Genomic DNA, 68532 nt, shown 5'->3' with positions numbered 1-68532 from the left:
GACCAGGGATCGAACCTGGGTTCCCTGCATTGGGAGCACAGAGTCTTAGTCACTGGACTGCCAGGGAAGTCCCTGGTTGGAACTTTTTATTGATTGAAGTAGCTTTTCCCCACTTTCCAAAAGCACAATGGGATGTGGCAGGGCTAGAACTACTTTCTTCAAAAAACTAGAGGGGACTCCCTGCTTCATATCCCCTGACCCCTTGCCCTATTCCTTGGGGTGGCCTGAGGAAGTGGTCACTCTATGTGGACAGAGAAGGACCAGAATGTGCTCTCAGATCTATGTCTGAGGGCTCTGCCTTGGGGGAGGGGGCAGGTCAGGGAACACTGAGGGAGAGGACCACCCTAGGGAATTTTCAAGGATGATCACTGGCTTTGGAGAAGACATTTTCCCCTCTGTCGTAGCCACAGCCATTTCTTAGGAAGAAACAGAAGACTTCTTTGAGGTCCAACTCTGCTCTCTTGCAGCCTATGGGGGTCCTTCTGCCCCTTGCTTCCTCATGCCTAGGACTTTCAGGATTGAGGCTAGGACATCATGGATAGTCTCTGTGGAATACTCATCACCTTCCCCCTCCTGGGGACCAAAACTTATGGGCTTTAGAAAAGGCAAGACCTAACTCACTTCCATGCTTTGTCCAGTATCTGGTCCCCAGTTGGTGTCAAATATTTACTGAAGAGGAAGGAGGGCGTGAAGGCAATCTGTTCCAAGGGGGTGGGTGTGGAGGACAAAGGACAGGCAAGAGCCTGCTCAGGGGACTGAAGTGTCAGTGCCTAGACCCCTTTTCTTAGGCCTACCTGCCTGGGTAGCCACCTCCTCCATTAAATCATCAGGGAAGGCAAGAAACCCGAGCCGGATGGTGGTGGCCACACTGCCTTGTGGGTGAACCTGAATCTGATCCTGGCCAGGCCGAGGCGCTATTTTAAACTCCAGCTCCAAGCTGCCGCCTCAGACCGCTTGGCTTGCCATCTCTGGTTACAAAGTCACTGCCCATCTCCCTGCCACTTCCTCCTCCCCACCCTAGAACCCCGCAGGCTCTAGGGTTCAATGTGTCTTGGGGCAACCCTACTCTCTGTAGGCCCTGATCTGTCAACTAGCATTGATACCTCTCTCCATCCCTTAGCTGAGTCCACTTAGGCACCGTCATCCCTCTACCCACACCAGGACCCATTGACCTTTATTCCGACTGAAAATTCTCCTGCGGGGTGCTTCTCCCAAGGAATAAAGGCACACCCTGGCCAGAGAACCTGTAATCTTGTGCCCCAACTCTGCTGGGGTTAAATCACGCAAGCTAGGATAGGGCACATACTGCAGGAAGAAAGGAAGTAGGTTAGACATAAGTAGAGACTTCCGAGCAGTGAGACTGTGTTCTAGAAGATTTTTCCCTTTCCTCAATGTCTGCCTGTCTGCTTGAGCAAGAAAAGGTAAATGACTTCAGAGGGAGTCGCCTCCCCAATCCTCTGGCTCAAGGACTTGTGGGTTGAGGGGACTCAGGTACCATTTAGCCAGCCCACACAGTATTCTTCTCTCCCTTTCCTAAAGGAGAGAGCTCAGCACTCAGGTGGCCCAGCTGTGCCCACTGGACTTGTGTCCACAATCCTCCTACTCCAGGCAGTAGCCCCCACTGGCTCTCAGGCCTGCTAGACCTACTCCCAAACCAACACAGGCCTAGAGGGAGGCAGCAGAGACATTGCCAGGGCACCAGGGGAAGGGAGGAGGCTGATCATCCATGTTGGCGCCCTTCATCTCAAGCTGGCTGGACAGAAGGTCTCCCAGGCAGCCTGAGTATCCCCATGAACGCCCCCACTCCCCCACCCCCACGCTATGTAGTCTCAGCAGTAAGGTGCTGGCACCAAGCCTGGTGCAGCTGAGCAGTGACGCCAAAAGCCCTGCCGTCTCAGGCAAGCTCGGTTCCCTCCAACCTAGCAGTTGGGGCCATGGGGAGGTGGGGGAGGGTATCTCCCACCCTCCTGGGCCTGACGCAGCTGGGGGCAGAGCCTTTCTGGAAACCTCCCTTATGCTCACTATTTAAGAGGATACATGGCATCCCCATGAGGTCCTAGCCACACCTTCCAACCAAGGGGGCTGATCTTCAGGTTAGACCAGCAGTTCTCAACTTGAGCTGATTTTGCCTCCCAGGGGACACTGGGTACTATCTGGAGATATTTTTGGTTGTCACAACTGCCGCTAAGCATCTTACAATGCAGAGAACAAAGAATCAAATGGCCCAAAATGTCACTAATGCTGAGGTTGAGAAACCCTGGGAAGAAGTCCCTGACTAATCCGGGAGTCTGGTAGGAGACAGGAGGCATCCTCCACACACACACACATATACACACACAAGGCTCATCATCTCTTACTCCCCACAGGCAGAGCAGAAAAGGTCCTTCTGCCATTCTGGGTTCACAGGCTCCTTGTGGCCTGAGGAATGTGGTAAGCCACCTGCCTACCCACCTACCCACCAGCCTCTGGACTTGTTAGGAAAAGTGCCCATGGTGGGCGGGGAGGAAGGGGGGTGCATGGCAAAACTTCACCTGCCCAAGAGAGGGACTCTGGACATATCCTACCTATCAAGCGAGCTCTACAGAGCCCTCCCCTCAAGAGGATCTGGGCCTATAGAAAAGCCTAGGGGTTGCCCTACCTCTCCAGGCCCACCCCCAGGGGGCTGGCTCAGCCTGAGGCTGGCTGCAAGCTTTGGCCTCCTCCTCATCTCTCCGCCCCCTCCCACTTCTATTTAGGAGGCAGCCACGGTGGCTCCGCTCCTGTCTCTGGTTTCCTAGGGAGCTCTGCTGAAGCAGCCCAGCCTCCGTGGGTCCATCTGTCAGGGAGGCTGTTCCGCCCCATCGATTGCTGTTCCCAGGGGGGCTGTGCTGCTCAAGGGACCCAATGTGGTGGCCAGATAGGCGGGAACCACACCGATAAGAGGGGGTGGGGGCAGCTTGGCAGCAGGCAGAGCTGAGGGGGGCTGACACTTCAATGAGAAGAAACAAAGCTAGACAGGCATGAGAAATGCAGAAGGCCAGGGGCACCAAGGCAGGAGGCTGGCTGGAATGACCTCTGAAGCCAGCTGGCACTCTCAGGACTCGATTTTGCTTCTGGACACACCAAATCCCCACTTACAATGACAACAGTAATAATAAATAACACATGTTGAGCGGGAAAAGTGTGTCCAGCACTGGACTGGGGGCTTAGCACACCTCTGCTTTCACCTGAGGTTCACACTCATCCAAAGCAGGTGCTGTTCTATTCCTCCACGGGGAAGGAAGAGGACCAGAGAAGTTACAGCGCTTGTCAGCTGCCACACAGAGGTGTTGGAGCTACACTTGGAGGCGGGTCAGCCTGGCCAGTGGCTGTGCCCCAGCCCCAGACAACCCCAGGCTAGGGGAGGAGGCGTGTCTCACCAGGCAAGAGGCCCTGCCCGCCCTCCCCTTGGAGCCGCCTCCTCCCCTGGGCTGTGACATCTGCCCCGCTTCCCGGCCCCAGACAGCTGCCCAAAGCCACGTCAGCACTTCCACGGGGGAGCCTGGAAACTGGCTCTGGCCCCTGGGCAAAGGGGGACCAGGAAGGCTGTGAGTCCCCGACCCCGACAGGGTGGCCTCGAAAGAACATGACCCACTCAGCCCGGCAGGCGCTGTGTCAGCATGACTTTGCATTGGGCTTTCCTGAGCCTCAGTTTCCCCTATTCAGACTGGGCGCTGAGGAGCAGAGACCCGAGTCGGGAAGGGTCTCAGAGGAGGATGCAGCAGCATTTTGGGTGAACAGGAGCAAATATTCCCTTGTAGCCAGAGCTCTGGGGGCGCCCCGGGCAGCCTGCGACCCCCACTGTCCACTTGGGGCCAGGTGGTCATTTGGTGCGGGTCAGAAGGGTGAAGGGGAGGGTGGGGAGCTCCGCCCGGCCCAGGCCCGAGCACTGGCTGGCTGGGGCCAGAGATAACCGGCGCCTCCCGGAAAATCATTAGCATCTGTTTGGGCCGAGGCAAAGTTGGCCCGCAGGCGCCTCCGCCCGCCGGAAACGGCCCTCACGCCCCCACCCGAGCACACTGGCTAAAGCAGCGTGCCCCCACCCTCCCCGGGGCCAGCTCAAACTGGTGTATCGACAACATCCACCCACCCAGGGAGGAGGGTCTGGGTGCAGGGCCGCAGGCCTGCAGGCCTGGCAGACGGAGGTGGGGGTGGGGGTGGGGCCGCTGGTCAGGCCTCGCCGTCGGGCGTCCAGGAGTGGTGTGGGTGGCGCGTTCCGCGCTCCGGGCGATCCAGGCCGGCTCTTAGTGGCGCCCGCACTGGCGGCAGCCCAGGGAGTGTGTGGAAATGACACCGCCAGGGCGGCGGAGATCCCCCCTCCTGACATTGGCTGGAAAGTGGAGCAGCTCGTCAGGGACAATCAATGGCGATCGATCGCTGCACGGCGCGGGCGGGCGGCGCGGGGGAGGGGCAGAGGGGCTGGCGGAGGTGGGGGCATCCGCGGCTGAGGTCAAATAACACGCAGACCCCAAAAGGGACTCAGCGGCACACTGGGTCACATGGACACACAATCTGTACAGGAATGGGTCACTATGGGCCACAGCCCCCACCAAGGAAGCACACTCACCACATGGAGTTATTGCACACTACTACAGTGTCTGACACAAGTTATGGCAGGAGGTCAAGGGGTCAAACAAATGGTTCCCACGAGCACACACAAATAACAATACAGCCACAGTATCACACAACCAGTTCACACCACCACCACAACCGGTGATCCTACACTAGACACCCACAATTATCACCAAGACACAAAAGTCATACATTCCACTAGCTGGTCTCAACTACATGACAGAAGGGAGTCACATACTCTGGCTGCACAACAAAGTCACACAACAAAGCAAAAAAGTCACACAGCCACATTATACACTATCACCTCAAAGAACATTGTCAAACTGGGTCTTAAAACTAAGAAACAACAGTGCCCCATATTGGCAACCCGAAAGGATAGAGCCTAGGTATACAACAGGGCCCTACACTGCCACAAGTTGCATTTCAGCAACTAAAACAACAGATGCAACTGAATCCCATCCCCCAATATGAATATAACATGGGAAAATAAACATTGTGGCACAGGCAAACCAGCATTAACTCTGAGGGTTCTTACAGAACCAATGAGCTACTTACTGCAGGTTAGACACTTAGTACAGGGCCAAGTACCTGGTAAGCATTCAAAACACAGTGGGTACTGGATTATTTTTAATGTCTGTATACTAATTAAGTCATAGCAATATAATGATTATAACTACTTAATAACATCCCTCTCTCCAGATAGGTCCATCCCTCTCCAGAAATCTGACTCATCTCAGCAACAAAACTAGTTCAGCCATTACATGCACCTGGGAAACACAATCCAAGCATCACAAACTCAAACTGCTGTACTCATTCACATAGTGTTCACACATATCAATTCCCTTAGTACACTGCACACTGGCCACACACACTCTGGGGCTTTGGTCGGGAAACCACCTCCAATCTCTCTTCAGGTACAACTCAACTAGTACACAGTTACTGGCCCCATTTCCTGCCACTCTCACAAGGTTGAGACCACTGGGCGCCTCCCACCCAACAATGATACACTGTTACAACAGGGTCCCAGAACCTCCCATACAAATTCTTTCAAGACCACGGCAAATCAGTCTCTCCATTGCTTCATTTCTCATATAGAAATAGAGGGATCAGCTCCAGAGCCCTATTAAAAAATCTAAATCAGGAAAGGGGACTGGCCCCAGATTGAAAAACCCAACCCCCAATCCCCAAACACCATTTCCCAGTGGTACATGTATGTAGGAACAAGGTCAAGATCCTTCAACACACCCTAATAGGCCACTCCTGTGGTTCCAGCTGTAGGGCTAGCTGGACTGGAGCCCTCATTTCCTCGAGTTAAGGCCTGGGCCCTCCCAGGGGCTTCCAGTAATCACTTGCAGCCAGGGAGCACCCCCTAAATGTTTCATCAGGAGAGACTTCAAACATTCTCGTCTGGCTGTGTAACTGACTAATCCCTGAACCTCTGTGCCTGGATCCCAAATCTTGCCAGTTGATCCAAGATTCCAATACCTGCTCCCCTTCCAGAGCAGGTATTTCCCTTCCTCCTGCATACGTACACACACACACACACACACACACACACACACGCACGCACTCTCACGCACTCTCTAAGAGAGCTGCAGAACCACTAGGTAGCCTGTGACCTAGGATGGGGAAAGCAAGGACCCTGGGCTGTGGGTATTTTTTCCCTTCCTCCTGCACACGTGTACACACACACACACACACACACACACACACGCACGCACTCTCTAAGAGAGCTGCAGAACCACTAGGTAGCCTGTGACCTAGGATGGGGAAAGCAAGGATCCTGGGCTGTGGGCAGTGGCTACAATTACCTCTCATCCCTTATTCTCATCCTTCAGGCAGCATGGAGAAACAGTTGCAGGGGAGGTCTGGCCTCCTTCCACGTCATCCCCACTCCCAGGTGGCTGGAGGCTGCTCTTCCAAGCATCCCATTCCAGGCTTTTATTCACTAGAAAGGGTAGCTGGACCCCTCGTTTGTCCCCCAAAAGAAACAGACACAGACCCTGTGCAGGGACACACAGGCTGACCAGGCATGTCCATCTAAATGCCTGTTTTTTAGGTAAATTTTTGCAGGCCTTGCCCAAATGGGTATGTAAGGCATAGGTCTGAAAGGGGCCCAGACAACATGCCCCAAGTCCCTGGGTTTCCTGGGAGATGGTCCTGCTCAAAATCCTCTGGCTTGTATAAGAGTCCAGCAAAGATGTGCAACTACCTAGGCCAACTTCCCTGAATCCAGGAGCATTCACGTGCAGCCCCAAGCTTTTAATATGTTAAGGCTATTTTCCACCAAGCATTGCTATGGGCCAGGTTGGGTCAAGTGCTCATTTTCTAGATGAGAAAACCAAACAAAAGAGAGAGAAATTTGTTGCCCAAGAATATACAACTGAAGTGTCATGGGCCTGTGATTCAAATCCGGATTTGACTTCTGTTTCTCAAAGGCTACACAGTTTAGGCTCACACCCATATGCATAAACACTAAGGAATGTCCATGCTCACAATTCTCTCACACTCTCACAAGTTCCTACACACATAAGCAGCCCCCTCCCGCACAAACACACACAAGCAGGCCTACACTCTCCCACGCCTGGGGCCTGTCAGCCACATTCTCCATGGCTCCCTCCCTCCAACAGGGACAGAGGCAGGCAGTAAGTCCACATTCCCAGGTTTCTGCCCTGACCCTGCCCCCCCCCCCCTTCCCCACTCAGAGCACACATTCCTCCTGCTACAGCCAGATAACCAGCCCCAGGGGGAGGCCTGGGAGAAAGCAAGGCATTCTGGGGGCCAGACTGCTGGCCCTACTCTGGGCTGCTTAAGCCAGTTCTATTCCCTGGATCTAGCATGGTAGGAAGTCAGATGCTTTCCCTGCAGATAGCCCCCATCCTTTCAGCCACACCAGACCCAAGGCTTCCCTCCTTATTCCAGGGCTGAGCGCTTCACACTCCAGGAGGACTCCAAGGGTCTCCCAACTCACCCTTTGGATGCAAAATTCCTTATACAGTTAGTAACTAAAGCAGGACCTAGGGAGCCCCCAGGACTCCTCTCTTTACCCCCCCCCCCTTTTTTTTTCCTTTACCACCCTTAAGAGTCTCTCAATAGGTAAAAGCAAAGGTTCCATGCACCAAGAGCCCCTAGGCAGTTTTCCCCATCTGGGGGTAGTAGCAGTTAAATTCTCACAGCTCTGCCTGGGGTGCAGCCACTTGGCGGGCTCAGCAAATCTGGAGATATTTGCATACCCAGATGGCCAAGCCTGGAATTTCAAAGAATTCCCCAAGAAGAGGCAGCTGGCTTCCGGGTAGTGGCCCTGGAGGCTCACAGCTGTTGGGCTGAAAGACTGGGGAGTGTGGGGCCCCCAAACACAAGATAAGATTGAAAAGGACAAGGGAGTAACATTTCCCAGGTCTTATTACCACTCCCAGCTCTGTTCCTCCTGTCCTCAGCCTCCATCCCTCATGTATGAAGTCATGTCCTGGTTGCCCAGAGTAAGTAGGCAGGCAAGACTAGTTGGCGAGTCATATGGACTGCCTAATCTTTGGGGAAAGGTTAATGGTAGGCACCAGGCAGAGAAGGACTAGAAATATGGGGTCCTTTGTTCACATAAAGTAACAGGTCTTTGTGCCCATGCAATCTAAAGCTAGGTGGCAAAGGCCCTGGCCTGGTCCCTACGAACCTGTCCACACACATGCACATGGCTACTATACCAATGCTGAGGGGAAACGGTGGCTTGATACTTCTGGCAGACCTTGGGCTAGAACACTAACCTGTTTCCTTACTGTGATTAAGGCTATGGTGGAGCGTAACTGAGCTAGGCACCGGCTACCCAGTTCTGGATAATCTGTAAACAAAGCCAAGCCCAAACAGGCCTCCCCAGCCCAACAAAAGCCCCTTCCAGGTTCTGTCCAAGCAGATTTACTGACCACCCACTTCATGATTGTTACAGCTATAGGTCACCACTGCCCTCTGCTGGCAACTCAGGTACTAGCATCCACTCAGACACAGCTCAACAGCTCACTCTCTACCCAAGAAAAAGCCCCTTTCAGTTACCTCCTCCCAGTCACCTCCTCCATCTGAGGGCATAGAAACTTAAACCTACCCAACTGTCGGTTAAAGTCAAAGGGTGGCAGGGGACAGGATAAGCAGGGAAGAACCCAGGGATGGTGTTAAGAGGAGAAATCACAAAGGAATTCTGCCAAATTCTTCCCAAAATTTACACCCAAAACTTCAAGTATCCTTTCTATCCATTAGAAGTTAAAAACTTCTATGAGAAGTTAAAAACAGTACCCACCCCATAACCTTTTACAATGCACTAGAACCTCCCCCTTACTCTTTGTCTTATGCCCTTTGTCCCCTCCAAAGAAGGGCCAGACTTAGATGACCCAGAGCCATCCTTTGAGAAAGCTCAACTTCTCTGGCAGGTTTCAGAAAGCCTTTGTTCCCCTGGTTCCTTCTGTTACACTGCAGCAGGTGACTGAAAGTCCTGGGCACCTTTGAAATGCCAGCTCCCAACTTTTACTTCAACACCCTGCAAGCAGCCACACCTTTCAAAGACAGCAGAGATGTAGAATATAGGTAGAGGGGACACTGCACAGAAGAACCAGTACTACCCCTCAATTAGCTGGAGGAAGATCCCATGCCCCTGCTGTCAGGGAGTTAACCTAGATTTGCTAACTCAAGCATGGAACATCTCTCACCCCTGAGCTGGCTCTGGAGCCCAATTATCAGGTTGTATTTGTGTACTGTTTCTAGAAACCTCCAAGTCAGATGGTCTAAGCAGCAGCAGCTGTGGAGCTTCCACAGCTACCTTCATTTCCTATGGAAAATCAAGGGTGAAAAAGCTCGCCAAACCCTCCCTACTTGTAACTCTTGTTCTCTAAGAGGCCCTACAATTTATGGTAGGGGAGTATCCTTTAAGAGTCAAGATTCATAAGTATTTAGGAAGAAATTCAAATAGGAGAACAAGTGTCTCAGGGCAAGAAGCAAGGTGCCTGGGGAAATGGCTGCTGTCTCCGCTCATATCCTTGGAGAAGTCTGAAAAGGAACACAGCACACTGACTGAAGCGGGCACTGCTCTTCTTTGGACATCAGTCACCGGAGGCCTGATCTGGGCACTTAATAACTTTTTTCTTCACTTTTCCAAAAGTGATCAACCATTTGTTTTCAGTGTGCACTGTCAGGTTATCCGGAACCCCAGCCCTGGAAAAGGCCATTCTACTAACAACTCACGTTGGACCATTAAAAACAAACAAACCCCCACACAGCGGAAAACTATTAAACTGCTATTCTGGTGATAAGACCTTCATATAGTTCTTCATCTGATGAGAGGCAGTTTGAAGGCAGGCATCTGACGTTTGCTCTGGTTAAGATACAGCTCCACAAAAAATTCAAAGATGAAAAGCAATCACTTGTCACAGAAATGTCCGACTCTACCTCTTCTTTAACCAGCCCAGGAACAGGCACTGAGAAAAGGCAAAGCTGGCTGGTGAATGTGTTACACTGAAGCCCAAAGGCCTTAAAAGTTGTATAGTTAGTCTCAATCTTTGAGTTTTCCCACTTATATTGATTAGGGTAAAATATGGCAATAATGGGGGAATGTATTTGTTTTGGGGTCACTCTAACAAAGTGATCCCATGGCCAGTTTTCATTATTTCTAAGCCCATCCCAGGAACTGGCCTGGAAATACTCAGAGGCAGCCACTTAGATCAGCTGGGGGCTTCCCCTGTGGCTCAGTTGGTAAAGAATCCATCTGCAATGAGGGAGACCTGGGTTCAATCCCTGGGTTGGGAAGATCGAGTAAGGCTGGGGGTTAGGTTAGGAAAAGCTGGGGCTAAGGTTAGGAAAAGGTTTTTAAGGAAGGCTTTTATTTGGTACTGAGAACTCAGAGCCACTTTTCATCTAAGCACACACAAAAGTAATAAGGAAATAGGAAACAGGCTCTAGGAGTGTCCCAAAGGAAGTCTATTTCTCTTCTTGGGTGGATATGAATGTATGTTCTGATAGACTGCTGCCTTCATAGTTATCCTCATATTAAAAATCTGCTTTCTCCACACTTCTCCAGGCTGCTGGCCCAGCCAGGATCCTGAGTGGCTTTTTAGCACGTTCAAAGTTCTATGTTTGGGAGCTACCACATGACAAACTGACTGGCTGAAAGTTGGACTGGTCCTGGATACCTCTAACTTCTTGTGGCTCTATCTTATCACATATAACGAAGATGTTTTAGACTACAAAGAAGAAATGGGTTAGAAAAAACTTTTGAAATGCTAATATAATGTTTTATATAGTGATTGTAATAGTTCCCCTGGATTTACAAATCTATTAACAACGTAAGAGAAAAAGCTTTATGTGAATATTATGTCAAGTCAGCATTTGTGTTTTGCCTCATTAAATTAAAAAAAAAAAAATCTGCTTTCTCTTATATAACACCACACTCACTGTAACAACCCATCACTTAAAGACCGTTTCATAAATGGAATCAAAAGGAGACGGGTTCCTAACATGACTGACAATTTTCTGCAGGGGTAACAAAGATGCTGTTCCTAAGTAGGAAGGAAGGAAAGATGTGTTCATAATTCAGAAGACCTAGGAACTGAAGAAAGTTCTTCCACTAAAACCTACCCCCTGGATTTGTTAAGGGGTATGATACAGCACATCAGACAAGGCCAGTTTCACTTTAACTGCCGTCAAGGGGTGGTTTATAGGCTCTCCAACTGTAGTTTAGAAATAATTCATTTCTCCTCACAATAGGGCTCAAAATAACTTGTTGAGGCAAAGAGGAATGATTGGAAAAGTGGAATACTATAGTTGCTGGAAGCAGAAAAGGAATGCTTCATCTGCTAAGTTAGTGCAGAGAACATGGACTCCTCTCTTTGACCACCATATCCTTCTCTCTTATAGACCTCCCTGCCACTCCCCTACCCAACAGTCCTCTTTTCAAATCTTTACATTACCCAAAATGTAGAAACTAGGGAACAATGGCCACTGGCCAGTAACAGAGTATGTGAGTATCTGAAATCATGTAGTTTTACTGAAAGAGACTGCTTCAACCATAACTTGATCAAGCGCTCCATGTTGTTGAGAAGCAAAGCAATTAACATATACACACCACTACATCAAAAAACAGATAACCAACAAGGACCTATTATATAGCACTGGGAACTATACTCAATATTTTATAATAACCTGTAAGGGAAAAGAATCTGAAAAAATAAATATATATGTACAACTGAATCACTTTGCTGAATACCTGAAACTAACACAACATTGTAAACGAACTATATTTCAATTAAAAAAAAAAAAAGCAAAGCAACCCATACACTTGACATTCCCTTGTAACCAATGCCTCACCAAGATAATCAAATCTACTGCAAACAAGCTTTTGTGATAAAAACTAGAGACAGCTCTATAAAAAGCAACGTGATCCCAGATGAGACCCATCCCAAATGACACGCTTTTTTTGTGAGTGGGGAAGATGGCCTCCCTCACTGAGACTTCATTCTGGCCAAGGAATACACAACCAAACTTGATAATATATGTTCCAACCTCAAATGAGCAAGACCAATTGCATTCAAAGGCCTAATGTTTCATTTAGCACCTGAACACCAGGATGATGACTTTTACTTTAGCACTTGACTTAAAAGTACTCTTGTAAAAATATCTATGTTATGGCCTAATAAATGGTAATAAGCTGGCTGGTCTCTAAGATGACCAAAGAATGAGGCTTTCAGGATCTGCGCAACTAATTCATGGTCAACAGTCAAAAATTGAATTCCCACTTACCCATGATACTGAGAATGAGGGTAATTCTAGGTTAGAGCTCAATTCTAACTCCTTTACCCACAACTATTAACAGTCAAACCTTCTTTGCAAAGTCAAGGATACTAGAAATACTAATAAGTAGCCAGCAGCTAAAATGCAGCACTTTAAAAGGTTTGGAGTATCATACTTTAGTTCTGAGATATAGTGACACTGAGAGATAAGACAACTTAAACAAGTTTTAAACCAAAAGCAGTGGACATTTATTCCTCAATTTTTGTGCAAGAGTGTAAAGATGCATTTGAAAGAACCTGACAGCTAGGGAGCATCAGCCATGGCTTTCAGGCTAGCCTGGTTTACAATTAGATTAGGAGAAGTAGGGGGAAAAACGGTAACTTGCCTAGTTCACATGAATGATGTTTCTGGCAAACACAGTTGTTTACAAGTTTCAAACTACATTTTACTAGCGTCAAGGGAAGACTTCAAAAAGCCACATACAGTACAATTTAAAATTGGATGAACATCCTGCAATGTTAGTGCAAAGTAATTATGTAGACTCTCCAATACAAGATTGTGCTCAAGTTTCCCAGGTTTGGTCAATGTCGCTCTTTTACAATCACAATCACAGAAGCTTAACTTACCAAACAGCAATGCCTTTGTTTTGTGTCCTATGTACCAAAGGAATGTCACAAGGTTTTGGTGAAATTCAGCTTAATTTCAATATAAAGCAAATTTTTTATGTAACAGTCATGTTCCTGGAATACTGCATGTTTCATGGAAATTCTTTTAAGCTTATGTGTTTATTTTGTTCAATAAAATTACTTTCAAGATATACTTTTTACTATGTAAACTGGAATTGTTTCATGATTTTGAAATGCAACCAGTATAAGTGAAAACATTTCAGAGGTGGGAGAAAATCCACCACTAATCTCAGCTAGACAAAGTTCTTAAAATCAAAAAGCCTATTCACACAAATTATATGTAATGACTGTAGTAATCAGTTTATTACACAGATTAATCATTCTTGAACGTACAAGCTCCAGAGGAGCAACTGGGTCTTTAAATATACACAAGTATTTCCATCAAATGAATTTTCACCCTTACATCCAGATAGACCTAAGCAGTTAAAAACATAAGAAAAATAAGAGCTATTAGCTATGTATTAACTGAGAAACCACATACAAACCAAAGAATATGGAAGAGAGAAAGAGGGGTTGAAAGATGAAGGTTGAAGGGTGGGGAGATGTAAAAGAGTTGGGAGCAAAGCCCATCACACGTTACTTACTAATAGCTCCAATCCATTTAAATGTTGACCAGTTAAACTTAGACCTTAAAATACAGGATGTGGGTAGAGTTTAATCTGGTTCGTCATAACTTTCACCTAAGACGTAAGTCCTTCGGAATAAAAGGAATACAGAAACAGCTTCATGTTTTTCACCTTGCTTTTCGTAACTGTTTTGAGTTTAATAGGATTTCACTTAAAAAACAATCTCCTACAGGTCAGTGGAGCTTTTCTTCCCCATCCGAGAACACACCATACCCACCACCCCTCACCTTGCCGTTATCCAAATTTAAGTCAATAAGGAAAGCTTTTAGTCTCACATCTAGGTTATGCCTGGAGAACTGGCTTGTCACACACACACTTCTCTGCTAGGAGGCAATGTTGGTACAGAAGTACAGTATTTCTAGTTTGTTGTTCCAAGTATGTACAACACGCAGCACTGCTGTATCAGGTAAACATGTGCACAGGGGAAGATGAGGCGTGGGCTCATAGAAAGCAGTCAAATGGAAATCAAAAGGACTTTCTCTTTCAGAGTTCCCCTATCTTTATTTGTAGAGGTTATCCAATAATTTCTTTAATTACATCGCATACTTCTGAGTCCATTCCCGAGCTATTCTGTTGTACCTGTACACACAAAGAGAAGCTTGGCTTAACACAGGTGAGGAGTCAGTCAGAAAGCAACAGAGTTCATTCATTATCCATCTAGTAACTTGAGGGGAAGAACTTATAGAACTTCAAGTGAAGCCATCTTCCTACTCCAAATTTCTAATAAACATTAGAAATATTCTATAAACGCTATATAGGATTCTAATTAAATTTCAGCATTTGCTGGCATATCTTCAGTCTCTACTTCATTGACCTATTTCTGAGATGATTTTCAACCCTTGTTTTACTTATGTTGAGTTCTTTAAACAATATAATTATATATTATATGGTTCTTGAAATCACATAAAAATGATCAAATTGACATAATACTTTTCCTGCATCAATAAAACAACCAGTTCTGGCAGAACTTATTTTAACAATTTGGTTGCTAAAATGAATGGGTTTATTGCTTCAGAAGAACATTCCAGTAATAAAATAAGCAGGGCAAAGGATCTTTAATCCTTATAGATATTATGTAGATTCAGAAATAGAAAAAAAACTAAGACCCAACTGCTGTTAGAATACCCCATTCTTATTGCAGCTCCTTTAAAAAAATATCTTATCTATATGCCTCTCTAACCAATAATTCAAATAATTGTTTAATCTTTTATATTTTAACTTTTGAAAATGAATCATTTTCCCCATCTATCTCCTTCACAATCTTATTGAATAATATGCAAAACAAACAAAAGATTACAACATTTCATTTACTATATCTTTTGATACCCTGACCATTTTCAATAATTCATAATACAATTCTAAAATGTGCAAATTCTGCAAGTTTTATTTTAAAGGAAATTTGGGCCTTTTGGGTCTTGTAGCATTTACTTTCTTTTTTAGATTATTCCTAATGGTAGAACATCAATTCTCTTTCCCATTAATTTATAAATACCTACCTAAGACAACTGGGCTCTTGATGCAAAATCTTTACATGTCAAAAACCAAGAAGACATAAAGCTGTTGGAAAATAAACTGTAGAAAAGTTCTTCTAGACAGTAGGAATCATACAAAACAGAGATAAAATCATCTACTTATAATGATACCTGATGCAAATACTGTTCTTTCCTGTCCCCAACTGAGTATATTAGGACTTCGTTTTAAGTGTCTGACCCATACTCAGACCTTAGACACAAACATCTCCTCCACCCTATCAGACGCTCTTCTGTCTGGAGACCATACTTACTTTTCTCTATCTGTTTTGTAGATCCGAGCAATCTCAGGCACTAAAGGATCATCTGGATTGGGATCACACAACAGAGAACAGATGGACAAAAGTACTAGAATGAAAAAAACATATAAATTAGTAGAGGATAAAAGCAAAAAGGCTGAAAGAAATATGAGATGCCAACACAAGAGAAAACTCTAAGACCCTATTTATTGTAATATCTAGCAGGTTTGTAAGCTCTACCTAAGTTTACAGTAACAGTAATTAACAAAGATTCTAAGACTTCTCTAAGCTTGAACCAGTAAGGAAGCTGGCCCAGGCTGGTGAACTGTCTTGCCCCATTTCCCTGGTTAGTGAGTAATCAGAGTGGAATTATTAATAGAATACAGGTCTTTCAAATCCTAGACCAATAAGACTTTCCCCAGCTTATACATTTCGATTTTTAGAAGCCCATGTTCAGGGATAAATGGTTTTCAAATTCTAAAGACAACCACACTACTGAATGCTCTTAGTAAGAAATGACAACTATGAAATCCAACAATTATTGCTTTCTTGATGGCAGTTACCATATTCAGATGCAATAGATTTGTTTCATTTTTAGTTGAAAACAATTTAGTTTAAAAACACAGAGGCCGGTACTTGTCCCCAAGTGGGGTTGGCCACAACTATTACAGATGATATGACATATCTCAAACAAAAGTCTCAAATTATCTTCAGTAACAATTTAAAATCTCATCTCAGTCATTTCCTCAACGACAACCTGAAATGTGGCAGACAAATCTCAATAGTACAATTTTCTCTGTTTAAATTTGTTAACTTACATATTCCTTTATTGAAAGCAAAGAGGAGGCCGAAGCCACTAATTATATTAAATCCAGTGGCCTCTGACATACCAAAATAAATTCCAATCCTCCTATTCTGACGTTAACAGAACTCAGCTATCTTATTTCTCTCTAATGTTCTGTAGCAAGAGACAATAATTCAGAGCCCACTGTACTCCTAAAACATCAATTCAGCAGGAAAAGGAATTTATTCATTTTCCCATCAAATCTATCCTACAGAGATCAAGGGCTTCTGAGAGATAAAGAAAGTTTACATGCCCTTTATCATTCAGTTGTTAACAAAAAAGCTATTTCCTTGCCTTAAGAGTATATGGAAAATAAAAAACATCAGGAAAGATGTTTTCTGACTCTTCATTCCTGTTGCCCACAATTCTGGCAGATGGCATTCCCAAAACATCTTCTCTTCCCATTGTCAGGTGTATCACCTGATGCCCTCTTCAAGCACAGAATATTCTAACAGCAATTAGGAAAGATTTCATGTATTTCCTGGAAATGACAACAGGGAGTTATAGATTTTTGATTGTTCATGAAATTATTGACTACAGAAGAAACTTGTCTGACCTATCAAGCTGGCAAGAATACAACTGACTCTTCACCTAAAATTAGATACACTACCAAATTAGTATAAGTTCCCTTTACTTATTGTCCAACTATTTAAAACAGGCAACTTTAAAGAGATTTCTTTTTTTTAATTGAAGTATAGTTTATTTACAGTGTTGTGTGTTAGTTTCAGGTATACAGCAAAGTGATTCAGTTATACATTTGTTTTCAGATCCTTTCGTATTACAGGTTATTACAAGATACTGAATATAGTTACTGAATATAGTTTCCTGTGCTATATAGTAGGTCCTTGTTTATTTTATACATATAGTAGTGTGTATAACTATTAATCCCAAACTCCTACTGATTTATCCTTCCCCATCCCCCTTTCCCTGTCAACCATAAATCTGTTTTCTCTGTCTGTGAATCTATTTGTTTTGTAAATAAGTTCATTTGCATCATTTTAAAAAGATAAGCTTTAAGTAAACAACTTTCCTCACTTTCTTTCCAGGAAAGGAAGGTAGGATGATGGTTATCTGGATCTAGTGAAAGGATTTTTAGTACACTACTTAGTTCCTTTAATTAGTAGAAAATTGATTTTGGCTTATAATATACTATACTTTCTTTCTCCATAAAGAGAGTAACTTCTATTTCTACAGCTTGTAGAGACTCTTTACTAAAGTAACTGAATTTTCACTTACATATATATTCTTCATCAGTACATAACCATTTTCATTAGTGTCATAACTCAGAGTCACTTCCAATTCTAAAACCATATAATCAAGTAGCTTTATGATACAGTTAACCTGCTTCAAGTTTTCTGTATATTTAGGTCCCTTACCTATATACACAAAGAGAGGGCATTTTGGGTCTAGATTATTGCCCCTAAAAACAGAATATGTTAAAGAATAATTATATCATACATAGCATTTGGGTCTTTCACAGCAATCCTTGCCCATACTTTACTTTACAAAAAAGTCTTTAAAACACTAAAGGAAAAATAAATAAATAAATAAATAAAACACTAAAGGTATGCTGATAAAACAAAATTCAACAAAATGGTACTGTAGTTATTTTAAAAGATAGCTATCAGACAGAACATATCAAGTCAAATAAATTAACAGCCCTTATGACTCAGAATAATTGAAAAACAAAAGAAAACAAAACACACCACCACTAGGCACAGAAGGGAAGAAAGAAAAGCTACGGTAACAATTTCAGCTATCCAGACTCCCCCACTACCACCATCCACCCACTCAACCCACACACATACAGAGTCCCACCTCTCTTATATCTAGATTTATATCTCCACAGTTACTTGATAAAGTAAGAGCAAACAGGTCAGGAAATCACAAGAACAACAGGCATATGAATACTTTCACAAGGACCGTTGAATGCCACGGAGGCCTACAAAAACAAAAAGGGCCACTTATCTGTAAAATTATTTCAGTCACAACTTTTATATTTTGCCTAGGACTCCAGAAATCTTAATTTAAAGCCTCAGAATTTTTGTGCCTCTAAAAAATTACTGTGGAAGGGTATACAAGTGTTACCATAATTGTAACATGACAAATATCTGATACTTTTTACAACAGTGCCTTTATCCCAGTTATTTGGGTGCTTACAAGGAATCAGTTAACTATGCATTTTTGCTTTCTAATCTCCAGAATAATAGTGAAATAGTTTTTATCACCCCTACTCTATAGATGAAAACAGTGTGGAACACAGAAGCTAATCCGTCTCAAATCTCAACCAATAAAATATGGAGCTGAGATCCTAACACAGGCAGTTGCATCCAGAATCTATGTTCTTTACCATGAAACTATGTTGCCTCCTGTCTAAATATATGCATTAAAGAAATGATAAAATTTAAGTAGATAGGAAAAAAAAATTTCATGTACCAAATTTTAGCCTCAAATACCCAAACTATTTCTTTCTAGCTATTTAATATACTTTCTATACAATGCAAGTTACAGTGTATAACATTTTATCTCTTTTCTGCTTTTTTCAAACACTGTATTTTCCCATTTTCCACAGTATTCGTAAGGATCAATATTCTTTTAAATGCATGTGCCAGAACCGAAAGTGTTTTTTCTATTGTTGAACCTATATGTCATTTCTAATTTTCAGAAATAACATTGTTGCAGATGCACAGAGAGATTTTAGCAGTTGGGTTTGTTTTCTTAGTACAAAGGAATGAGCCTAGAATTACTGCGTCAAAGGGTGTTAATATTAATGATTAAATCCCTTATCTCCTAATACATACAGACAGACTAAACAAATCTATCTGTAGCATATATAAACAATCATTCCAATGTACTTACTTCACAAAGTACTTCAATGTACTTTTTCTTTTAAAAAGAAAAAATGTTTAGTTTCCTTTTTAAAAGATCTTTGTTAATTAAAAAGGTGAAGTGAAAATGTTAGTTGCTCAGTCATGTCTGACTCTTTGCAACCCCATGGACTTGTATGTAGTTCACCAGGCTCCTCTGTCTGTGGGATTTTCTAGGCAAGAACACTGGAGTGGGTAGGCATTCCTTTCTCCGGAGGATCTTTCTGATCCAGGAACTAAACCCGGTTCTCCCACATTGTAGGCAGATTCTTTACCATCTGAGCCACTACTGAAGCCCCAAATGGTGAAGAATGAGTACTTATTTTAATTTGTATCTCCCTGATTATTCTGTTCCTTTCTTCCATTCATTTATTGGGATCTAGGTTTTTCCTCTTACTGATTTATATATGTTCTTCATATCTGTTAAACGTATCAGTCCATTATCATGTGTGTATCATGTCCATCAGCTGCCCAGTCATGCTGGACTCTTCACAACTCCATGGACTGAAGTCTGCCAAGCTCCTTTATCCCTGGAATTCTCCAGGCAAGAACAACAGTGGAGTAGGTTGCCATTCTCTTCTTCAAGGGATCTTCCCAATCTAATCAGCCCATTATCATCAGTCAGTTCAGCTCAGTCGCTCAGTTGTGTCCAACTCTTTGTGACCCCATGAATCGCAGCACGCCAGACCTCCCTGTCCATCACCAACTCCTGGGGTTTACTCAAACTCATGCCCATTGAGTCAGTGATGCCATCCAGCCATCTCATCCTCTGTCATCCCCTTCTCCTCCTGCTCCCAATTCCCCCCAACATCAGGGTCTTTTCCAATGAGTCAACTCTTCGCATGAGGTGGCCAAAGTACTGGAGTTTCAGCTTCAGCATCAGTCCTTCCAATGAACACCCAGGACTGAGCTCCTTTAGGATGGATTGGCTGGATCTCCTTGCAGTCCAAGGGACTCTCAAGAGTCTTCTCCAACACCACAATTCAAAAGCATCAATTTTTCAGAGCTCAGCTTTCTTCACAGTCCAACTCTCACATCCATACATGACCACTGGAAAAACAACAGCCTTGACCAGATGGACCTTTGTTGGCAAAGTAATATCTCTTCTTTTTAATATGCTATCTAGGTTGGTCATAACTTTCCTTCCAAGGAGTAAGGGTCTTTTAATTTCATGGCTGCAGTCACCATCCGCAGTGATTTTGGAGCCTAAAAAAATAAAGTCTGACACTGTTTCTACTGTCTCCCCATCTATTTCCAATGAAGTGATGGGCCCATTATCATACTTGTAGCCTATTGTACTGCATTTTGACAACATTTAATCCTCTTATGATTTCATTTGAGTATGACGTTGAGAGGTTATACAATTTCAAATCAACAAGTAAGATAATATTCAGTTCAGAGATATAAAAAAATCTCCAATCTACTCATACAATTAGGTCTTATTTAAAAGAACTACTGGATCTTTCATCACAAAGTTAATAACCAACTTTCTCTACATATTTTCAAACACAGTGTGCAGGCAGCAATATACCACAGACTAAGATGCTCACATAAAAACATACATTAAATTGATTATCTTAGATGATGATTCTGTTCTTGATAGAAACCTAAAGACAAGAACAGGTAAAACCTTAAATGATGTGAATATGAATTCATCTATACTTTGTCCTTTAAGAAACTATTATCTATAATTATCGTACAAACATTCTTCTACAAGGGCTGCTTTTTTCCTATTCCTGAACACTATCTATCCTTTCCGTTCATGAATCTCAAGGCCGGAAAGACATTACTTGGCTTCTACTTTAACCATGCTCTTAAAAAAACGGATTCACAAGGGCCATATTCTAATCTATGCCTGAACAGCAAGAACAATGGACAGAGAGCAATCACAGCACCAAGAAACATATATGCTTAAAAATTCAACTCTCTCTAGTGGCTCTAAACCCCAGATCAAGAATAAGGGAGATTGCTACATTCTCTTAAAAAGGAATTTGACTAGCCCTTTCAAGAATAAGTAACCTAAAAAAGACACAAACACACAAAAAAATAGTTGGCTTTATTTTGATATCAAATATCCATTCCATTACCTTTTGAAATAGTTAGTGCTGGAGACCACTGTGACCGAAGAATATCAAGACAAATGCTGCCATTACTGTTAATATTTGGATGATAAATTCTTGTTGTAAATGCAACCTATCAAAACAAGGAAAACTTCTTATAAATGGTTTCATAAGCATTGCAGAAAGTAGATAAAAAAACAATTTGCATATCCCAGTTACCTTAGGTGGTTTGAAGGGGTAATCTGTTGGGAAATGAATTGTCAAGAAAAATACTCCACCCTGATAGGGACTGTCATTCTGTTGATAACAAAAAAAGTTGGGTTAAAATGAGTGAATTACCTAAACTATTTATTCTGAAATTAATCTGAATACTTACTGGCCCCATTATTGTAGCTTGCCAATGGAACACTGAAAAAAGAACAACAAAAAGTCACCATCAAGCAATATCTACAGTATACCTACACCATAACAACATATTATTCCCCATGTAATCTCAGTTCATTTATGAAACATGATGAGTCCTGGGCAGGATGAGGAATCTAAATTAAGTTGGACTCTGAGAATAGCAAAAATGAGTAGCATGGTGTAGAACACTGATAAGGTGCTCAACAACAAAGTATTTGGGCTAAAATGTCTTAAAAATTCATGTCAGGGAGACAAAATTCTTGACAAGGCCAAAAGTTTCACTTTTAAACAGGCACTTCCTTACCTCAAAGGGTAAAAAAGAACCACAAGATTCAATTCTTTGATTATATCATTTCCCCAATACAAATATCTGTAATATACTTCTTTTATAGAACTGGTATAGAGCAGAACAGTAAACTTAAAAGTAGATAATACTCAAATTAGGAAATGCTAGTTTTTTCCAGTGAGAAAAAAATTGCCATGAGTTCTCATGTGTAGATCTTTAGAATTACTGGTACCTCAATAAATAAAGAAAATGTATGCTGAAAGTCCCAAGCTTGATTACAAACTCTAGGGATAATCCCAATAAATCATAAACTTGTTTACTAAGGAAATTTTCTCTTCAAACTGCAAAAAACGGTGCATGTTCTGTTTCAAAGGTGATGCCACTAAGTACAACACAAAGATCAAAAACCCAGTTTTCACTTCTAAGCAAGTTACTAAGCACTTAACATTCACACTAGGATCTGAGCAAACTAAGGGAAGCTGTCAATGGGATTATACATGAGCAACTCAAACCAGCTAACTCTTGATGCAAGGAGGTAATGTGAAGACTAGAAAGCCACACAAAAATCCACTGGGATGTCAGCCCAAACCCTTAAATTCCTTCTGACCATCTGTATGAGAACTGCCCCTATGGTTGGCTTGCCCCTCACTGGAGCTGAAGCTACAAAGAGCAGTCTGTTTACTAGGGATTAAAAATAAAGGATAGGTATTGCTGAGGCTCTCCTTTTTAGATTACTCATTAGTACTGAGAAAAATTCCTCTTAACTTCTGCCAACTCATTTTTTTATGGATTAAGTAGCTAAGGAGAAAGTTACTTTGAATCACTAAGATCAGTCCTAGTATTTTCAACAAAGGTTCTATAAAAAGGCCCCCATATTAATTTAATTAACAAAAAGCATTTGGAGACCTACCATTTTAAATCTTAATTGTATATTCTGCCACCCTGGTTACATATAAGAATACCTACTAGAGTCACTGACTTAGGTCTCCCTCTGGAGCACATAAGTTGCTTCCATGTCTTGGCTATTGTTAAGTAGTGCTGCTGTGAACAGTGGGCTGCATATATCTTTTCAAATTAGAGTTTTCTCCAGATAAATGCCTGGAGTGGGACTGCTGAATCATATGGCAACTCATATTTTTAGTTTTTTAAGAAACCTCCATACTGTTCTCCATAGTGGCTATACCAATTAGATTTCCACCAACAGAGCAGGAGGGTTCCTTTTTCTCCATACCCTCTCCAGCATTTATTATTTGTAAACTTTTTTTTTTTTCTTCTTTTTTTTCAGGGGGAAGGAAAAGCGCGCAAGGGCTCCCGCGAGCACCCATATTTGTAAACTTTTTAATGATGGCCATTCTCACCAGTGTGAGATAATACCACATTGTAGTTCTGATTTGCATTTCTTTAATAACTAGCTGTATGAGCTGTTTATTTTGGAAATTAATTCCTTGTTGGTTGCATCATTTTGCAAATATATTGTATTCCACAGGTTGTCTTCTTGTTTTGTTTACAGTTTCCTTTGCTATGCAAAAAATTTTAAGTAATTATGACCCATTTGTTTGTCCATCACTAAGTGATGGATCCAAAAAATATTGCTGCAATTTGTGCCAGTGTTCTACATTTTCTCCTTAGGAATTTTAGAGTATTTGGTCTTACATTTAGATCTCTGAGTTCATTTTTATAAATGGTGTGAAAAAATGTTCTGATTTCATTCATTTATATAGACCTGTTCAGTTTTCCCAGTATCACTCACTTTTCTCCACTGTATATTCTTGCTCCGTTTGCAGTAGATTAATTGACTGTAAGTTTATCTCTGGGCTTGCTACCCTGTTACACTGATCCATATGCTTTTTTCTGTGTGTGCAACCACCATACTATTTTTGATTACTGTAGCTTTGTAGTACAGTCTGAAGTCGGAAGTGTGATTCCTCTAGCTCCAGTCTTCTTTCTCAAGATTGTTTCAGCTATTTGAGGTCTTTTGTGTTTCCAAAATTTGAAATTTGTTTTGTTCTAGTTCCATGAAAAATGCCATTGGTTATTCAAAAGAGATTGAACTGAATCTGTAGATTGCCTGGGGCAGTGTGGTCATTTTAACAACATCTGTTTATGTCATCTTCAATTTCTTTCACCAGCATCTTATGGTGTTCAGAGTATAGGTCTTTTCAGCACAATGTTTTTAACACTCAATTCATGTTGTAGCATATATCAATATTTCATTCCTGTTAATCATCAAATAATATTCTACTGTATGGACACACCATATTTTATTTGGGTTGCTTTCACTTTTTGGCTATTACAAATGAAATTTCTATGAATAATCATGAGTGAGTTTTTATAGGGATATATGTTTTTATTTCTCTTGGACACATACCTAGGAATGAACTCACTGGGTCATATGGTTAACTCTATGTTTTGCTTTTTGAGGAACTGTCAAGTTGTCTAACAAGCTGGCTGTACCATTTTGCATTCTACCAGCAAAGTATGATGGTTCAAATTTCTCCACATCTTCATCAACACGTATTATCTGACCTTTTGATTTTAGCCATCCTAGTGGGTGTAAAGTGACACCTCATTATGGTTTTGATGTGCATTTCCCTGATAATTAATGATGCTGAACATCCTTCCATGTTCTTACTGCATTTGAGTATCTTAGAGAAAAAGCTACTCAGATTGTCTGTTCATTTTAAAATTGGGTTATTTATCTTTATAATGTTGAGATATAAAGACTTTAAAAAGCATTTTAGATAAATATGCCTTATCAGATATATACAACCTGCAAATTTATTCTCCCATTTTGTATACCTTTTCACTTTCTTAACAGTATCATTTGCTGTACCTAATTTTTAAATTTTGATGAAGTCTAATTTACTTTTCTTTTTCTCTTATTGCTTATGCTTTAGGGGAGTTTAACTCTCCAGGGTAACCACTTTTCAACCTGAAAAACGAATGTAATAGTACCAACTACGGTAGAAGCAAAGGCAAATTACTTTAGCACACTACAGAACTTCAGAAATGAAATCTAATCCCCAGACTTCAAACACCTTTAATTAAAAATCAGTCTCTCTAAAAAAAAAAAAAAAAATCAGCCTCTCTCAACTCTGAGGAATTTACCTGAAATAAAAACACTCTTTCAAAACTGAATGACCACATTGACGCAGATGGATATGATACCATGGAATGGCAAAACAAGAATCAGAAAATCTGAGAATAAGTCTACTTCAAGAACCACCACAAGGTTCTCACTAGATTCTTCTCTAAAACAGTTAACAATTTCTTTTCCAATCACTTAAAGAATTGTGAACCTTAAATGAGAAATGTGTTTAAGTACTTGGCCCGTCCTGTTTGATATCAAATACTATATATACTCAATAATACTGGACAGATCTAAACATAACATAAATGGATTTTTCATAACAAGTACTTAGTCTTATAATTTATAACATCTGTTTAATCTATAAAGCAATCCTTATACAAGGATTATGCTTTGATTCCTAAGGATTTAGCAAACCAAAAGAACAATCTTAAGAAAAATGAGGAAAAACTTAATTTTACACACAAGCCCATATAACTTCATTTATTTTCTGTCTTAACCTATACACTTCCCTTATACAAATGCTTCTAAATATACTGAGTACATTCCACTTTTCCCTTATCTGCTAAATGTTGCATTTTCGTGTGTGAGAATTAAGTTACACAGCCTGTTCAAATATCCTCTATTTTTAAAAGGCTGAAAGATGGTATTAGGGGGAAAAGCTGCCTTGAGACAAAGTGGAACAAAAAGCAAAATTATTATCCAACATGTACGGTAACATACAATAAATTATTTCAAACAGGATTAAGAAGATAAACTGGACATTAAAGGTAAGTTGTAGTTGTCTTCACAAATGAGTCAATACAAAGAAAGACACAGACCCACATACACCCCCCCCAATCATACTTACTATTATCTTACTAAAGAACAATAGCTTGCTGTAGACAAAAGCTTGAATATTTTGTCTTAGGTAAATACCCAGAAGGGACAAAGGATAGGTAAGGAGAAGCCAGAACAACTACACAAACATCTGGCAGAAGACGGTTCAAAATGCAATACAGTACAAAAGAGGATGGAATACACATAAAATTGCACCTTTCATGGGCAAATAAAGGTAAATTGCATAATTTACTCTTCATACAAATAACCTTAGCAGATACATATATTTATTAGTATCAGAGTTCACCAGAGGCAGACTGTTATGCTGTTTTATGTTTTATTTTATTATTCCTTTTAGATACTTACTATCATCTCCAACGGGACCTGCTGAACACTGTGCTGGGGGGTCCCGTGCCAGGTCATTCAACTCCTTCAAGGAGAGAATAAAGAAATGTATTTAACATAAATATAACTATTATCCATTAATAAAACCATCACTGTTACCAATATTCTCTGTCTCACCAGTAAAGCTTTTTAGCAGCACTCCTTCAAAGTCAGAGAAGAGAAAGGTAGATTAATAAAATCTATAAAATATTTGGGATTCCTGGATATAAATGTATGTTTTTAAAAGCAGATAATTTTTGCTTTGTTTGGAGTTTAATAGGTATTAAATATAAGGAAAGTAAACATGTATCATATACTAAAGAACCACAAAAACTGTTTCTTCGGGTTTTCTTGGGCCACACCATGTGGTGGGATCTTAGTCCCCGGACCAAGTACTGAACCCATGCACCTGCACTGGGAGTGTGGACTGCCAGGGAAGTCTCACAAAAACTGTTTTTAAGTAAACACTTATTATTTTCCAATAAAGATCAACAGCTGGTTTTTGTACTTCAAAACCATTAAGTTACACTTCAGATAAATGGAGTCATAAACATTCCAAATTATACAGAACCATCTGACAAGATACTGGTATTTTTTCAGCTCATATCCACTACAAAGCTCCCAAAGGTAGTAGGAAAAACTTTAAAAGGGATATATTACAAAGGGTAGCTGGATATAACCCATCATAAAGTTTTGAAATCAGAGATGGAATTACATGTAGTCATGTTCTACAAAAGATGCCAGCTTCTTAGCTATTTTAACACAAGAACCCACAAACTTGAGATTTGTTACTGGGTGGGGATGCCTTAAAAACCACAAAGCAGGAAATCATACTATATTTCCTTTCCCTTTGACTTGGTATGTGAGATAAAAACAAACTCTGAGGAAGGACTAGTTTTAATTATATTTTAAAACTACAATGGTAAAACCTACCATTTAAAAATTATTTCAAATCTTATTGAGTTATATAAATAAATATTTTAAATTGCAACACACAGATATTTCTGTAAGTTTCTTCTTCTGAGTTTACTTATTCAACCAGTCATTACGTTAATTATTTTGTTTTATCCTATCTGTAAGCTTGGAGGACAAAGCATTAAAGTATAGAAATAAAGTTCTGGTTTTTTTTAAGGGCTGGAATTGAGGTAAAGATTTAACAATATTTACTTTCTTTCACATCTCAATTTGAGGATTTTGTATTTCTCTACAACAGAGATTCCTTGCCCATCTCAAGGAGAAAAACATAAAACCTACTGTGTACAGTTCCCATTCCCAAATGTTTGTAATACAGGTCACTACAACTAAGAAAGCTTGCTTGATCTGAAACACAAAAGTTAAGCTACTTCTTTTGACTAACTTCATCTAACCTGAATATAAGGATTCATCAGGTGGTGATCAATTTTTAACATATCAAACCACTATGTTGTATACCAGACAATAACATAGTGTGGTAGGTCAATTATACTTCAAAAATAAACAAACTCACAGAAAAAGAGATCAGATCTGCAATTATCAAAAGTGAGGGGAGGTGGTGAGCTAATCAAAGTACAAACCAACAGTTTTAAGTAAGTGGTAGGGCTGTAATATGTATGTGTGTGCATGTGCGTGCATGTGTGTGCACACACGCATGCACTCAGTTGTGTCCTACTCTTTGCAACCACATGGACTGTAGCCCACCTGGCTCCTCTGTCTATGGAATTTTTCAGGCAAGAAGAGGTTAATTAACACTGCTGTATGTTTTACAAGTTTAACAGAGTAAATCCTAAGAGTTCTCATCCCAAGAAAAAAACTTTTCTCTTTACCTTTTATTTTGTACCTGTGAGATAATAGATGTTCACTAAACTTACCATGATAGTAATTTCATGATACATGTTAAGTCAAATCATTATGCTGAACATCTTAAATTTATGCCAATGACATCTCAAAAAGCTAAAAGGAAAAAAAAATCCTTGTCCTCTTCATAAGTCAGTATTATATAATTAAAAAAAAGAAAAACTTAACTCAAATTTATGTTAATACACAATAAACATACTCATTCCAACTCCTTGATTCGAGGCACTCACTTAAGTATTTAAGTGAAATGAGACATAAAAAGACTATATTCTGCATGATTCCATTGATACACATTCTAGAAAAGGCAAATTTATAGCAACAGAAACCAGATTAATAGTTTTAAGGGCTAGAGGGAGTTGGAGGAGATTGATTACAAAGGAATAAGAAGAAAATCTAGGGGGCTATGAAAATATTCTGTATTATGACTTTGGTAGGGACTGCAAAACTGTGAATTATACTCATTAAAACTCAAACTGTATACTTTAAATTGTTGATTTTATTGTATATATAAAATTGTTTACTAAAAGGGCAAATATTCATTCATCTTCATATATGCATACAGTATCTCTGAAGAATAGACACAAAAGTAGTTCAAAGTATTTGCCTTCAGAAGGAAACTCTGCTTTGGGGATAAAAATAGGAACTACATGTATTTCTTTTATAACTTTAACAAGTATATTTATTGTCTATTTAAAAAATAACTTACCAGTTCTGACTATACATTTGGATTACAAAAAAATAGTTCTGAAAAAGCTGTGACTATCTGAAAGGTAATTAGAACAGTGAAAATCCAGTTAGACTAAATAAACACAGAAGCTATAAAATTTGAGGTTTCCCTGGTGGCTCAGTGGTAAAGAATCCACTTGCAATGAAGAAGACCACCTACAATGCAGGAGAGACACAAGTTTCATCCCTGGGTTGGAAAGCTCCTCTGGAGAAGGAAATGGCAACCCACTCTAGTATTCCTGCCTGAGAAATCCCATGAACTGAGGAGCATGGTGAGCTATAGTCCACTGGGTCACAAGAGTTGGACATAATTTAGCGACTATATGACCACCACCACAAAATCTGATGTCCCTGCATTATGATTAAAATTGAAGGGGGAGAAAAAAACTGAAGGGAGTTCCCTACTGGTATAGCGGTTAGGATTCTGGGCTTTCACTACCATAGCCTGGGGGAACTGAGATCTTGCAAGCGTGGCAAAAAGAAAACAAAATAAAGATAAATCTTGAAATTAAAGGCACTGATCTAGCCAAATCACTGGGCAGAAAAAAATACCTTATTACATCAGGCTGTTGGCTTTATCATATGGTTTTAAACCTAGACATTAATTTCCTTGACTTTTTATCTCCCCCCAAATAGTATTCAGATTTCTCTTGTATATCATATAGCAAATCATACATTACTGGCATTGAGAGTAGAGCTAGGACAAAACCCAAAACCAAGCAATTTTTCTGTTTATTGGAAAACTTCTTCTCTATAGAAAGAGCAATAGAGAGAAAGTCAAAGTGTCAATCACTCAGTCATATCTGACTCCATGACTCCTTGTGACCCCATGGACTGTACCCGCCAGGATTCTCTGCCCATGGAATTCTCCAGAGATGAATACTGAAGTGGGTTGCCATTTCCTCCTCCAGGGGATCTTCCCAACCAAAGGATTAAACCTGGGTTTCCTGTATTGCAGGTGGACTTTTTACCATCTGAGCCACCTGGGAAGCCCTTACAGACAAAGTACATACAATTAAATTTAGGGGAAAAAAAGGGAGGAGGGAAGTTTGACAGTTAAGGCAAAGAATCCTCAATTTCTAAAAAGACTTTATAGTCTTAATTTTGAAATCTCAAAAAATATTACGATAAAGGTCTTATTTTGGAAATAAACTGTGGATTTTAATAGAGTTCTCAATTTTTTTTGACATTGTACACTCTAGTTTCTAGGTATAACCATTATTCTTAAAGATTAAGGTTTATAAACAATTTTGATTATCTGAAACTTTCCCAAGTGTTTAATTTAGTTCAAACAGCCCCCAAACCTTATACCAATTAATTACTTTCAAGTAAAGTTTAATTCACTACAAACTTTTTTGTCCATGTTGCATGGCATGCAGGATCTTAAGTTTCTTGACCAGGACTGAACTCCTGTCCTCTGCAGTGGAATCGTGGAGTCTTAACCACTAGACCATCAGGGAAGTCCTAAAACTTTTAAATACATTTCCTACTACTATCTTTTCTGGCTCAGGAATATGTTTTCCAATAAAGATATACAGGAATGATTATAATGCCTTATATATTATTATCTTAATACCTATATTCCAAAGGATTAACCCTTCTTTAAAAGGGACCACCATTAAAGAAAACAGAACACTAAAGCCTCTAAGCCTGCAATATTTCTGTATTATAGCACTAGCAAAAAGAAAGAGGGCTTTCTAACTGTGGGGAGGGGGTCCTATAAGGGCTATGCTGACTTTGCTTTCCTTGTATCCTCAAATACTCCAATAGGTCGTTAACTGGTAAAACTTAATGATATTATCTATTTTTCAAAAACCCTCTTTCCCCAGTCTTAACAATTATGAAGCAAAATATACATAGTATGGAACACAGATTTGTTTCACCATTTTGGTTTTACCCTATGGCAAATGGTAAAAGAAACAAGATGGGAAAATGAGGGATTATAGTTACTTTCATAAAGTCAAGCATTAATAGTTCTAAAATTTCCTGTACAAATCAAAGGTCTTTGGTGGGTAATCAGGATATGAGAAGATTTAAGCAGAAATTATGATTCAATGTCAGAAGAGATATCTAAACTAATCCCCCATTTTATATATGTAAGAAAGATACAAAGTAGCTAATCCAAGGAAAACATGTAATTAGAGTAAGGACATGGTGTTCTACTATGTAAGTTCTATCATATCATGCTTCTTTAGTCTGAATCTAAAATAGCAGAAATGTACAAGTTAGAATACCTGAGAATCTGTATGTTGCCCAGGAAATCAAACTGAACCTCCTTTAAGATGAATGAACAGCAAAGAAGGAACAGCTAGATAAGTAGTAGTTCTCGAAAATGAGACCCTGGCACAGCAGCATCATTATTACAAGAAAACTTATTAGAAATGCAAATTCTCGGGCTCCAACCAGACCTACTGAACCAGAAACTCTGCAGTTTCAGAGCCTAACAAGGTGCATTTTAACAAGTCCCCCAGGAAATTGTGATGTACACTAAATCCTGACTGCCTTTTTGTTTGACGAATTAAGCATCAAAGACAAAAGACAAGGCTAGAAAACTCATTACCAGCAAGACTCAAAGTGAAGGGAAGGTGAAGGAAAACATGGTAGCACAGAATGAAGAATTCAAGAAAGGGGTGTTTTCCACATTTTCAAGACACACTGAAGGCAAGCAGTCTGTCATTACCATAGTACTGCATTCCCCCTGCCCTACTCCTAACTTACCAGGGTTGCAACAGAAGTGCTAACTCATGTATCCAGCATAATATCTGAAGTTAGTATTTAAAAATTAACTGCTAAAATATTTAAAATTACAAGTTTTTAAAACTATGGCAATATTAGTAAGTCAGTTATCCTAGATCAGTTTGAAAAAAATTATAATTTCTGAAAACAGCAAATTATAGAATCTTTTATATCTGGTACTGATAGACTTAATCCCTTGGTGCTCTCCAATATTTTCTATTTCCCTCTTAATAATGCTGCCTTCTATTTTACAGACAAGTTGATGAAATGTATCAATAGCGTGCTCGCTTCGGCAGCACATATACTAAAATTGGAACGATACAGAGAAGATTAGCATGACCCCTGCACAAGGATGACACCCAAATTCATGAAGCATTCCATATTTAAAAAAAAAAAAAAGAAAAGAAAAGAAAATGTATCAATAGCAATCTTTCCCTGATCTGAGTATAAGCAGAAGTAGTAACCTTATTTGAGATTAATGTCTATAGTCTTTTTAAAAAATTCAAAGTCAACTAAGACTACAGAAAATATCCAGCACAAACCTATTACTCAGCTTCAGTTCAGTTCAGTTGCTCAGTCATGCCCAACTCGTTGCGACCCCATGGACTGCCACACACCAGGCCTCCCTGCCCATCACCAACTCCCAGAGTTTACTCAAACTCATGTCCATTGAGTTGGTGATGCCATCCAATCATCTCATCCTCTGTCGTCCCCTTCTCCTTCCGCCTTCAATCTTTCCCAGCATCAGGGTCTTCGCATCAGGTGGCCAAAGTATTGGAGTTTCAGCTTCAGCATCAGTCCTTTCAATGAATATTCAGGACTGATTTCCTTTAGGAGGGACTGGTTGGATCTCCTTGCAGTCCAAGGGACTCTCAAGAGTCTTTCCCAACACCACAGTTCAAAAGCATCAATTCTTCGGCACTCAGCTTTCTTTATAGTCCAACTCTCACATCCATACATGACTACTCGAAAAACCACAGCTTTGACTAGATGGACCTTTGTTGGTAAAGTAATGTCTCTGCTTTTTAAAATGCTGTCTAGCTATGCTGTCATGGCTTTTATTCCAAGGAGCAAGCATCTTTTAATTTCATGGCTGCAGTCACCATCTGAGTGAATTTGGAGCCCCAAAAAAGAGTCTCTCAGTTTCCATTGTTTCATCATCTATTTGCCATGAAGTAATGCAACCAGATGCCATGATCTTAGTTTTCTGAATGCTGAGTCTTAAGCCAACTTTTTCACTCTCCTCTTTCACTTTCAACAAGAGGCTCTTTAATTCTTCACTTTCTGCCATAAGGGTGGTGTCATCTGCATATCTGAGGTTATTGATATTTCTCCTGGCAATCTTGATTCCAGCTTGGGCTTCATCCAGCCCAGCGTTTCACATGATGTACTCTGCATATGATAAGCAGGGTGACAATATACAGCCTTGATGTACTCCTTTCCCAATTTTGAACCAGTCTGTTGTTCATGTCCAGTTCTAACTGTTGCTTCTTGACCTGCATACAAATTTCTCAGGAGGCAGGTCAGCTGAGCTGGTATTCCCATCTCTTTAAGAATTTTCCAGTTTGTTGTGATCTACACAGTCAAAGGCTTTGGTATAGTCAATAAAGCAAAAGTAGATGTTTTTCTGGAACTCTCTTGCTTTTTTGATGATCCAGCGGATATTGGCAATTTGATCTCTGGTTTCTCTGCCTTTTCGAAATCCAGCTTGAACATCTCGAAGTTCACGGTTCATGTACTGTTGAAGCCTGGCTTGGCGAATTTTGAGCATTACTTTGCTAGCGTGTGAGATGACTTCAATTGTGCAGTTGTATGAACATTCTTTGGCACTGCCTTTCTTTGGGATGGGAATGAAAACTGACCTTTACTCAGCTTAGCCCAATCTAAACACTGCTAGATCAAACTAGATCTTTAAGAAGTCCTCGGTGTTTTCCTCTCCAAAGTAATGATTACCTTGAATTTAGAGTTTATCATTCTCTTGCATACTTATATACATTTTTTATGTGTCCATAAACAACATAGTCTTATTATCATGTTTTCAAACTTTTATTTAAGAAGTGTTACATGGCATGTATTCTTCTATACTTTGCTTTTCCCTCAACATAGTAAGACATTAATATTTTTCCATGAAGATCTAGTTTATTCCTTTTTACACTGTTTATTTTGCTAGTGGGTGCCTAAACCACAGTGTTTCCTTTCTTTAGGTGACAGATATTTATCTCCTATTTTTCACTATTATAATGTTTTGGTAAATATTCTTATATCCATTCTTGTATACACATGAGTTTTTGCAACTAAACACTCCTTTGACTTAAATAACAAGCTGTTGTTTAGTTGCCAAGTCGTGTCCAACTCTTTTCCAACTCCATGGACTATAGCCTGCCAGGCTCCTCTTGTTCATGGTCCAGGCAAGAATACTGGAATGGGTTGCCATTTCCTTCTTCAGGGTATCTTTCCAACCCAGGGATTGAACCCATGTCTCCCACAGGTGTCTCCTGCATTACAGGCGGATTCTTAACCACTGAGCCACCAGGGAAGCCCTATAAATAATAAGTACCCCTCCTCTTTTTAAACTGTGTACCAAAGCCTTTGATTATGTATGGGTTTTTAAAAATTATTTCCTCCAGCCATACACCCAGGCAAAAATAAGTGTACTGTTCAACACACTGAAACTTGCAAACCCAATCACTGCCTAGAGATGGGAAAATTATTCCTAGAGCATGCTTAACAAAGAGGTCAATTCATCTGCCAACATCTAAGAACATAGAGATGAACATGATAGAAACTATCCGCCATCTCAATCTTCATTCACCACTATCTGACAAGCCTTCTGTAAATACTGGAAACTAACCATCTCATGTGTAATTAATTACGTTAAATGAAAATTAGCTTCATAAGGATTATAATGGTTATTCTACAACTGTTTATGTTCCTGCTGATATCAGCAGGGGCAACAGGCAGAAGTCAGTCTTTCCCAAGCCTTAACATCCGTTGATGTTTTATTATTCTGCTCTTAGGTAACTTTAAACAAGTCATTCCACTTCTTCAGATTAGAACTCCCATATCTATAAAACAATGAAGTTAAAACTAAAAAAGCATGGTTTGGTTATAGGTTTAAGGGTCAAATCAATTTGGGAAATAAAGGCAACACTATTGTTTGGGCACAGAACCAGGCCTTGCTTCTTTCTGTGGCCCACTGTTCCAATGACACGTTCCCCACCCAAGATTTTATTCTCACAAAATGCCTAATGTCTGTGGGAAAGTCAGAAATAAGTCTGAAGGAACCAAGAACATTTTTTATCCCCCCCAATTTTTTTTTGTTGTAGAATAAAAGACTTTTAAATATGACATAGAGAAATCTACCCAACATAACTATACCTTGTCGTCCCCCACCCCCCCGACCCTCAATCTGGACTATAAATTACTTCGGTGTGGTTTTTTGTGTGTGGTAAAATACACAGACATACAATTTACCATCTTGTCCATTTTTTTTCCATTTTAAAGTATACAGTTCAGTGGTATAAAGTACGTTAATAACATTGTGATCAAAATGTTTTGAGAATGTTTATAGTAAGAGAAAGAGCATTATGAATAGCTTTTCAAATATAGTTAATACAACATAAATTTCCTTTCTAAGGCAATCACATGTTTTTATTAATTTTTAAAGACAGGTTTTTTGTTTGTTTGTTTGAAGTTACTTTTGTCAAGTTCCAGGAAATCTTTACAAGTGCTATTTGTGTGACAATGTTGATAGTTTCCAGTAGTGATCAAATACATAGCGGATGTGTTTCTGGCTTAAAATACTTTTTCTATATAAAAAGGGGGGGGGGAGCACGTATCTTTTAAAGGGGAAATGATATGCTATATAAAGATATTAGCAAAATTTGTCATTTATATAATCCTATCTGTTGTACTAAAAATTTGCAAATATAGAAAGCTTATACAACCAGTAAATTCCCTGAAATTTCTATAAAATAAATTACAGCTGAGTTATAAGGATTCATATTTGTTTTGGCACACAAAGGAGAAACCAATATGAAATTCTGACAATGCATGTGATTAACATAATTATGAATCTGAGGTTAAAAAATTGTTTTAAAAAGGCTAGGCCCCAGTTCACTTTCATCTATCTTCACAATAGCACAGTTATGATTTTAAAACACATCAACATTAAATACTTTCACTTTAAAAGATTACTGTCCATATACTGCTTTTTTAGGATGAAAAAAAATCTTATTTCCCAGGGACTTCCTTCTTTCTCCAAGCAGCTTACTATTAACTATACTATACAAATCTAGTATCATATGGTATAGTAATACGATCAATTTTTTATCCGCAACTATCAAAATTTATGTGCACCCTTAATGCTACTCCTGGAATACTTCTAAATTCCTTGAATTAGAGACAAGGTATAATATAATCTTTACAACATTTTCCAGAGTGGAACTTAAGAGACACGCAAATGTCTAAATGAGTAGATGAATGAATGTCTAGCACAATATCAAGCAGAACTGGTGTTCAAACACTGGCAAATGAGATGATAAACAAAAGCACATTAACAACTTCCAAGACAAAGTCCAGTTCAATTCAGCCTAATCACCTACAGTGCCAGGAAATAGAAAGTCTGTAGTGACAAAATATATTCAGATTTAATTACTGAACATGAATGGAATAGGTGTTTTGAGTGAGACTGGCTAACAACAGAGAATAAGGAGTTCCTTTCTTTGAGCACTTCAGCAATAACCACTTAGACGAAAATGTTCTAATTAAAGACAATTCTTTGTTCATTACTGAGGATCAAGAACCTTTTCAAGATCTTCTTTTACCAATATGAACTACCATTTATTCATTTCAAAGCTTTTTTGTAATCAATTAGCTTTTAAATGTCAACTAGTTCAAGACTCCAGGAACAGTTTGCTTGGAATACTCTATGCACTCTTCCACCACATGCAACTTTAGCCTTCACTTAAATGTGCTGAGAGACAGGTTTCCTAGAAGCCCACAATGCGGGTAGACCTGGGTTCAATCCCTGGGTTGGGAAGATCCCCTGGAGAAGGAAATGGCAGTCCACTCCAGTACCCTTGCCTGGAAAATCCCATGGACGGAGGAATCTGGTAGGACACGACTGAGTGACTTCACTGCTTCTACATCTTTCAATGGAGAGCATCTTAGATTTAAAGAAGTAAGGCACTTGAGAAGGCAGTAATAGTCTAATCCTGCAGCCACGGGACCCTATAAATACCTAACAAAGAACAAGTTTAGAATTTTGGTGATCAAGGACGAAGTAGAAAGTGCCTGAGTAAATGACAGTTATGATAGGAAAATCACAAGTCTTCCAGAAGACTAATTCTGTAATAAGTAAGGGGACAAAAATATTAAGGAGGTACAAATGGTACCAGAAGCAAAACAGGCAAGTAGTGGTTTCTTGCTCTTGGAGCTGATGATGGCTGGTCAGGTTAGGTCAGACTCCACACAGGGTCTCCGTCAGCATCTGAAACTACCTCTCCTTTCAGTTACTGAGGCAGTGGTCAGTGCTCTTCCACACTCTATTTCCAAAATGAGCCTGGCATATAGCCAAGGAGATAGGAAGAGTCTATGTGCTTATTACATATGCCAAAAAATTTCAGCACTAAGCTCAGAAGAAAACACCGAAATAATAAGAAAAGAGCTCCACGGAGTCGTAAGAGTCGGACACAACTTAGTGAGTAAACCACCACAGGACTGTAAATCCTCGAAACTTAAAAATAACACTTTCCATGGACCTTACTCTTCACTCTTCCAAAGCACAGCTTCTGTTTCATGAGTTCTCTAACACTAACTCAGGGAGTTCACGACAATGAATCAGCATGTGTGCTCAGTTGCTCAGTCATGTCCAAGTCTTTGTGATCCCATGGACTGTGGCCCACCAGCCTCCTCTATCCATAGAATTTTCCAGGCAAGAATACTGGAGTGGGTTGCCATTTCCTTCTCCAGAGGATCTTTCCGACCCAGGGACTGAACCCAAGTCTGCTGTATCTACTGCATTAGCAGGTGGATTCTTTACCACTGCACCACCTGTTCAAGACGATCAATCTATCCAGTTAAATCAGTCTTCCTACAGACTGAAATCTCTAGAAGATGTGACCAAAAGTCAAGTAAACTTAAATGTACTCTGCTAGATGACTTGCTACATACTTGCTTGGCACTGTATTTTAGAACAACTATAAAGACAGATAAAAAATGACTTGTTCACCTCTCAGGAACAGTCCAACCTCCAAAACATGACACTAAACAGTATTAACCAAAGTGTGAATATATCTGAAGAAATGTCTTTTCAAAGTTACATTTTAGGTTAGCCTAGAGACAGGCGAGTTCTCTGTCCACATTAAAATCACTTGAGATGCCATTTAATCAACTATATGCTACACAATAATAGAAACATGTACTACTATCTTGGGGAAGGTACTATAGTATCAGGACAATAAGAGAAAAGAACGGTTTCCTTTTTGCTATGATGAAGTTTGTAGTATAAAAGTATTTCCATTTTGTCTGCAGCAAAGATTGGGGGAGGGCCAGACAAAATTTCAAGTCCAAACTTAGGCTGAAGAAAAGTCTGGTACTATTACCTGCTTCAAAAACATTTTATATTCCTGATGTTAACAACAAAGCATAGTTCTCCTAAGCAGTTTCTGATATGGCAAATCTGACCAAATAACCTACCGAGAATGTTTAACCTATATAGTCATTATAGTGGTGCTATTTGTGGATTCTGAGAGCACTTTTTTAACAAAGAGGAGGTAGCAGGCAGAAGTTGTTCTTTGGTATGGTAACAGGAAAAGTATGAAAACATTATGAATCAAGTAGAAAACAAAAAAAAAAAAAAGCAGAGCCTAGTCAGCCTTATGTTATCAAGATCATGAGTTATGTGACAGTCTTAGAAAGAATAAGACTGGTAGTATAAAATTATGTGTCCCTATAACAAGAGTACAAACTTCTAGTTATTAGATAAATAAGTTCTGAGGATCTAATGCACATGGCAATTATAGTTAAGAATACTGTATTATATATTTGAAATTTGCTAAGAGAGAAGATCTTAAAATGGTCCCACCACAAAAGAAAAGAAGGAATTATGGGACATAATGGCAGTGTTAGCTAACACTATCGTGGTAATCTTTTTACACTATGTAAATATCAAGTTCACACTGTATAAGAAACTTACACAATGTTATATGTCAATTATTTCTCAATAAAGCAAATAAACAAAGCAACTTAGGTTATTTTAACAGGAAAAGACAAACCCCCAAGTAAACGGTTATACCTCTCCTCAAAACAACTACATTTTTACATTTCACATCCAACAAGCCTTTCCCTTCCCCTCTACTCTTCCCTTCCTCCCTCCTCCTCTTGATTGGCCAAACAAACCTTCATAAAAAACTTCTCTGAATTAAAACTGTAAAAAATGTTATTAATAACTTAATATTACCCAACCATTCAGAACTGTTTTTAATGAATCCAAAGAAGCAAAATTCTACTACTACAGAATTAAAGGCATTTAACAAGTGACTTTATCCAAGAAGTAAACATGTTAGTATAATACAACGCTTACTACAACTTCTCCTGCAGTAAATAATCTCCAAAGATGGATGCCAACAATTTTTCCCTCCCTGTAAAAACATACCACTTCTCTTATTAGGAAGTAGTCTATTTCCTTTCCCTTTGAATCCCAGTTGTCCTTGGATCTTGTTCGACCAAAAAAAAATTAAGCAAATATGACGCTGTGTCAGTTACAAGTCTAGGGTGGAAGAGACTTGACGGCTTTTCTTTCTGCTCTTTCCACCACAGCAGCTCTAAGCCACCACACAGGAGGTCCAGGCTTTCTTGCTGGAAAGGCCATTTGGGGGACAGTGGTGCACACTGCAGCCAAGTCAACATCAAGGCCCCAGTCACATGAGAGAGATCTTCTTGGACCTTCTAACCCTGAACACAGCCACAAGAATAACCCTGGCTGATAACACATGAAACAAAACCTTCAAGTCAATCCAGAATCCTAAGAAATAAATCAATACTGTTTTATGTTTTGGAATCATTTGTTATACAGCAAAACTAACTGATAAATATCCCTATGCAGCCTCTAAAAATAAGACGACTCAATGATAGATCCTTCCAACAATTACTACTATAGCAATTTCTCAGCAAAACAATACCAATTTCTAATCCTGCAACATACTGGAAAACAAACACACGCACAACCCCCACCCCAAACTACCCTGCTACTGAAAGTTACTGGCCCAAAAAAGGTGGAAAGTCATGACAAAAGTAGTTTATTTCAAGTGATCCACATTCCTTCAGAATTGACATTTCAATATATTGCCCAGGCTTCTTTATAACAACAAATAATATTCATGAACTATTTAAAAATATGTAAATATCCAATACTTTTATCAGTCACACAAAGATAGTAAGATTCACAGGGGTTTTGTATGACTTTTAAAGTGCTTGTTCTTTTAGAGTTATAATTCCCAGAAATTAAATCTTTGTGTAATACAACAGCATGTGTTTAGAAATATATACAGGAAGAACCACTGAATGTACCTCAGACTTCCTTATTTCAGGATTTCTCAATCTGGGAAATGACTGACATTTGGGGCAGGATAATTCTTTGTTGTGGGGGCTGTCTTACACATTGTAGGATGTTCAGTAGCTCCCTGGTCTCTATCTACCAGATGCCAGTAGCACCCAGCAGCCTCCCAGCTGTGACAGTTAAAAATGTTTACAATGCCAAACATCACCTGGTAAGCAAAACTATCCCTACTGAGAACCAATGCATTATCTCTAAGTAACACATTCTGAATTATTTACAGATAAAATGATATGACATTTGGGGTTGAGTTTGAAATAATCCAGAAGGGTGGGTGGAGGAGGTAATCAAGAATAAACACAAAATGATGGGTAATCAAGAATAAACACAAAATAAACACAAAAGAATAAACACAAAAAACATGGTGATATGTTGTAGACCACTGAATGTTTGAATATGTCTGAAATTTTCACTGAAATTTATTAGACACCTGGTGTCTCAGATGATAAAGAGTCTGCCTGCAATGTGGGAGACCCGGGTTGGATCCCTGGGTCGGGAAGATCCCCTGGAGAAGGAAATGGCAACCCACTCCAGTATTCTTGCCTGGAAAATCCTATGGACGGAGGAGCCTGGGGGTCTACAGTTCATGGGGTCACAGAGTTAGACACAACTGAGCGACTCCACTTTTTTGTACCTTTATATAGCGTATTATGTTCAAAATAATGAAAAACTTTAAAGAAAAAAGTTAATTTGGCATTATCTTACAAAAATAAAGAGCCTCTCTCTACAACCAAACAAACCTACTGACTATAAAGAGAAACTCTCACCTACCCGTGCATCAAGGCAACACTGAGCTTCAACATCTTTACTAATAAAAACTTGGAAACAAAATATCTATTATAGGGGGAATAAACTTTAAAATATACTGGTGGAATATTTCTATTCATTGAAAATGCATGCTATTTAAAATGCAGACATTTCCATAACATCTATGTAAACTGACAACATCCAAAGCAGTATTATATGTTGTTTATGGGTAAAAATCTGAAAATAACTTAAAACTAAAAATGACATCTAGATCACTTCGCTGATTCTACCAGTGAATGTCCTTTCCATCCAAGCAAACCAGAGGTTTGTTCTCCAGAGAGGATAAAACATAAGGTCTCAGAACTCACAGACACTGAGCATAGTTAATAGCATGAATGATGTATGGAAATCAGAAGGTTAACTGAATATTTACATACACACTTTGTCCTGAAAACATACACACAATGTCCTGAAAACATGGGAAGCTTGACCTGTACGTTCCAGGCAGATGAAAAGACCCTTTTCAAGAAAAACTGACCAGCACAAAATAAAGAGCTATATGACTCACTGACATCAGTGATTCATCTGGAGAATAGCCCTGCCAGCAAACCATAGAGTTTCACAGTTGCCAAACCTTACTCCCACATGCTCAGACCCTTTAATCAGCTTTTTAATGCCCTATTCTAAAATAAGGATAAACAACAACAATGAAAGAAACCGGTCATCTTCAACATCACTCAACATGAAAGATAAAGACCAAAACAATGTGAAGGAAAAAAGAAGCAGGAAAAAGCAAAGACCATGCAGGGAGAAGAAAAAGTTAAAAGAAAGACTATCATGAATATCCTTAAAGCTAAGAGAAGCTATTGCTTCTATGAAATAAGAGGAAAATCCTTAAAACAAGCAAGCAGGCAAACATTCTGAGAAAGTCTTTTCAAAAAACAGATAAAAGATAAAGGTAGAAAATATAAGAAAACTAGCTGAAATACTTCCCAAATTTATCTGTAGATTCCATACAATCTCCGTCAAAATTCCAACTGCCATTAAAAAAAAAACAAAACACACAACAACTAGGAGAACCTAAAATTCATAGGGAATGCATGGGGTCTAAAAACACAAAACAGTCTCGGAAAAGAACAAAGTTGGAGGAGTCACAGTTTCTAATTTCAAAACTTAATACAAAGCTACAGTATTCAAGACAGTATGGTTCTGACTTAAGAAAAGACATACAGATCAACGAAACAGAATTGAGAGTCCAGAAATAAACCCATATATCTATGGCCAATTGGTTGTTGACACACCTGCCAAAACAATTCAGTGTGGGAAAGAACGATCTTTTCAACAAATGGTGCTAAGACAACTGGATATTCACATGCAAAAATGAACTTAGATGCTTACCACACAAAAATTAACTTAAAATGGATCAAAGACCACCATCTAACTCCATCAGGATGGTTACTATTTAAAAAAAAGGAGGGGGGGCCAGCCAACCAACCAACCAACAGCAGAAAATATAAGTGCTGGTGAGGATGTGGAGAAATTGAAACCCTTGTGCATCACAAGGGGCGGGGGAGCAGGGGCTGAATGTAAAACAGTAGAGCCACTGTGGAAAACAATACAGTAGTTTCTCAAAAATTAAAAAATAATTACCATATGATCCAGCAATTCCACTTCTTGGTATATACCCAAAATAACTGAAAGGAGGGTCTTTTAAAGATACACCCATGCTGACTGCAGAATTACTCAGAAGAGCTAAAATGTGTAAATAACCCAAATGTCCAACATCAGATAAATGGATTGGCAAATATGGTACATACACAACAACAGAATACTAAATAGCCTTAAAAAGGAAGGAAATTCTGACAGTATAGATGAATCTTGAGGACACTATGCTAAGTGAAATAAATCAGTCATTTTAAAAAGAGAAATACTGTATGATTCTACTTCCATGAGTAACCAAGTCAAAATCATAGAGAGATAAAGTACAATGGTGGGTGTTTAAAGGCTAGGGAGAAAGATGAGGAGTCACTGCTTAATAGGTAACTTTTGAAAAATGAAGAATTCTGGAGATAGCAATGGCTGTACAGCAATACAAATACACTTACTAGCAATGAACTGTATATTTAAAAATAGTGAAAATGGCAAATTTTATATGTATTTTACAAAAATTAAAAATTGGAAAACACAGATCAAAGATCTAAATATAAGAGTTATAGCTAAAAAACTCTTAGAAGGAAATAATTTTAAAAATTTAAAATAAAATTACCATATGATCCAGCAATTTCACTCCTAGGTATATATCCAAGAGGAATGAAAACATATGTTCACACAAAAATCTGAAGATAAATGTTCACAGCAGTATTATTCTTAATAGTTAAAAAATTAAAACAAACCAAATGCCCATCAATTGATAAATGGAGAAAGAAAACATGGTATATTCATAAAATGGAATATTATTCAGTCAGAAAAAGGAATTAAGTACCAATACATGGTATTTGGATAATGTTGAAAACACTGCCTAAATGAAAGAAGCCACATACAAAAGGTCACATGTTGTACGATTCTATGAAATGTCCAGAATAAGCAAATCCATATAGACAGACCCAAAAAGACCAACTGAATGTCAAGCAAAATAAATGAAAATTGACCTACGTACCAAACATCAGGAAATTTCACAATACTGGGGACAAAGAAAATCTGTAAGCTTCCAGAAAGGAAAGTCGTCACATATATAGGATCACAAATTAGAATAGTTTTGGACTTAACAGAAGCTAGAAGATAATGAAAATACTGATTATAAAAGTAAAAAGAGAGCTATCATTGGTGGTCCTACCCCAGACTCTGAGATTCAAGTCATGTTCATGATTCAAATGCCAATACATTGTTACATGTTCCTCAAAGTTTGAACAATTTTCTTAGCCTTGTATTAATGTTGTATGTAACCTCAGGAAACTGACCTGCTATAACCTCAGTGATGATATATTACTGCCTTGATATAATGGGTAAAGTAGAGGCGGTTGCACAAGTAATTCCCCATCACTAACAACAATGTACCTTTAGCGAAACATGAATATTTCTGAATATATGCAAAGATTTCAAGCTCATAAATTACCAAGAGAAGCCATGGTTCTTGATTAATGTTTAACACTGGAGCTAAATTAGGTAGGTCTGAATCTTAAGCTGGATAGTAAGTGCCTGGGTGTTGGTCATTATCAGTATCTAAAACTTTCATAATAAAAGATTAAGCTTCAGGATTTTAAATTATGATTGCTTTCAATTATTTTAAGAAAGGAGATGAGTTTACACGGGCTTCTAGAATTACCAAAATTGTTTCATAACACTAAACTAAAATTATGGTTTTAGTCTTTTCAAAAAAGGACTACAGAAAATGCCATATTGTCTAACTGGGAAAAGTGCTATGTGGTCAGTCACTAGACTTGATTTTTCCATATCTGTTTTAAAAAACAACTAGCACTACTATTTTAAACAGTTTTTAATCTAAATATTTATGTCACATAAGTCCTATATTTTAATTTGTTTTTTAAAAATAGTGAGGCTATCCACACTGGGATAGGCATAACTCAGTGCAGGATGTCCAAGTCAGAAAGGACAGAGTTAAGAAGGGCAACCCTAGGAGAGAGGGGAGCAAAGAACAGTATCTACGCAGGTGGGCCACAGCAATGGGAAGTTGATTATACACAGAAGAACTGATCAAATGAGTAATTACATTAACGAAAGCTAAGTTTTTCACTGTAAGAAAAGGAATGTCAATATTGAAAAAATACAGGATGAACCCTATGGTACTGGACTGGAATTAAGATGCATCAGTGTGAATTCATGGTCTCTGATTCACAGAGAGAAAAGCAAATCTACACATTCACATACTCCCTAGCTACATCCACTAATTACATTGAGAAAGTGTGGAAACAGATTCCAAAAGCATACCTAGATGATTACAGAGCCAGAGCAGGGAAAGTGTAAGAAAAAGCAGGAAACATCTTTTGTGCCAGAACTTAAAGTGCTCAACTGATGGGGAAAAAAGCAAACTGGGGACAAGTTGAGCATTAAAGTAAATGATAGTCAACTAGTATAATTCACATGAATTAAAAAAACAGAAAGCATGAGTCTACACAAATATAAATTTTTAAGTGAATAAATTAAAATTTCTGAGTAACCGCGAGGTACCCAAGTTGGCTCCCAGTGATCTTTAACTCCTAGTATTCACACCCTTATGTAATCCTCCCTCCCACACTGTCCCGGAGGTAATCTGTGAGGTCAACAGAACATAGAAGTCATGGTATGTTGCTTCTGAGATTAAGTTAATAAAAGATACTACAGCTTTCACTTGGCTGCTCGCTCGCTCACAGATCACTCTGAGGGAACCCAGTGCTATGTCCTAAGTACAGTCAGGCAGCCCTCAGTGGGAGAAACGTCCGTGGGGAGGAAATAAGTTTGTAAATCCAGAAACCCATAAAGAACTGAGATCTACCAACAACCACGGGACCCTGAGCCAGAACCACCCAGCTCTAAGCAGCTAAGTTTTAGGGTATTTTCTCTTGCAGCAATAGATAAATTAAAAAAAAAAAAAAAAAACAGAAGACATACATATATTCAAAGTGTCTCTGAACAAATTATTTATTCATTATAAAGGAGAAAAAAAGTAACTTCATAATATGAAACCCCGGTAGATATCCCCTTAATCAAGTGATGAAATGAAAATTCTCCATAATGGGTCAAACTAAAATTGAATAGCACCTGACAGGATGGAATGAAAAAAACTGAACCAAAATCACACATCACTTGATAGGATGCAGAGACGGAAACAGTAATGCTTCTGTGACATTCCTATCAAAGATGCATGACCTAAACCTAATCTTGAGGAAATAACAAGAAAACACAAACTGAGGGACATTCTACAAAATAACTGGACTCTAATCTTTTAAAAGTGTCAAGGCCATTGAAGCAAAGGAGAGACTAAGGAACCGAAGAAAACTAAACGAGTAACTATGGACTGGATCCTTTTCTGTAAAGCACATTACTGGAACAACTGGCAAAACTTAAAACGGGGTCTGAGGAATAGATTGCAGTAATATTTCAATGGAAATTTCCTAATTTTGATGTCCATGTTTGTAAGAAACACACATTAAAGTATTTGGGGTTATGAGTCATCATGTTGGTACCTTACTCTGAAATGGTTAAAGAAAAAGAGGTTCTAGATATTGTATTTGCAACTCCCTGTAGGTCTGAGATTGTTTCAGAATTTTAGAAAGTTAAAAACAGAAAAGCCTAAAGGCCACTACAATCTAAAACAGTCATTTATTAGAATTTGGGGATTAGACAGTACACTGCATTGAATGCTCCTCAAAATGATATGTGACACATCTTAATTCCTATCACCTATAAACATTACCTTAGTTAGAAAAAGGGTCTTTGTAAACATACTTAAAATTAAGGATCTTGAGATAAGATCATCCTAGATCACCTGGATGGGCCCTAAGTATCCTTTTAAAAGACAAAAGAGAAACCACACACAGAGAAAGTAGTGTGAAGATGAAGACAGAGACTGAAGTGATGTGGCCACAAACCAAGGAATGCTTACAGTCACCAGAAGCTGGAAGAAGGAAGGAGGATTCTCCCACATAGCTTCCAGAGGGTGTGTGGCTCTGCTGGTATGCTGATTTTGTATTTTTGGCCTCCAAAACTGTGAGAGAATAGATTTCTGCTGTTGTAAGCCACTCAGTAATTTACTGTGTAATTTATTACAGCAGCCCTATGAAGTTGAAACTAAGATCATGGCATCTGGTCCCATCACTTCATGGGAAATAGATGGGGAGACAGTGGAAACAGTGTCAGACTTTATTTTGGGGCTCCAAAATCACTACAGATGGTGATTGCAGCCATGAAATTAAAAAGACACTTACTCCTTGCAAGGAAAGTTATGACCAACCTAGACAGCATATTAAAAAGCAGAGACATTACTTTGCCAACAAAGGTCCAACTAGTCAAGGCTATGGTTTTTCCAGTGGTCATGTATGGATGTGAGAGTTGGACTATGAGGAAAGCTGAGTGCCGAAAAATTGATGCTTTTGAACTGTGGTGTTGGAGAAGACTCTTGAGAGTCCCTTGGACTGCAAGGAGATCCAACCAGTCCATCCTAAAGGAGCTCAGTCCTGGGTGTTCATTGGAAGGACTGATGCTGAAGCTGAAACTCCAATACTTTGGCCACCTCATGGAAGACTTGACTCATTGGAAAAGACCCTGATGCTGGGAGGGATTGGGGGCAGGAGGAGAAGGGGACAACAGAGGATGAGATAACTGGATGGCATCACTAACTCGATGGGCATGAGTTTGAGTAAACTCCGGGAGCTGGTGATGAACAGGGAGGCCTGGCGTGCTGCAATTCATGGGGTGGCAAAGAGTCACGACTGAGCGACTGAACTGAATTGAATGAAGTTGATACAGTTTGTGTACATGAGGACATTTAATCTAAAGAAAAGCACTCACTCCCATTAGTATACTATTATTTTAAGAAATCTATTTCTAAACTATTATCACTGTGGCTTCTGTAAAATTCAGCTTTGATTTCAAATTTTTTAATCTGATATAGGCCCTTTAAAAGTTGATGAAGGAGTGCTATGATTTAAACAGGTGCAAGTGGCGGGGGTGGGGGTGGGTGGTTATATGCTCAAAGGACAGAAGCAGATACTTCTATTACAAGATAATGTTAAGAAAATTGTTCTTACATCTAGGCTTACAAAAATATCACATGTGCCGGAAATATATTAAGATAACAGTAGTTAGAAGTTCACTGAAGAAAAGATTTGGAATTCAGTCCCTTTTTCCATTTAGAAGTATTATAAAACATAATTTTTACAACATCAGGGTGTACATTTTTTTCCTTCTTTTTTGACTGTGGTGGCAATGAAGTGAAACGGAAAACATCACTGACACCATCTAAGATTTCAAGATTCTACCAATTTCACGGGTCAACATTACTGGGCAATTAAGCCAGTGGTAATTAATATTAAAAACTATCTTTTATGTGGTCCATATTTCCTTTCTACTCATCCCCCACAGGCTTGCAAGGTATGTGACATTATCCTCATTCTATAGGCAAGGAAGTTGAGACCAAAGAAAATCAGTGAAGTAACTCGCCTAAGGCCACACACACAGGGTTAGAACATGACTGGGTAGACATGGAGCTCCAAAATTCTACTAGTTTTTCCACTATACTACTTGCTGTTAACATTCACTAAACGCTGCTGGCAAAAACTGAATGCCTACTATGTGTCAGGTACTGGGAATATAAAGAAGACAGGGACTTTGCCCAGAAGAATTCAGTCTAGAGGGGGTAATAATCAATCATGTCTATATACTAAGAAACAGTTCTATAGTAGAACCCTATTGCCTGCATGCCTGGGGCATGCTTCACAGAGAAGTGGTCTGTTGGATATTCAAGGATGAATAAGAATTCAGGAGGAGGAGGGGGTGGGTTGAGAAGGCATAAGGAAAAGCACAAAGACTAAAGGAAAATAATTCTGAGAACGCTTTCAACTACAGTAGTATTTCTTATGAGATGCTAACATGTACTACAGGGATAAAGATGGCAATATTTTTGTCCTAAATTTTACCTATCTTTATTACATGTGTTTAAGAAATACTACATATTTACACTAATTTAAAGCAGTAATATGCCTCAAGAAATCTGCACACTACAGAGCAAATTATGTCTATGCTCTGATGCACAAACAGCATTTAACCATGGGTATTATCTATTTAACTTCAGTGATTTATTTTACTTATTATAATTCAAACATATTTGAGAAGTTATTTAACCAAAGCATATTGAACACTAATATTTCTACTATACCAATTGAGCCCCTATGGGCTAGAATATGGAAGTTTTAAAGGAAAAGCAGAGTCCTTTCTTAAACCCAAAAACAACAGATTATTTTAAAATAAACATAAGTAAAGAAAACTTTTTTTTTTAAGTTAAGTGACCTGTCTATCCATGAGACAATAATGTTGGTAGTAGCCTAACTGCATGAATATTGCAAAATATGCAATTTTAATTCTTTCTTTTGCTGCAGTGCACCTGTTTAAAACAAATGTTTGCATTATACTGTAATGAAAACAACACAGAGTAACATCTTTTTTTTTTGCCACACCAAGCAACCTATAGGATCTTAGTTCCTCATCCAGTGACTGAACCCAGGTGAAAGTGGGTGTGAAATGAGCAGTGAAATTGAGGGGTCCTAATCAAAGGACTACAGGGAATTCTCAAGAGTAACACATTTAATGCAGCATCTGATGATGATTCCTTTTACTTTCTTAAAATACCATTCTTAGTTTGTTACTTTACAGCAAAATGACAGTGAACAATATTTCCTCTTAATGTATTTTGTTTGTAAATAATTTCCCTATTTTTGTGCTTGTGATATTATATATTGATATGTTAATTTATCTGGGGTCATGTGTGCTGTCAATTTTAATCCAAGTATACATTATTTCATGAACTCTTGTTTGTATCTATCAATAATATTAATTTAAAATTATTCTAAAAAAGTTAGGAAACACTAACTTTATTAGAACACTAGATATGCAGAAGGAGGAAACAGTTTATCAGAAACCGAGGGAAATGAGTAATAATCACATCAACTGTTACAGAAATTAAATAAAAACAGGTATCCATTGAATCTGGCAATTAAGTAATCATCAATGACCTTACTGAACAGTTCCAAAACAGTGAATATACACTATTCTGTCAAGAATTTTGGCACTGAAATGTCAGAGATGGAAGAGATAAAGAAGAGGAAGGAAAGGAATCAGCTCTAGTTGGGGAGAGGAGGTAAAAGTTTTTTTGTTTTTTGTGTTTTTCTTATGATGAGGAAAGTCTTAGATAAGTCTGGTTACTGAGGGGAGTCAAAGAAGAGATCAGAACTAGGAGAGCAGGGACAATTACTAGAGAGCAAGGACCCAGCAAAAGAATAGGATGTATAGCAAAAGTTAGCTTGCAATGGGAAAAGCAGAGCTTCCCCAGAGACAAGAGGGAAGAAGAGTGATGACTAAGATACATTTGGAGCAATGGTTGGCTCCCTGGTCAAGATAGAATGCATCTGAATCCTGGCTCTTCATATCATAGCCATATAATCACAGCCAAGTTTGTTTACTTCTCCAAGCCTCCATTTTCTCTTCTAACCTGACAACAGAATTCTCACACGGTTGTTCAGAAGATTCAGTCATTCTGATACAGACTGAGTACTCTCAAGATTGTAGCTGTGAGGTCTGGTTTTTCTTTTTAAAGTCTTCAAAGGAAATTTGAAAGGATTCACACAGATTTTTATTTTCTCTACAGAATAGGTAATTGGGTCACCTACTGAGATTAAAACAGAGTGTTTAAGGAGGTAGGACAGTGATTCTTAGTCTTTTGGAGAGATTAAAAAACCCATTTGACTATGATGAAAGATATATGGAGGATAGAACACCCAAAATTTGCATAGTTTCTTATTTTTCTGCTTTATGGGAATTAAAACACTGAAAAACAAAACAAAAACTGCATTGTTTTAAGGGAATTCATAGACACCTCTCCAACAATAAAAAGAGATGCTGAAGGTAAAATCTTCTGGTTCCAGAGCATAAATACTCAATTGTTTGAACAAAAGAAAAAATTGCATTCCCTGGGATTACGCCCCTAACGACTGGGTAAGGGTATAGTGCCTGCCAGAAAAGACACTGAGCTGTCAAGAAATCCAGGTTCTTAATCCAGCCCTACTAAGTCACATGGCCTTTTTAGGTCATAGCTCTGAGATGTGATGCAGAGCTAAAATTTTATGATTCTATTACTTGAAATCTCACTTGATTGTGTATACAGAAGAAGAAATGGTACTTTATTTTTCTATGTCATATTTTTAACATGATTTTTGAAGGTTAGCCTGGGAACCTAACCACCAAAACTTTATTTCTACAGAAAAAACAAGTGTGCTCCTTCAATTTTGGGATGAGGCTGCAAAGGTTGCTGGCAGCATCAAGCATGAGTCAGGTATTCCTATCCTGAGAAATGCCTAGGATATTTTAGCAGCCTTCTCTCTCTGGACTAAAATATCCAGAATTGGACTTTGTCAAAACTTCCTCCTTGTCAGTCAGCAGTACAGTAATATACTTTGGGAGACTTTAGACACCTCCCCCCCCAGATTTATGAAGTTAATGATGGCTGTTTAAATTATATTTAAATAGCAACCCAAAAGAGCCAAAGAAAGTTTCTCAACTCAACAAACCCTTGTGAAGCAAAGAATCATTTCTAAAGGAAAAAAAAAAATCTTCCCAGAGATTTCAAGAAGTTTATCTTTTGGAGTAAGAAGGGATGTCTACTTTCCAATATATAACTAATTCAGTCATCTTCTGTCAACCACTTATTATATTAAAGTTCCAAATACTCCACAAGACTATTTGCTAATTTGTTTCATCATTTTGACTGGGATTAACTGAATTCTTACCTCTGATAAGATTAATGTAATGTATCATATCACACTTCTATTTTAAGATAATCTTAAAACTAGTACTATTATGATATTACAACTCCCTTCCCATATCCTTAAAAATCATCCTTTGGTAACTGGCAATCTTAGATATTTTGAAAGTATGTAGTCTACAGAAAGATGATTCATAACATGAAACAGATTACAATGAACAGTAAGTTGTAAGCATCTGCCTGGGATCAATCTACCTACTGAACTGGTTTTTCCTACAACCATAACCATACAAAACTTCACTGAAGAAGTTAATTAAAAGTTTACAAAAAAAAAATTACTTAATTATGCTTATTTACATAAAGCAATACTTTGAAAAAGACAGAAAGTATGGTTCAAATTATTCAATCCTTACGCTCCTGGTTACTTGCTGAACCTCAATCTTTTGTTAACTTTAATTCATACATTAAACTGGTACCTACCAATCTACCAAAAAAAGTGTGGAGGTGTCTTTTGGTTTTGCTGTCCTTGTTTTTAATTTGAATTGGTTGCCAAAAATTTGGTTTTGTGGCTTCCCTCAAAAAAAAAAAAAAAGAAAAAAAATCTGGTAACTTTGGGCACAGATCCTGGCAAAAGCAACACTTGGAGGGAGCTGAATAGCAGCTGCCCTCTTCTAAAAGCACGTGCAATTTCTAGTTTCCTCCAATTCCCTTTGCTCATTTTGGTTACCTGCCTAGCCATCAGAGTTTGAAATTTTATTTTACTGGAAAATTAACTGACTGACTGGGCTTTTCAGGAAACTTAAAAGACGCTTTAATCATAGAAATACAGTAAATCAAGTGATAGTCCTGGCATTAAAGCTATGTATACCAAATGTAATTATATCTAGCAGGACACCATTAAAATGTACAAGTCACTATTATTTTTAAGAGCTTTTAGTATCCTAACTTTGGTCTGTCTCCAATTCCTCATGATATTTAGCCTTTTACTCTTCCTCAAAATAAAGAAATTTACCCTGTATTTCAATAGTGACGCACTGTAAGAGCACAAAAAGCCTCCTGCATCTGTATAACAAAAGTAAAGAAGAAAAACAGGAAGCAAGTTAAAAAAAAAGGTCTCTGATCAGTCAAACAGACCACACAGTTCACAGAACACATGAAGCCCTCTTCACTCAGAGCCTACTGGATCTTATTTTAGACATAATTTTAATAAGCTCAGTGATCTGGTTTCCCAGCCCACAACAGATGAGATGCAGCCAACTGGAAAAAGGCTGGGGGTGGTGCTGCTAGAGGCAGACACTCAAAGCATCAAAATCAAAGCTGAAGACCCATAATGTCAGCAGAAAACCTCAAAATGTAGCAGACTGGGGGCCATTTGGTGTAGATACAAACAATACCAAAGGGTCCCAAACCCTGCATGGAACCATAATGGATGTTCAAAATGAAAACTCTTCGCTAAACTCTGTCAAAGCATATATGACCTTAAAGTTTCTATCAAAATAAAATCCATCAAGAGCTTTTTCCAAAAAAGTCATGGCATTTAAAGGACTGTGAGATTCACAGAACACTATTACCCTGTGTCAATGAAACACAAGACACAGAATTCCTGACGCTGCCTCGGTCAAAAGTATTTGTTCTTAATAAAATTTTATTAGAACCCAGATGCAGTAGTTCATGCTATCCGAAGCTGAGAGGTATTTAAACAGAACTACTTTCTCAGAGTGGTAACTGGGAAGATTCAAGACTAAGACCAATTATGTAAGCCAAGTCTGTCTTTGGGGGATTGCATCGCAGATACATTACTAGGGCTGAGGGTGAGATAGGACTGGTCTTATACATATCTAGGTTAAGTCTGTATTCAATTTAAAATTAGTGTTTTACAAAATGCTTGGGGGGAAAAAGTCTTCATTTTGTTTTCACAATTTTATTGACCAGTATGTACACCAAAAGTAAGTTTATTTTTCAAATCCCTGGCAGTCTAAGTTGAGTCATACTTTGAGGACAGTTCTAGGTTATAAACCAGGTGAAAAAAGGCTAATAGTGAGTTTTAAAAGTTCAAATAATCATGGTAGACACTTAATTTTTACTAAAATTTTAATAAAGGTATCTTTTAGAGAAAATCTAGCGAATATGCAGTATCTCAAAAGAAGGCAAGGAAGACGATTAAAATGCATGTTTTGGGCTGATTCGTGTCAAAACCCACTGAAATGTTGTGAAGTAATTGGCCTCCAACTAATAAAATTTAAAAAATAAATAAATAAATAAATTAAATAAAATGCATGTTTTGAGTGCTATTTCCTTCTCTAAAAAAACCTCCATAACACACATATCACTTAGAGTAGAGACTAAAGGTTATATCTCTTGATCTGTAAGTGATTGCACATTATATTTATTCTTCTTCAGGTTTTAAAAGTGCACAATCTTCTGTAAGTATAATTTCAAGTTGGTAACTTCTCAATTAGTCCTTAAGAATCTATTAACTCCTTAAAGCCTTAAAAATGCTATTATTTACTTACATAACTTGTCCTCAGTGTGCTCCTGCCCCTTAAAAGGGTTCAAGAGATCTCTACTTGAGGATGAGCTTCTTTTAACAAATAACCTGCTTCACTTTAGTACAAGATTTACTGTCTGAAGTCTGCCCTTTTTCATTTGATGGAAATCAAAGTCAAAAGAAGCTGGTGAGGATCTAACCTAATTTACAATAACCACTGGGATTAATTCCACAGGAAAGGTCTTTGATCAAGAATAAAACCAGGACCAACTGCTGAGCTGAAGTGTTTAAACTGACCAAATCTCTATTTTCACTGAGTTTAATGCAAGGTGAAAATTAGTTCTCTTCCCCCTTGCATCTCCATCCCATCCTAGAGAATGGATCCCAGGATCTACTTCTTACTGGCTAGAGATTTAGTACAGCCTCTCCAAGTAGCCAAGTCAAACACGAAACAAATCATCAGTGCCGCTTCTCCCCCTAAGTAAAAAAGACAGTGAGAGATAATAGGAGGTTATAATATTAGAGGGAAGGGAAAAAACCCTAAACTTTAAGCCAAGTCCATAATCTAGAAGCAATATTAGAAAAACCTCCGTAGAGACAACTACAGATAACCTTCCAAAGGGCAAAGAAATCTTTTCTATTGGAAAAATCTACCAAAATCCCTTCTACATTAAAAGAATCTCCTAGAAAACATCACCTAATTTAAGCGTTAAAATCCATTTTGCGAAGAGAATGTAAAAGGAAACCTGTGAAATTCTCTCCAGTGGTTTTCAAATGTTCAGGTTTCTACCTCTACCCTTGACAATACCCTTTCTATTAAATCCACTCCTACAAACTGAAGTATGTTTCTGACTACATTTGGCAACCTCAAGGAATAAAATGCTTCTCCCTCCACTTCCCTCCTTCCTCTTAAAAGTCATGCTTATTTCCTCAACTTCCTACTTAGTTTCTGGACGAGCAGAGTGGACGGAAGCGTGCGGCAGCTAAACGGCAAGTGAACTCAAGAAATATTTCTGGATCGGACAAAAACGTTTCCTCGTACGGGCCCCAAGCTCAAGGGGTTCTGCGGAGGGAGCCTAAGCAGGTGGGGATAGGGGGTGCACAGGCGGAGATGGGGCACAGGGCCCTTTCGACCTCCGTCGATGGGGCCGCCCAACGCCCCAGTTCCAGCACCCCCTCCTGGCACAGCCGGACAATGGCCCTCTGGCACAGCAGTCCCAGGCCGGGGAGAGGCCCTGGGACTCCATACCACGCGGGGCCTAGAAAGGAGGCCGGGAAGGAACGCTGAACCAGCGAGCATACCTCCGGCCTAAGTGCGGGCAGCGCGCCGGGGCCTCTATGGGCGCCATCACTGGGAGTGGGGTGTGAAGGCCGCCCGGCCGGGCCATCGCCAGCAGCCCGGTCCGAAGCAGCCGGGAGTCCGGCGGAGAAGACGGCGGGAAGTGCAGGCCGCAGCCAGCTCGGCCGACCCGCCTAGCTGCCCGAACACACAGCCGATCCCTCGCCTCTTACCTTGTGGATTCTCTTCAGAGCCATCGTGGGAGGTGGGTGGCGGCGGCCCCGGGGCGGGGACGGGGGCAGGGGAGGGACGGGGAAGGGGCGAGGGGGCGCGAGGCCGCCTCGGTGATTGCGGATCGGCCGGAGAAGATGGGGAGTTCCGGAGCGCGGTTCCGGCGGGACGGACTTAGGGCCGAGGCCAACTCGGCTCCTGAGCCTGCCGCAGCGGTCACCGCATCACCCGGCGGCGGCCCCTTTATGCGCTGCCGCCCGAGCCGCCGCCGCCACCGCCGCCGCCGCCACCGCGGTAGCTGCCTCTTCCTTCTAGGCTCAGCGCCGCCGCCTCAGCCCCTGCGGATCCCTCCGCCGGAGAGCAAGAGCTCAGGCCTCGGGCTCGGCTGGCGCCTCCGGGTAGGACAGCCGGAGGGACTGCCTGCTGCAGGTGGACCGAGGGACGCGCGGGCGGGCGGCGCCGCCGGGGTGGGGCAGCCGGAGCGCGGGGTGGGCCCAGGCCGAGAGGCAGGTCGGGAGAGCGGGGATTGGCGGTCCGGGGGAAGGGAGGGCCGGGCCGCGCCGGCGGCGGAGGGATACGGGCCGCCCCTGTGAGTACCTCACGCGCCGTCGCCGTCGCCGTCGCAGCCGCGGCCGGCGAGAGGATGACGCCGCGAAGCGCAGAGGAGAGATCTCGCGAGACTTGTGGCGCGGGTTGCAGAGGCTTGCCAGTAGTGGTCCTTGATTGCCTTGACTGTGGGCTCGGATTGGCGTGATACCTGAGATGAATAAACGTTTAAAAGCGAAGGTTTTCCAGATCACTCGACCGTCCCCATAGCATGAACCGACCGGGGAAGAGCACGTAGGGCCATAGGAGGAAAGGACTTGTCCAAGGTCACACAGCTCCACAGTGGCATAGCTTGGGACTTCCCTCAAGTCAAGAGTCTGGTCAAATCTCTCTCGGGAAGCCGCGTGGTAACAGCCTGGGCACCTGCGGGACTATGGTTCTACATGCACACCGCCGGCAGCCCTGAGATGGTTTTCCCCACGAAGGCCCCAAGTGAGTGACAATTTGAATGTCTCTCAGTCTCTGGCTTGTCAGGAGAGGTGCTCCGCTTGGTGAATTGTTACAAATAAGCAATAAAGCTGTTATCTCAGCAAAAAACTTGCACAATGTGTGCTCCAATAATAAAACCAACTTTGGGTTCAGCTCACCATCAAAAGCAAGCTTAGAAAACCTATTCTGGATGGCACTGAAACATGTATATTAGCATATGTGAAACAGATCACAAGTGGAAGTTCGATGCATGAGACAGGGTGCTCAGGGCTGGTGCACTGGGATGACCCTGAGGAATGGGATGGGGAGGGAGATGGGAGGGGGTTCAGAATGGGGAACACATGTACACCCATGGCTGATTCATGTCCATGTATGGCAAAACCCACTACAACACTGTAATTAGCCTCCAATTAAATTTAAAAAAGAAAACCTATTCTGGGATTACTTTTAAAAGATAGAGGCAAAAAGTGAGTTCACGGAGCAACTACTCTGTGTGGAGCCCTGCAACCAGGACCAGAGAAATATAAGGCTGACTGGTTTTATAAGGTCTGGTCTGGGAGGTGCTTTTTACCTGGTTGGGGACCCTGAAGACACAAAGAATAATAAGCAATATTCTTCTGGGCGGTGATGCCTACATTCCCAAGTCTCTCCCAGGGTTTCCTGATTCTAAATCTGTTCTTTACTCTGTCTGGAAGGCACCTTAAAGATCACTGATTAAGAAAGGAGAAACTGGAGCCCCTAAGGAAAAGGATCTTGCTAAAGTCATGCCATAAGTCAGCCGAAAAACTTGTAATGCCTAACCTACTGAATACAGGTTGGACCCATAAGGCAGGGCCACCATGGATCCAGTGTCAAAGGAGGGCAAAGCTATGTCCAGTGGCCAAGGATGGATAGGTGTTAGGTTGGAGGTGGAGAGGAAAATTCCAAAGTCCTAAATCTTTTCTTCCTAAGAACTGTAATGGGAGAGGTGCAAAATGCTCATTGGTCACATTTTAAAAACTTTTCTTCAATGATACTTTGTATTAAAAAGTAATTTACATTTTTCATTGCAAGAAATACAGATAAGGAAGTAAGCAATACAGATAATAATACAGATAAGCAAAAGGAAGGAAACAAAAGTCTACTACACTCCCATCATCCAACAATTAACCATTTGTGACATTTAGCTTCTGTCCTTTCTGTGTTTTCCCATTTTATATAAATATATATTTTTCTTTGAAAATGTAGGATCATGCCATTATACTATTTCATCATATACCTGTTTAAAAAAAATTATGGACTTAAGGTGTACAACATGTTGATTTGATATACGTAAACATAATGGCATGATTACAGTCATGACAGTTAACTTCTCTATTCATTTTGTGTGTGTGTAGTGAAAGCACCTGAAATTTTTGGTAATTTACTTTTTAAAAAATATTTATTTTAATTGGAGGATAATTGCTGTACAATATTGTGTTAGTTTCTGGCATTTATCAACATGATATCATCCATAGGTATGCATATGTCCCCTCCTGAACCTCTCTCCCACCTCCTACTCCATCCCACTCCTCTAGGTTGTCAGGTAACTTACTTTTTTTTTTCCCAGTTATTTTTATTAGTTGGAGACTAATTATAGGTAACTTACTTTTAAAATAAACAATATATGGTGAATCTTCCTGTGTCAAGACATATTTTTATTATATTTTAATGGTTGTAAATTCAATCATAAACATATCATATTATCACATTTTGGGGGACATTTAAGTTGTCTTAATATTTTTACTATTAAAAATATTACTATATGGAACTTCCCTGGTGGTCCAGTGGCTAAGACTCTATGCTCCCAAAGTGGAGGGCCCTGGTTCGATTTCTGGTCAAGGAACTAGATTCCCCCATGCTACAACTAAGAGTTCATATGCTGCAACTAAGAACTGATGCAATCAAATAAATAAATAAATATTAACAATGGAACAACAGACTGGTTCAAAACTGGGAAAGGAGTACATCAAGGCTGTGTATTGTCACCCTGCTTATTTAACTTATATACAGAGTATATCATGCAAAATGCCAGGGTGGATGAATCACAAGCTGAAATTGAGATTGCTGGGAAAAATATCAACAACTTCAGATATGCAGATGATACCACCCTAATGGCAGAAACCAAAGAAGAACTAAAGAGCATCTTAATGAAGATGAAAGAGGAGAATGAAAAAGCTGGCTTAAAACTCAACATTCAAACACCTAAGATCATGGCATCTGGTCCCATCACTTCATGGCAAACAGATGGGGAAAAAATGGAAAGAGTGACAGACTTTATTTTCTTGGGCTCCAAAATCACTGTGGACAGTGACTGCAGCCACGAAATTAAAAAATGCTTGTTCCTTGGAAGAAAAGGTATGACAAACCTAGACAGCTTATTAAAAAGCAGAGACATCAGGGCTTCCCTGGTGGTCCAGCGGTTAACAATCTGCCTGCCAGTGCAGGGGACTCAGGTTCGATCCCTGCTCCAAGAAAGTCCCATATGCTGCAAGGCAGCTGGGCCCACATGACCTGCATGCCCTAGAGTCCATGTACCATAACTGGAGAGTAGTCCCTACTCTCAGCAACTGGAGAAACCCCTCACACAGCAATGAAGACCCAGCACAGCCATAAATAATAACACAGCAGAAGATATTAAGAGGTGGCAAGAATACATAGAAGAACTATACAAAAAAGATCTTCATGACCCAGATAACCACAATTGTGTGATCACTCACCTAGAGCCAGACATCCTGGAATGTGAAGTCAAGTGGGCCTTAGGAAGCATCTCTACAAACAAAGCTAGTGGATGTGGTGGAATTCCAGGTAAGCTATTTCAAATCCTAAAAGATGATGCTATGAAATTGCTGCACTCAATATACCAGCAAATTTGGAAAACTCAGCAGTGGCCACAGGACTGGAAAAGGTAAGTTTTCATTCCTATCCCAAAGAAAGGCAATGCCAAAGAATGCTCAAACTACTGCCCTATTGCACTCATCTCACACGCTAGTAAAGTAATGCTCAAAATTCTCCAAGTGAGGCTTCAACAGTATGTGAACGTGAACTTCCAGATGTTCACTGGTTTTATAAAAGGCAGAGGAACCAGAGATCAAATTGCCAGCATCCGTTGAATCATCAAAAAAGCAGGAGAGTTCCGGAAAAACATCTGCTTTGTTGACTATGCCAAAGCCTTTGACTGTGTGGATCATAACAAACTGTGGGAAGTTCTTCAAGAGATGGGAATACCAGACCACCTGACCTGCCTCCTAAGAAATCTGTATGCAGGTCAGGAAGCAACAGACTGGTTCCAAATCGGGAAAGGAGTATGTCAAGTCTGTATATTGTCACCCTGTTTATTTAATTTATATGCAGAGTACATCATGAGAAATGCTGAGCTGGATAAAACCCAAACTGGAATCAAGATTGCTGGGAGAAATATCAATAACTTCAGATTACACCACCCTTTGTTATTGTTATCAGATGACATCAATAACCTCAGATGCAGATGACACCATCGTTATGGCAGAAAGCAAAGAAGAACTAAAGAGCCTCTTGATGAAAGTGAAAGAGGAGAGTGAAAAAGTTGGCTTAAAACTCGACATTCAGAAAACTAAGATCATGGCATCTGGTCCCATCACTTCATGACAAATAGATGGTGAAACAGTGGAAACACTGAGACTTTTATTTTGGGGGCATATGGAGTGCAGCACTTTCACAGCATCATCAAGTTCCATCTAGTCAAGGCTATGGTTTTTTCTGTAGTCATGCATGGATGTGAAAGTTGGACCATAAAGAAAGCTGAGCACTAAAGAATTGATGCCTTTGAACTGTGGTGTTGGAGAAGACTCTTGAGAGTCCCTTGGACAGCAAGGAGATCCAACCAGTCCATCCTAAAGGAAATGAGTCCTGAATATTCATTGGAAGGACTGATGCTGAAGCTGAAACTCCAGTACTTTGGCCACCTCATGCAAAGAACTGACTCATTAGAAAAGACCCTGATGCTGGGAAAGATTGAAGGCAGGAGGAGAAGGGGATGACAGAGGATGAGATGGTTGGATGGTATCACCGACTCAATGGACATGAGTTTGAGTAAACTCTAGGAGTTGGTGATGGACAGGGAGGCCTGGCATGCTGCAGTCCATGGGGTCGCAAAGAGTTGGACACAACTGAGGAACTGAACTGAACTGAAATATAAAAATATATTTTTTAAAAAAGCAGAGACCACTTTGGTGGTAAAGGTCTGTTTAGTAAGCTATGGTTTTTCCAATAATGTATGAATGTCAGTTGGACCAGGAAGAAGGCGGAGCGCCAAAGAATTGACTCTGATGCTAGGAAAGATTGAAGGCAAGAGAAGGGGATGACAGAGGATGAGATGTGGGATGACATCACTGAATCAATGGACATGAGTTTGAGCAAACTCTGGGAGATGGTGAAGGACGGGGAAGCCTGGCATGCTGCAGACCATGGGGTGAAAAAGAGTGAGAAACGACTTAGTGACTGAACAGCAACAAAAATATTGCTATAGTGGATATTCTGTAGTTAATCTTTGTACAACTCTGAGGGCTTTTGGGTATAAATTCCTAGAAATGAAATTGCTCTGTCAAAGACTAATCAGATTTTTACATCTATGTTCATGAGGGATAAGAATTTATATTTTTCTTTTCTTGTAATATCTTTGTCAACTTTTCATATCAAGGTTATCCTGGCCTCATAAAATAAGTTGGGAAGTGTTCCTACCTCTGTGTTTTGAAAGAATTTGTATAGGATTGTTATTTTTTCTTCTTTAAATAAATATTTGATAGAATTCACCAGTGAAGCCATCTAGTCCTGGAGTTTTCTTTGCAGGAGGAGTTTGATAATAAGTTAATTTCTTTAATATGTATGGGGCTATTTAGATTTTTTTTTCTTCTTGTGTCCATTGTTTTTCAAGGAATTTGTTCTTTTCATTTAAGTTGTCCAATTCATTAGAATAAATTTGCTCATAGTATCTAGTTTTTCCTCTACTACCTGTAGAAGAAAAATTTCCTAGTCCAGGGGCTCTTCCTGACCCAGGGATCGAATTTCATCTCTTGTGTCTCCTGCATTGGCAGGCAAAATCTTTACCACTAGTGCCATCTGGGAAGTCCTAACAGTTATATAGTATTTGTTACTTATTTGTTTTTCCAATAGTGTGTAGAGATCACACAATGTAGGTAATGGATGTGCTATAGGAAGAGAATAACATCTGTGCTTGGTGGTTTCTGAGAGAGGATTATGAGGGACTTTTGCTTTCTAAGTCAAACATTTCTGAAATGTTGAAAGTTTTATACTGAGCATGTATTATTCTTATATAAAGAAAAGAAGTTTTAAAATCTATAACATGAAATAGCAAAAATTGGATACAGTCTAACTATTCACCAATTAAGAAAGGTTAATTACAGTACTGAATTCATACTACAGGATACTGTGCTACCATGAAAAGAATGATTAAATCCATATGTCCCACTGTGGAAGAACTATCATAATATTGTTGAGGTAAAAAACAAAAACTCCAGCAAAATGTAGTTGATATAATTCCATTTCTGTGGGTTGAAAAATGTCCAATAAAAACTCATGGAGCTGCTTACACTTGAGATTTGCACAATTTATTCTAATGAGTATCTTTCTTTTTTTCCCTTAAATGTTTATTTATTTGACTGCACCAGGTCTAAGCTGTGGGGTCTTTAGTTGTGACATGCAGAGTCTTTCTTGGTCGCAGCATGTGGGATCTAGTTCCCTGGCCAGGGATCAAACCTGGATCCCCTGCACTGGAAGCCTGGAATCTTAGCCACTGAACTACCAGGCACATGCGTGACAAATATCTGAATAGAAGTTTTTTTTCATCTTTATGAAATTCTGGTTACATCTGTATATGTGTTAGAATGTGCATGGGAAAATATCTGAACAGATGAAAACCAAATTTTTAACTTAATTATTCCTAGGGAATTACTTGAAGAAAGGGAAGGCACTTGCACTTTTTGCTTTACATACTCCTCTATATTATTTATGTTTTAAAATAATGAACTTGGAGATTCCCTGGCAGTCCAGTGGTTAGGACTTGGAGCTTTCACTGCAAAGGCCACAGGTTCCACCCCTGGTCTGGGGAACTAAGGTCCGGCAAGACTCAGGTATGGGTAAGATAACAAAATGATTTTCTTTTGTTATTAAAACCAAATAGAAAAATAAAATTCTTTGTCTTCTATGGGGTCCCCTAAATCACTCCATTGATTTCAAGGACATTTTTGCTGCCTTCCCTCCCTCTCAGTGGATAAAGAAAATGAAGTCAGAACAGTCCAAAGGCTTCAGGAAAACTATGTCCAGTCCACGTGACAGTATTACTGATTTCCCCTTTAATTTGCATTAAAGAAACTGAACTTTTGGTTGAAGTCGCTTTTGTTTCAAGGAGAAAGCAGACGAACTTTAATACTAGGTACTGTCTCATGACCTTTTAACATTAACACGGCTCTCAGGAAAGAACTGGAATTTGGCGGCAAAACTCTGCGTGAACATTATCACTTTTTAAAGGTCTTATTTTTGACGATGCCCTAGAAGCATTCTTTTGGAGAGGTTCTTGGTCCCATAAAATTTAGCCAACGGGAAACAGGAACCAGAGACCTGAGAGGCGGGACTGGTTTCGAGAATCTTCAGCCGCGAGTGAGAAAGCTGCATCTACAGCCGGTCGCTCACAGCTTGTGGCTCCGTCCTGGTCCCAGTGTCTCTGCTGGGGGCAGCTGCAGTCCTCCCGCCAAGTGGGGCGGGGGACCAACCCGAACGGTTGGTCTTTCCTCTGCATTCAGCCCCACCTACAGTCCAGGATCCACACAGATTTAGAGGGATGATTGGGCTCAGAAAAGGCAGAATGATCAAAGAGATGAACACAAAACAGGGCGAGGAAAGGGGACGTTCTAACAGAGGCTGGGGGCTCACCTGCCAAGCTTCAGCTTTCAGAATAATATTTTGACTATAGTAGGGTAACCCAGATCTATTGTGAGGCATGAAAGAGGGGCTGCCTCAGTAGTTTTACTGCTTTACCTTTTAATATTTTTGTCTGATTTTTAAAGTTTTATTTATTGTCAAACAATGCAGAAACCTATAGAGCTGAAAATTAAAGCCACCTTCTCTCAAACTACCATAACAAATACTGTGTGTCTGTCCAAATCTTTTAATGTAAGTATTGTATTTATAAATATATATATGGTATGATGTAGTGGTTAACAGGTTAACCACTAAAAGTTAGTCTGTTAGATACAGGCTAACTTTGACAATTCAGCCTTATCCTGGACATCAGTTTTCTCAAATGTAAACTGAAGATAATAATAAATAATAGCTCCTTTTTAAAATTAAAAAAAATTTTATAGACATAGATTCATACTACCTTTGTGGTTCTATAAGTGTAATTTCAAATGAATTTTTAAAAATTCTTACAGATTCACAGGGAGTAGCAAAATAGTACTGAAAGTTCCAGCGCCCTTCATTCAGTTTCCCCCAATAGTTACATCTCACATAATGATAGTACAATATCAAAACCAGGAAACTCATGTTGGCACAGTGTGTATATACAGTTTAATGTCATTTTATCACATCTGCAGATTACTGTGACTACTACTGGAATCAAGATACAGAACTATTCCAAAACTACCAAACTCCTTCACAGTACCTGTTACAGCCATGTCCACCAACCATCAACCTCCACATCTCTGCTGCTACTGCAAAGTCACTTCAGTCGTGTCCGACTCTGTGTGACCCCATCCCTGGGATTCTCCAGGCAAGAACACTGGAGTGGGTTGCCATTTCCTTCTCCAACGCATAAAAGTGAAAAGTGAAAGTGAAGTCGCTCAGTCATGTCCGACTCTTCGCGACCCCATGGACCACAGCCTAACCCTTGACAATTACTAATTTACTTTCCACTTCTGTAATTTTGTCATTTTGAGAATGATATATAAATGAACTCATACTGTATGTATGAGTTTTGAGATCCCTTTTGAGACTGGCTTTTTTCACTTGGCAAAATACCCTTGAGATCCATTTACACATCTCAACATTAATTGTTTTTTGTTGCTGTATAGTATTCCATTCTGTAATGTACTTAAAACTTTTTTTAAAATTGTAGTAAAATACGTGCACATGACAAAAATTGCCATTGTAATCATTTTTAAGTGTACAGTTCAGTGGCACTAAGTATATTTACACTGTACTTAATGTACCTACTACATACAACCACTACCGCCACCCATCCATAGAAATCTTCTTCATCTTGCAAAACTGAAACTCTGTACCCATTAAAGAATAACTCCCATTTCTCCTTCTGCCACCCCCTGGTAACCACCATTCTACTTTCTGTCTCTATGAATTTGACTACTCTAGATAGCACAAATAAGTAGAATATATAGTATTTATCCTTTTGTGATTGACTTATTTCACTTCACATAATGTCCTCAATAATCAACCATGATATAGCATGTCAAAATTTCCTTCCTTTTTAAGGCTGAATAAAATTCCATTGTATGTAAATCCATTCATCTGTTGATGGACATTTGGGTTGATTCTACCTTTGGCTATTGTGAAAAACGCTGCTATGAACATGGATGTTCTATAATGTACTTTTGTTTGTTAAAACTGTATCATGCCACCTGTTAACCAAATAGTATATGAAGGGAAATTTTTCTTTATAAAAGTACTCTAGCTAATATTTTAAGTAGTAATGAGAAAGTATCAGCATTTTGTGACCTCTAATGAATTAATTGATCTAGGCATGGAGTGTAAATGACTGCTAATTTTTTTAGTAAGAGGCCATCAGACACTATTTGCCTTCTGGTAGAAGTACACCATACCAACTATGAAGCAGTGTTGCCATCAAATCTCTACATCGTACTATGTAGTAACAGGAAATACAAAGGACAGAAAAGCAGGTCAAAACTACCTCAGAAATGCAACCACAAAATTCAGATTGTGAGAACAGTAACAACACAGTTTCTTTAGCAAGAAGTTGCAAGTAAGGACACACACACACACAGAGGAAACTTATAAATTGAAAGATATTTAAGAATCCCCACCAAAAACTTGTGCAAATGTTCATAGCAACATTATTCATAATAGTAAAAAAATGGAAAAACCTAAATATTTATCAGCTGATGAACAGATAAACATGATGTGGTTGCCCATGTAGTAGAATATTATTCAGCAATAAAAACATGCTGCAGCATGGATGAAACTTGAAAGTATGTTCAACAAAATGCACCAGTCATGAAAGACCACAGATTGTATGATTCTGCTTATGTGAAATGTCCAGAATAGGCAAATTCATAGAGACAGAAAGCATATATGGGGTGATGGGGGATTTGGGAGGTAAGGGCTAAGGAGTGAGGATTACTTTGGGGGATGAAAGTGTTCTAAAATTGACTGTGATGCTTGAACAACTCTAATATACTAAAATGTATTAAATTTTACATTTTAAATAGATGAATTATATGGTATGTGATTATATATCAATAAAACTATTAAAAAGTATTTAAGAAGCATATGAATCAATCACAACATGTGGACCCTATTTATATTCTGATTCAAATGATTAAAAATGAAATTTATGATACAATTGGAAATTTGAACACTAACGAGATACTTGAGGATATGAAAATATTTATTACTATTTTTAAAAGTGGGATGACAGTATGGTAATCACACAATGGGATGATACTTTTGGTTTTTAATAGGGTCTTTTACTTTCAGAGATACATACTGAAATATTTTTATAGGTGAAATAATGTCTGGGATTTCTTTTATTTTTATTTATTTTTGGGGGGATTTCTTTTAAAATGAGTCGGGAAATAAACAAGTGAAGATACAAATGAAACATGACTTCCCATGACATAGTAATTATTGAAGTTGGGTAATGGAGCTATGTCAGGCTGGATGAAAACACAAGCTGGAATCAAGATTGCCGGGAGAAATATCAATGACCTCAGATACTCAGATGACATCACCCTTATGGCAGAAAGTGAAGAAGAACTAAAAAGCCTTTTGATGAAAGTGAAAGAGGAGAGTGAAAAAGCTGGTTTAATACTCAACATTCAAAAAACAAAGATCATGGCATCCAGTCCCATCACTTCATGGCAAATAGATGGGGAAACAATGGAAACAGTGACAGACTTCATTTGCTTGGGCTCCAAAATCACTACAGATGGTGACTGCAGCCATGAAAGTAAAAGACGCTTGCTCCTTGGAAGAAAAGCTATGACCAACCTAAACAGCATATTAAAAAGCAGAGACTTGACTTTGCCGATAAAGGTCCATCTAGTCAAAGCTATGGTTTTTCCAATAATTATGTATGCATGTGAGAAAGTGAAAGTGAAAGTTGTTCAGTTGTGTCCGACTCTTTGCAACCCCATGGACTATACAGTTCATGGAATTCTCCAGGCCAGAATACTGGAGTGGGTAGTCTTTCCCTTCTCCAGGGAATCTTCCCAACCCAGGAATTGAGCCCAGGTCTCCCACATTGCAGGTAGATTCTTTACCAGCTGAGCCACAAGGGAAGTTCAAGAATACTGGAATAGGTAGCCTATCCCTTCTCCAGCAGATTTTCCTGACCCAGGAATCGAACTGGGGTCTCCTACATTGCAGGTGGATTCTTTACCAACTGAGCTGATGTGAGACTTGGACCATAAAGAAAGCTGAGTGCTGAAGAATTGATGCTTTTGAACTGTGGTGTTGGAGAAGACTCTTGAGAGTCCCTTGGATGTCAAGATCAAACCAGTCAATCCTAAAGGACATAACTGAACGACTGAACTGAACTGAATGGGAGTATGAGAACTTATTGTAATCTAGTCTGTCCACCTTTGTGTATGTTGAAAATTTTCCATAAAAATACATACTAATGAACATATTTCCATGTCAATATATGGAGATGTACTTCATGCTTTCTTTCTTTTTTTTTTTTTTAGTAGTGAAAACTTTTATATTTGGAATTAGCTAGATGGACTCAGTTTAGGTGATCCCAATTTTGTTGGCAACATTCAAAGCATCCTAGTCAGGAGCCAGTTGAATATATGCCTTCTTCTCTCCATCAGGCCTGATCAGGAGTTGACCTTAGCCACATCAATGTCATAGAGCTTCTTCACAGCCTGTGTAATTTGGTGCTTGTCAGCCTTGACATCCACAATGAATACCCGTGTGTTGTAGTCTTCTGTTTTCCTCATGGCTGACTCGGTGGTGAGGGGGAATCTGATGATGGCATAGTGGTCAAGTTTGTTTCTCTTAGGGGCACTCTTCTGAGGATATTAGGGCTGCCTCCTGAGCCATAGTGTTTGGCTGACGCCAGGAAGGTGGGTGACATCGGATCTTTTTTTTTTTGGTGGATGTGGACGCCTTTGAACACTGCTTTCTCGGCCTTCAAAGCCTTTTCTTTGGCTTCGACTTTAGCAGGGGCAGGGGCTTCCTTCTTCGCCTTTGCCGCCATCTTCATGAAAAAGGGTTTCTGTATTTCATGTTTTTTAAGAGCTACATGTACTTCCATATTTATATATAAACAATTCCCTATTAGAGGATATTTGGATTGCTTCCAAAATATTTAATATTCTAAGCAATGCTGCAGGAAATATCCTTGTCTCTGCTCATCCTAAAGGAAATCAGTCCTGAATATTCATTGGAAGGACTGATGCTGAAGCTGAAACTCCAATACTTGGGCCACCTGATGTGAAGAACTGACTCATTTGAAAAGACCCTGATGCTGGGAAAGATTGAAGGCAGGAGGAGAAGGGGATGACAGGGGATGAGATGGTTGGATGGCATCACCGACTCAGTGGACATGAGTTTGAGTAAACTCCAAGAGTTGGTGATGGACAGGGAAGCCTGGCTTGCTGCAGCCGATGGGGTCCAAGAGTCGGACACGACTGAGAGGCTGAACTGAACCGAACCGAACTGCCCAACTAGCCATTTCCTTAGAATACATTTCTAGAAGTAAAAGTGTTAGGTCAACTGATGTGAATGTTTTAGATTTTTATATACATGGAGAGATTGTTTTCTAGGAAAATTCTTGCACTTACTTATTTTCCCACACTTACAATAAAATATTGGTCACTAGCAATCCTTTCCTTTTTTATAAAAAGAGTTGATTGCCATTTAACTTTTATACCATCAAATTCACTCATTTCAAGAGTGCAAGTCAATGATTTTTA

The 68532-nt window shown here is 39.6% G+C and overlaps 2 protein-coding genes, 1 non-coding gene and 1 pseudogene across 3 annotated transcripts; 1 reads left to right on the top strand and 3 right to left on the bottom strand.

Moving 5' to 3' along the window:
• Nucleotides 1-13311: 13311 nt before the first annotated feature.
• Nucleotides 13312-55723, bottom strand: UBE2D2 (ubiquitin conjugating enzyme E2 D2). The gene is made up of 7 exons (XM_065918678.1): nucleotides 55312-55723; nucleotides 26167-26230; nucleotides 21579-21610; nucleotides 21422-21499; nucleotides 21230-21335; nucleotides 15447-15540; nucleotides 13312-14242 (listed from the first exon to the last, which is right to left on the bottom strand). The coding sequence occupies exons 1-7, from the start codon at nucleotides 55333-55335 to the stop codon at nucleotides 14197-14199; spliced, it is 444 nt and encodes a 147-aa protein (XP_065774750.1). The 5' UTR covers nucleotides 55336-55723; the 3' UTR covers nucleotides 13312-14196.
• On the top strand, nucleotides 31760-31866 carry LOC136156660 (U6 spliceosomal RNA). The gene has a single exon (XR_010661150.1). It is a non-coding gene; the product is annotated as a U6 spliceosomal RNA (small nuclear RNA).
• On the bottom strand, nucleotides 55553-64157 carry LOC136156173 (homeobox even-skipped homolog protein 2-like). The gene is made up of 2 exons (XM_065918677.1): nucleotides 64020-64157; nucleotides 55553-56066 (listed from the first exon to the last, which is right to left on the bottom strand). Exons 1-2 carry the CDS (start codon nucleotides 64055-64057, stop codon nucleotides 55553-55555), a joined length of 552 nt encoding a protein of 183 aa, XP_065774749.1. The 5' UTR covers nucleotides 64058-64157.
• Nucleotides 64158-67342: 3185 nt separating this feature from the next.
• LOC136158205 (large ribosomal subunit protein uL23-like) lies at nucleotides 67343-67814 on the bottom strand (annotated as a pseudogene).
• Between the last annotated feature and the right edge of the window lie 718 nt (nucleotides 67815-68532).

The sequence above is a fragment of the Muntiacus reevesi genome, chromosome 1 (assembly GCF_963930625.1).
Source record: "Muntiacus reevesi chromosome 1, mMunRee1.1, whole genome shotgun sequence".
NCBI lineage: Eukaryota > Metazoa > Chordata > Mammalia > Artiodactyla > Cervidae > Muntiacus > Muntiacus reevesi.
The sequence above is the reverse complement of the archived record's forward strand: the minus strand, read 5'-3'. Positions and strand labels throughout refer to the sequence as shown.

Bases quoted from the DNA above. Each gene is read 5' to 3' on its own strand.
- UBE2D2 (XM_065918678.1), bottom strand. From the start codon at position 55,335: ATGGCTCTGAAGAGAATCCACAAG. The intron at 26,231-55,311 runs GTAAGAGGCGAG...CTCTCCTTGAAG, and splicing joins CTCTGAAGAGAATCCACAAG to GAGTTGAATGACCTGGCACG. The intron at 21,611-26,166 runs GTAAGTATCTAA...TTCTTTTTTCAG, and splicing joins AGGTCCCGTTGGAGATGATA to TGTTCCATTGGCAAGCTACA.
- LOC136156173 (XM_065918677.1), bottom strand. From the start codon at position 64,057: ATGTGGAGGTTGATGGTTGGTGGACATGGCTGTAACAG. The intron at 56,067-64,019 runs GTACTGTGAAGG...TATTCATCTCAG, and splicing joins GGTGGACATGGCTGTAACAG to GTATCACGCCAATCCGAGCC.